This window comes from Astatotilapia calliptera, chromosome 11 (genome assembly GCF_900246225.1).
Source record: "Astatotilapia calliptera chromosome 11, fAstCal1.2, whole genome shotgun sequence".
NCBI classification, from domain to species: Eukaryota; Metazoa; Chordata; class Actinopteri; order Cichliformes; family Cichlidae; genus Astatotilapia; species Astatotilapia calliptera.
This window is the reverse complement of record NC_039312.1, coordinates 16,704,169-16,775,721: the sequence shown is the minus strand read 5'-3', so window position 1 is coordinate 16,775,721 and position 71,553 is coordinate 16,704,169. Positions and strand designations below refer to the sequence as shown.

Sequence of the window (71,553 nt, the reverse complement as noted above, 5' to 3'; positions counted from 1 at the left end):
GCGTTACGTACAGCACAAGTACCAAGCCGCACGTGTGTTTGTTTGGGAAGCAGCCGGCGGGTAATGGAGCCAGCGCATAATGGAGGAAATGAGTGTGCCGACTAGAAAAATCAACCGAGCATGACCGAAGAGAAAACAGATGATGGTTCCAATGCCGGAGAGATTGTCGAACGGAAGAGCCATAGAAGTTCCGTAGTGTGAAGGTATTTCGGCTATTTCAAGTCTGACAAAAAACAGAGTAGCGTGCCGAAAGCAAGTCTGGAAATACAATAAACTGGTGCATGCGTCACACTGTGCGCCACGTTATTGTTTCGGTGAAATGAATTTCTACAATACTGTTACTGTTAATTGTACTCTCTGCAGTGTTTAAATGCTTACATATACACACAGTTACTGTCCCTCCACACATACGACTCGGTTCTGCTTCTATGCCCCAGCTTTGTTTACTTTTTCCCACCGAGGCTTCTAGACTTCTGATTGGCCAACATTTCTGCACGGTTAGGAATCTAGCGCCACCTGCTGCTTTGGCATGTTCATAGCAGCGTTTTCTTTCATTTCTCCCTTTATGTGTGGACGGGATTATTTTTTAAAACGAAAACGGAAAATCTCCGTTTTCAAAAATACCCGTGTACGTGTGGACGTAGCCTCAGTCTCTGACTGGAAGCGCTAATGCGTCATTCGGCTTTTGTCAGACTAAAGTAACTGTTAAAACTGTTTGAAAAGCTCAGCTATACAACAAGGAGAGATTGAGAATTTCCTTTTAGTTCTCAGTTTATTTGATATTGACAAAAGTTAGTCAATTTTGTCTGTTCTTCTGTAAAACAAACTAAGATTTATTTTTAGAATTAATATTTTGTTTCTAAGTGGAATTGACAATTTAGTCTGTTTCGTTTGTTCTATTTTGAAACTTAAACGCTTTAGCGGCTGCCTTTTGTGTAGTTTGCAATATTTGCCTTTATTTATCTGAAAAAGTCTCATGTTCCTTAAGTACATCTACCCTGTTGAACTTATTATGGGAAATAAATATTTAAATAAAAACAAGCTGCTGATTATTTCACATTTTACTTGTGAGCAACGGCACATTTAAATCTTACAAATATAGTTATTTGGCTTATATCGTGATAGATATCGTTATCGCCTGAAATGAAAAAAACATATCGTGATATGAAAAAATCTCATATCGCCCAGCTCTACTCTGCACCCATGATTCTATCTATGAAAAAAATTTTTTTTGTGTATCTAAAGGAAGAAATTTGCAATTTGTTTGGATTTCAGCTCTATTATATTTCTCATTAAATTAACAGGGACCCGGCTTCTTTGGTATATAGAATGACTACCAAAATAGTAATGGATTATTTTTAATTTGACAGCACTGTTTCACTGTCCAGCTCTGTTTTAGTCAAATGCGATGTCACATGACAGTGCAGCAAGACCTCACTCTTCATTTTGTGGCTTTTCTAAAGTAATGTGGGCAACAACCGGTGAATATAACATTTTAGCTAACGTGCAAAAGTACACTACCTTTACTCTGTGCTTTCTTGTAAAAAAAGTGTTTATATGGGTACACACGTGTGCAGGTAAACACGAGTTCATCTTTTATTTGGCTACACTGGTTGATGTGTTTGTGTACTTGCTATGGGAAGCAGAGCCAATCCACACCAAATGTTCCGACTTGTGGCGCTGTGAAGAAGGAAAACTGGTGAAGGTAACTAAATGGTGTTGACAACGCCACCTAGGGAGGGAGTTACACCCCAGGAGAGATTACAATAGCCAGTGTAAGCATCGTAACAATTACAAGTGGCACACAGGCTCGTTATTAACAAACAGAGTCCATTTCACCGATTATTGGACAAAACAAATATAAATAAAGAGCTGCAGAAAAGACAGCAACTTAAGTAACAGGGTTAATTAAGACACTTTATTAACAAACATTACTTAAAAGAAGAGGAGACCACCACTTGGGGAGGCAACCTACACTGAGGAGTTCCCAAGGTTGCAGTCTCTCTGCAATCCTCACTGCCACTTTCACTGCAACTTAAATGGTGCGTTATACTTGGTTCCCGGTGTGTACATTCACAGGCATAAAAGGGAATTCCACCACACGTGCCTAGCCTCTGCCCCAGCATTGGCGGTGTCTCCACTCAAGAAAAGATTTAAATTATAAATAAAGCAATATAAAAACAACCCAGTAAATAAGATACAAAAGAAAAAGGAGTAAACACACACACACAACCTTTAAGATACAGGTCCTTTTAAAAGCTTGATTAAAATATAACAAACAGTTAACACTGAAACGCTATAAAACAATGAACAAATGCCAATCAACACGACAGCAACAAAGCAAAAACCAGGCTACAACAAGACAGCAGCAGTGTGTAGGCCTTTAACAAGAGAAAGAAAGTAGTCAGCCAGGGTTCACGCTACTTTAAGCCAAACTGCAGACAGTCAGGATCCTACTTACCACCCTTTTACAGTTACAAAGCTTTAAGCAATTGGCAGGACAAAAGAATGTGATCTGTAGTGATGGGACGTTCTGTATCGAGGCTTCGGAGCGTGTGTCGAGTAATGGAGGGGGCGTTTCCGCGAAGCGCGTATCGAGGCTTGCTTCATTTATGGGAGGAGCTGAAAATGATGACGTCCGAAGCCTCGCTGCCCGGCTGTACCACGTGACTGGTTCATGAAGTGGTTCGAACTTTGCCGCGAGATATGACAGCGATATAAACCCCTCAGACTTCATTCAAAATGTGGGTGTTTGATGGAGAGCTGCGGTTAGAGAGAGTTTGGAGACCGTTTGGAGGATTATGAGAGTGAGGAGAGAAAGTCAGGAGAGAATGGAGCCAGCTAAGAAGAGGAGGATGTCCTCCCCTGTGTGGGAACATTTTGATCTTATTCCTCCCAACAAGGTATGTAAATTTCTACAGAAGATGTATTTTCATGATACTGATGGTGCAATACAATTTATGTTGAGCTGTCTTGACTTTTGTACAAGGTGAAGTGTTTGCTATGTGCCAGGGAGCTGGGATATAACAACACCTCATCCATGCTTAGGCACTACAGAGCTTTGCATGAGAATAAGGGGAACAGCGATTGTGGAGCAAGACCAGGTGAGCCATCAAATGCAATGATAATATAGCATGCAGTAATGTTACTAAATGATATAACAATATTATACAACTGTTATAAGTTACGTGTGTGATATTTATATTTGTGCTTTATCTTTATTGTCTTTCCTCAGGAGAACAATCTCAAATAGATGAAGACCTGGTCAGCATGGTGATTGAGGACTCCCAGCCATTTAGCATTGTGGAGGACAAAGGATTCAAAAGATTTGTTAAATCATTAAATCCCAGCTATGTTCTCCCCACTAAAAAGGTCATAAAAGCAGTGAAAATTTAGTTTTTACAGAATAAAATGTGAACAGGCAGGACTGAGGCAGTGTGTAGCTGTCCATACCTCAACGTTACAAAAGCACAACTACTGTCCACACCCCAACCACACCTCACCTCACAGTAAATGATCATTTCCATTTCAAGCATTTCCAAATAATCATTTCCCATACTGCCACTATAAATATACACAGTATACTGCCATCACTACAATATACATTGTTTACACACTCCTTTTGTTGTTGACATTTACAGGCTGTGTGCAAAATGCCACACTCTTCAAATTCATGCCAGCTATTATTTTTACGTCCAGTAGGTGTCCTACTAGAGCAAATGAAGCTTCATGAAGCTTCGCGTTGGGGTGAACCAATTGGATGAAAAGCTTCAGTGCTTCATGGGGCTTCATCTGCCCATCACTAGTGATCTGCAATACTTAAAGACAACTTGTGATCTTCGCCACCCTCTACAGGAATGAGTGCAAGTTGCCAGGAAATGGGAGTAGGCTACAGCTGCTTACATTAGGCGTGAATGTTCATGCTGCGTTCACAAACACCATGCATTAACCAAACATCTACCAAATCTAACCCACTATAAAGAAAAACAAGTTTTTTAACCGCTTGTTTCAGGAATTTCTGTGTTTGTGTAACCACGGTAACTTCTGACCCCACTTCCGCCAGTCCCTTTATTGTGGCGGGAATGAATCCTGTATAAGTTCCGGGTCAATCAGCTGCATGTCCCTACTCCTCTGGCTGCTGTTGTCCCTGTGGTTGGTGTACTTGTCAGATCACGACAAAATTTGCACTACAGGCCAGTTGACAGCGTGCAATAACCCGGCCGATTCATTCATCTTTACACTACCTCACACTCGACTCAACGGTGAGTTATTTGTTTGTTTTGTTTTGTCACAATTAATGTACATGCGGAGCCGCGATCGCACATCCTACAATGCCGGTAAGCTAATGCTAGGCTAGCGACAGTAAGTGCAATTACTAGTGTCATCTATTGAATATTGTTGTTTTTGTTTATTCCATTATGGCCGAATGTTGATTTAACGTATCTAGAGTTGAATGAGTGATTTGATTTTTGTAGTTTTGTCCGTTTTGGATGTTTTTTGTTACTTTTCTGATGAAATGCCGAAACGGCCTATGAGATTTTGCATTGAGTTAAATTCCATTTACATTATTGAATCTGTTGCGCAACACCTGTGATTAAATGAGTTTTGTAAATATATTTGATTAACTTTGGATAATATTTATTAGCTTTAACGCTGATATACTTTGATGGGACCCATGAGAATGTCTTTCTATAATAGTATTTAGAATGACATTCATTATAAGAGATGATGGTTTATTGATTGTTGTATGAAACGTGGCATTGATTACTTGACTTTGTTATTTATGTATTTATTTTGTCACAGCAGTAGAATGCTGTTTCATTTTCTTCTGTGAATGATAATTTCTGTTTTTTGACCTTGTTTAGGTCAGGTTTTTTTTTTTGTTCTCCCGCGATCAGCCCTGATCAGCGCGAGATGGCGAGCCACCCGACCACCGCTACGTTGCGGTAGGAATTGTGAACCTATGGACTGAATCACAAATTGTTGACACATGACCTATCACAGGTCCATGGAACTAAACTAAATCACATACTGGACTACACCTCATCCCACCTCCTTTTGGAACCTAATAAGCTGTTTTGTATTGTCAACATTATTTTTGTTTGTGATATATATGCATATGTTTTTATTTCTTTTGTACATCCATCTATACACTTCTCATAACAAACATAATATATATATATTTGAGCTCTACTTTTGTTTCCTGTGTTTTATTCACACCCTCAGGCTCCATAGTCGAATCTTATTCTGATTGCTCATTGTCTATGAGGCTGCAGTCAGGCGCCCTGGTCCCTTAACCGCGTTACATTTGTCTGGGAAGACTAATTAGAAAGTTTTTAATAGTGGACAACTGATCACATTGGCAATGTTTTGTCTTTTTTGTATTCTGAATGTAAACACGTGGTATGTAATAAATAAAAATAATTAAAAATACAATTAAAATAAAATACAGACAACTGAGAGTAAAGCTAGAATATGACAATATCAAAAGACAAAATAAATAAACTCTCTGTCTGAATGAATACCGCCCTGTTGCACTGACATCCCTCATCATGAAGTGCCTTGAGCGGCTGGTCAAAGGTCACATCTGCTCCTCCCTTCCTGACACACTGGACCCTCTTCAGTTCGGGTGTCGGACAAACAGAGCCACAGAGGATGCCATCGCCCTGACAATGCACACCGCCCTCCCTATTTTTTAGATTTAGATTTTTTTAGATTGATAAATATAAAAATTTTATTTGTTAAATTTAAGAGTACCGAGATAAATCATATGTATTTCTTAATTTAAAATGGCACCCAAATTGTATTCAAAATTGAGCCACACTTATGGAGGTCCACAATTCTTTTCCTGGTGTTTTAATTCAGCGGTCCCCAACCTTTTTTGGGCCACAGACCGGTTTGTGCACGACAATATTTTCACGGACCGGCCTTTAAGGTGTTGCGGATAAATACAACAAAATAAAACTAGTACCGGTACCTCGCAGGCAGCAGCTTCTCCCCCCTCGCTCACATGTGTAAGTTCTGTGCTCAGTTGCCTAGTGCCTGAGCTCGGATCATACCAAAATTAGGGGGAATTTACGACTGTGCGCTATGTGCTTCGAATAATGTGTGTAGCTTTTGTTTATACAGTTGTCAGTCAGGCATCTAACTATGAAACAAATTGGGCTTCTGAAAAAGAAGCCCAATTTGTTTCCCTTCTGTAGGGGTCTCTGCAGGCATACAGGGCTCTGAGAGGGTACAAGATGACAACAGTCGATCATATTTATTTGTCAAAGCTGAATTCAGGGCAAAGTACGCTAAATTAGCGTTTTTAGCTAACAGCTACAATAAGCATAAAAGTTACTGTACGGCTATCATTTGTTAGCATGACGCTTGTTCTTATACATGTAATACATTTATTACCAACCTGAGAGTTTATCCGCTGGTCATTCGACATGATGAATGACTTCTGAAGTCTTAATTCTGTCATGGTCCTGGGGCATTTTGACCCAGCGTTTTGTGTTTCTTTGAAGTTCATTTTTGTGCCTTGTGTTTATTCTGATTTTGTATTAGTTTAGGGTTGAACCTGAAGTTTAGTGTTTTATCAGCACTACCTGTGTCTGTCCTCGGTGCTCTGTTCATGTCCCCGTGTTGTGTTGTAAATCAGTCTGTGTGTTTCCTGCTTTTGAAGGCTCGTGTTCTGGATTTCCTGTTCTATTCTGAAGGTCTGTGTCTGTTGTCATTGTGTTCAGCTTGTATCCTCCAGTCATCATGTGTATTAGGATCAGCTGTTCTCCCCTCCTGTGTGTGATTACCCGATTACCGTGTGTGTGTGTATATTTAGTGGGTGTCGGTCTGTGTTTGTTGTTGGCTTGTCTGAGTTCATCTGTGTATCTCTGCGTTGCATGATGCGTCGGTCCTGTCTCTGTGTCTCTGCCCCGCAGCCCTTTTCATATGCTCTCAGGTTTGTTATTTAGTTTTTCCCAGTTTAGATTTCCGTTAGTATTTCTCATGCTTCGTTGTCTGTTTCTGCCATTGCCACTTGTAAATAAGCGTCACACTCTTTATCAGTCGCTTGCTTGCATTTTGGGTCCTCATTCATCTACAACACGACTGCTGCCCCAGCCGTGACAAATTCAGCTCAAGACGTTGTAGATTCCCGTCAGTAACACTTTCGGTCCGCTAGTAAAACGTAGTTCTACTAATCTGCGCTTGATTACTCTTGAACCGGATGTAAGTCCCAAAAAACTTAATTTTGGAACTGAAATTGAATTGTAGAACTGAAACTGAATGGTGAGAAATGAATCTGCAATTATTCGAGAGCTAAATTTTTAAAGGATAAAATACGGTTTCAAAGGAAATGGATTTATTTTCAAACTATAAAATTCAATTTCAATTTAGTGATGATCATTTATAAACCAATAAATTGAATTTCAAATTAGGCAAATTCATATTCAGTTTGTAAAAGCATTTATTCAAGTTACAATTCCGATTCAATCTGAGCAATTCAAATTTAACTTATTCAAATTCAGTTTCTGATGGCACAGATTTCTGCCCATATAATATTCACAACTATTTTCAGTTGCGGATGATAAAGGATTCAGAAAGTTTATTCATGCAGGCCCATATGACAGAGAATATGCATGTTCTTTTTGTTTTCATATTTTAATTTATATTTAATTGTGTTGTGTTTTGTGTTGTTTCATTTTAAATTTGTTTAAAAGGAAAAAGCTGAAAATTTAAATAGTTAAAAGTTGAACTGTGACTAGTTGGTTTTTGTATTATATGATTTATTTATTACATTTTATGTGGAGTGAATAAATAAAAGTATATTTACGGTGGCCCCTAGAGACGAAGCACGTGCAAACTTCAAAACATGTACGAACTCTGAAGCACGTAAAAACTCCGCCCATACAAACTCCAAAACACATACAAAAGACAACAGAAGTGCTCCAGGATGCCAGGCGCAGTGTTGAGCTTTTGTTACCTAGTGGCTACACAAGCCAGGAAGTACCAACGACTGGATTTGGTGGTAGTAACAGGTAAATGAAAATTGTTTTTAATTGTGTGTACGTGTGTGTGTTTGTGCGTGCGTACGTGTGTGTGTTTGTGCGTGCGTACGTACGTGTGTTTGTGCGTGCGTGCGTACGTACGTGTGTTTGTGCGTGCGTGCGTACGTACGTGTGTTTGTGCGTGCGTGCGTGCGTACGTACGTGTGTTTGTGCGTGCGTGCGTGCGTACGTACGTGTGTTTGTGCGTGCGTGCGTGCGTACGTACGTGTGTTTGTGCGTGCGTGCGTGCGTACGTACGTGTGTTTGTGCGCACAGCAAATTCAAAAGTGTTAAATGTTTTGGTGTTAATAGTCTTCTTGCAAAAGTAGAGTTAATTTTACTCTAAGCAGAGTCACATTCTTTTAATGTAACTCTGAGGTATAAAATGATAGTAGTTAAAATCGAGTGTTAAAAATTAGTGTTTCTCTGTCAAATCTGGAGGTGTTACAATGGAAACATTAACTCTTGACCTCTTAACTCTGAACTCCTACAGGGGGTATGACACCAATAGAGTGAATTCACAGACTCCGCCCCCAGCACGGCTCCAATCGAAGCTGAAGTGAAGCCGTTTCAGAACATTTTGCTCTACATATTTGAGTTGTTTGCCATGCTTGGTAAGTCATTTTTTCAAAGATTGTTTCAATTATTATTATGAGCTTTTACTTCTGTGGCTCTTTGGAGTTGAGACAAAGCTGTGTGAAAGGCATTAGCCATGTTGCTCGGTGATAGCATAATATTCTGTTTTAGCTAGCTGAAAGGTATTGTTTGCGGGCAAATACCACAGCCATGAAAAAAGCTTGCATGTGAATTTTCAGTCAAACTTTTGGTCAAATACACCTAAAACAATGTCTAGAATGTGAAATGTTGGTATGATGGTGCTACTTGAAGCCTGAAAACGATCGCCCATAAAAAAAAAACAAAAAAACGAGCAAACAGCAGTAGCAGACGTCCTGACTCGATTCTACATTAGCATAGATCCCTCCAGAGTTTTGTGCACACGGTTTAGGTAAAAATGAAAAAGGTTGAGGTTTTACATTTAGTTCAGTATTACCTGTTGCCTGTGTCTTTGTCTTTTGGGAAAATACTTTACACAAGTAACGGCTCAAAGAGGATTCCTTTTTTTTTTTTTTTTTTTAAACTACTGTGCTGCAATTGTTTACTGGATTATTTGTGCCATTAATTAGTGTCAACTAATTTTTATTCAATCTCCGCACAGGATATGCTTGTGAAGATGGAATATGGGGGAGAGCAGAAGTGCGTTGAAGTTCCACAAAGGGATGAATGAAGGACATGCATATTGTATTGAAGAAATAAGTGATGAGAATGCTGTTATTTGCATTTACCAGCTCACCTATGTCAGACCTTTTGATAAACACAATTCTAATGAAAGTGAGAACATGTACACTGTTACATCTTTCAGAAAATGTTTTGAAATTGTGGTGCACAGTTCAGAATAAATGTTTTTCAAAAACCATTGCATCTTTTTAGTAAATGTTTATTTCCAAAATAAATTTCTAGAAGTTCAGAACAGCAAAATTCCTGCTTTTTAGAATGAATTAGAAGATAACTCTTACGTAGTTAAACTAAAATACTCTTTGAGAGTTAATATATAAACTCTTAACACCTAGTTAGCATTAGTAAGTGTTAAATTATCAACTCCAGACAGATTTGGTGTTTAACACTAAATCAGAGTTAACGTACCAACTCTCCAAAAAGAGTTAAATTAACACTCTCTGGTGTGGACCCATATAGACACTTTAATAGTGTTGAAATCAAATCCGACAGTGTTAATTTGGACATGCTGGATTTGCGTGTATAAATACACAAACAATACAGATATGTTTTCAATTGTGTAACTTAAGTGATCTAGGTAGCTCTGTTTTGGAAGTTTAGTTAATGCTAGAAATGTGTTTTGGAGTTTGTACGTGCTTTGTCTCTAGGGGCCACTGCCCCTAGACATAAACCTTAGAACTGAAGAAGCTTCTCGGATGAGAGGTGAAACGTCTTCAAGCAAGTTAAAGAAGTCCAGACGCTTTTCTTTGCAAGCTCCTTTGACTACGATGACCTGAATGACTGAGAACCTTCACAGACTTTCAGAGTTGCGGAATATTACATATATATACGTGTGTGTGTGTGTGTGTGTATGTATATATATATATATATATATATATATATATATTTATATTTATTAGGGGTGCAACGATACACAAAATTCACGGTTCGGTTCGATATTTTTTCGATACAAAAAAATGTTCATGCATTTTTAATTTGTCATTTATTAAAATTATAAATATATATTTTAACTCAAAAGTACAGTTTTTGAATTTAACCCTAACCCTTGTGCGTGTTTTTTATTTTGACAGCGAATGCGCACCTGCGGACCACTTATGTGCAGCCCTGGTTATTTATCTCATCATATCGCAGCCACAGAAATTCTTTTGTCCATGAAACCATAAAGCTGCACTTTCTTTTTGCCTTATAGTCTGATTTGTCATAACTTCTCCGTTTTGTGGTAAGCTTTTCTTTGGCTGTCACTTCTTCACCCTGACCTGTCTTATTTGGCTCAGCAGAACTGAAATGCTTTTACACACTCACTCACATAAGCTCAGCGATTCTCTGCACGATCAACCTCTCACATGTTTAAGCTTGCTGCGGGAGATTTCACTTGTCATGTTTGCATAGTAAGCTAACGATTAATAAGACGATGTCAGAGGAATTGGTGCACAAATTATCATCACTCACAGATCAGTGCTGTCGCTCTCTATACACAGTTCGCACGATTGCAAAGTGAAAGCAAAAAAACAAGCGCAAATTCAAACGCGACTTCAATATGTCACATATTGACAGTGGCTCACCGATGCCAATGACATAATTACCCAGCTACATTTCCGAAAGAATGCAAAAGCATTGACATATATTTTTCCTACAATAGCCCGACGGGCAGGGAAGAGATAGATTTTGGTAGCCCGACTGAAAAAATCGCTAGCTCCGGGACGTCGGGCTAGCGATATTGCAAGCCCTGTATCTGATTGAGGAATCACTCATCTTTGGAAAAGAGAGTTTATTACAGAGAAATGTCTCTTTCCAAAATAAAAGCTATACTATCCGCTTCTTCTGGGCTATATTCTCAGCAGCATAAGGAGAATCATGTGCTAACAGCTGTCTAAATGACTCGGCTAAAGTTAGTAGCATGCTTGTTGTTTTTGTCTTTGCACTAGGATGATGTCGGCGTAAATGTGCAGTCATATTCGTTGTGTTCCCACTAGTGCTTTCAGGTTAATCTCGTTGAAATGACCTTAACGCCACAACACGGCAAATCTCCGTTAACGAGCTACCGCCGATCGCCCCGTGCATGGGGCTAGACGGCCAACACGTTAACGAGCTAACTGCGCTAATACACTAGTTCACACCAATGTAATTGAGCATTGCATGGCACATCCAACATACTGTTTTACTTTAGTCCATGACTCGCTTACCTTCAGGGTCATACGTCACATGAAAACCAAAATAATTCCAAACGCCAGATCTGAATGAGGGTGGGGGAGGTCCATGTGTCTTGCAAGGAGAGCTTAACTTCTGTCTCGCTAGCTTGCCCTGCGCTCTTCCTTCTGACTATGCTGTCTGTGTTGAGTGCTCAGTGGATCTGCGCTCGACAGTGCAGCCTAGGCGGAGTAGTCGAACGCAGATTCACTGAGCGCTCAACACAGACAGCATCGTCAGAAGGAAAGTTGATAAAATAAATTACAAATGTTGTATTGTTCGATACATATGCGTACCGAACCGAAAGCACTGTATCGAACGGTTCAATATCGATACGAATATCGTTGCACCCCTTGTGTGTGTGTGTGTGTGTGTGTGTGTGTGTGTGTATACACACGCACACACGCGCGCGCAAATGAGGGAGAAAGAGAAACAAGCTCCAGGTGGCAGCATTGCGTCATTTAAAGATTGGATAGAGGAACTGTTCACAGGTATTAAAAAAAATAAAAAAAAAATACAAAAACATGAATTCTGATGAAGTAACCTTGTTCCAGTTTTTTGCAGTTTATGACAGGAATCACAAGATCATCACAGTTTTAGACATTAATATTTACTTATTGTATTCTGCAAATAAAATGTGAATTATATATGACAGATATAAGTGATAAACATTGAAAACTGAATGAGATTGGGGAAAAAAAACCTTGACTCATTCTTAACTCGTATATCAGAGGACATAAACATGGACTCCAGCTGGTCTTCCACATGCTACACATTGGCATATATTGACTCATCCCAGTCAGTCTGCACAGAGAAACAAAATTAATTCACTCCCCTTTTTAATGCATGCAAAATATGAATGAACTAATGAAGAAAACATTACTTATCCATACGTTGCCATAGACAGGATAATTGGTGTACATGTCAGGGGAAGGGATATCCTTACGGCTCATTTTCCTGCAGAAAGAAAAGCTATTATTAAAACAAGTGACACATCTTTAAACTTATATTTATGATTACAATTTTTTTTGTTTGTTTGCAAACAGAAGTGAAGAATTAAAACCTTTTCGGTGGGGCACTATGAGGGAGCTCCACAGGTCTGTCTGACATCATGGTGCTCAGGTTAGTGGTTGTTGTGTCTCTTGATCTCCCCCTACTGGCAGTAAAGTGTTTTTGATTAAATGAGAAAGGAAACTGACACTTTTCACAGCCTCTGAAATTAAAGACAGGCTGTCAGGACCTAAAAAAATTGTTCTGGTGCTCATATAGTTGTAATCATGATTGTGACTATTATTTGATACATGTTGCAATATTTACAGATTCTCCTGCATGCATGACATACTTGTTTATCTGCAATGATTATGTTCATGACAACTTACCATTTTTTAACAACTCCCACTCCACTTCCTATCAAAATAATCAGCAAAATCACACCTGCTCCGGTTGAGATAAGAATATTCTGCATGTTGTCTGTTGACAAAGAAACCATGTTAAGTATTTTTGTCATGTAAAAATAGAGAGATCAATTCATCCTAAGTCTTTCTTACCATTAACAGGTAAAGAGAGCAAGATGTTGTCATATCCCAGCATGTTGTTTGCCAGGCAGTGCACAAACCTGAAAGACCCAAAGTCTGTCTGCAGAGTCTCAATAGTAACAGAGCCATTTTTCTCTGCTTTGCTGCTTTGCATGACTCTGTCACCAAGAATAAAATAGACCATGCTGGGAGGCTCAGACTCTACGATGCACTCACACTTTACCACGCCATCCTCGGAGGAGCACTTTGAGGAAGGCTTGATGTCAGGGCCATCTGTGAGAACTAGACATATATTAAGACATAGCCATGCATATATTATATATGTTTGAATGAAATAAAAAAATCTATTTTCTTTTTGGATTTACTCTCGCGTAATGTAACACATAACATGAGCTGCACAGGGCATGTCTGGTGACAGCTGACAGTTTAACTGTGCCACTCATAGCTGCTGACAGGGTTAGCATCACTGAAGCACTTCAGGCATACAGTTTTTTAGTGTGTGTGTATATATATATATAAAAAAAAACAACCCAAAAAACCCCTGTAAAACCGACAACTTTAATTAATAATTAATAATTAAGAAATATAGTATGTAAGAAGGCAATGTTTCACAACTTTCCCTTTCAATACAAAAAAACCCACAAAAAAACCCAAAAAAACTCCAGTGAACTTCATTTACTGGCAGCATGAATAAAGTTTTCAGGTGAGTAGTGTGAGGGCTGTCATACTCAGTCATGGTGAGAGGCAACTGTGTCTACTGTGACCATACAACAAATTGTAACTTTCTTTATTTGTGCTCCCTTCCCCTATTTTGTTCTATTTTATCATGTTTTAATCCAGATTTTTAATGTTTTTTTCTTTTTTTTTAAAATTTGATTGTAAATAACGTTTTCGTTTAAATGTCTTGATGCATGCTCAATCATCAAGGTAAGTGAATCTCCAAAAGTTGATTCTGTTCATCTGGACGTAGCGTTTTGTGGGAGAAACGTTTCGTCACTCATTCAAGTGACTTCTTCAGTCTCAGCTGACTGCAGGTAAGATTGGGAAATCTTATAAGATTGGGGCATTGCGTCCCGATGAGCAGAATCAACTTTTGGAGATTTTAGTTTAAAAAGGCTTGATACTAGCTACAGCGGTTAATACCCTGGTAAATCTGCAGTATACTTACATCTTACTTGAAGTATCTTAGATGTTTCCAGGTGCAGCCCTCGATGGTATGTTATGTTGCATTTTAAAGGCTTGTTGTGATCAGAGTGGTTTGGGCGAAAGGTCAGAGTAGATGTTGAATTCCACTGGCCTTCATGAAGCTGCTGTGTTTGATCATGCTGCTCTCCAGAGTGACTCCAGATGAAAGAAGGTGGATATGTGGGGCAGGAGTGAAACACAGAGCAGGATGCAGACACATTCTCACCCTCCTTTACCTCTTGCACAGAGAAAACAGGTTGACCTGTGTTAACAAAAAAGACTGTGGTCATAAACCAGAACTCCATCATGGCAGTAAGTTTATACTGTAATGGAAATACAAATGTACTTAAACAGTACAGCTGCTGATTTTATGTTTTATGCAACTTTAAATTTTGGTCAAGTTAATAAACTGTTCACAGTAAAGGGTTTTGAGTGTGATTTCAAGCTTAAAGATGAATGAAATAAGAAATAAACTAGGTGATAATTACTTTCAATATCTGACTGACAAAGAAGAAGAAGATGAGCAGTTTTACAATAAACAATTTATAAAGAACAAAGCGAATTGATAGTTGATAACATGGTTGGAGTATAATGATAACTTCTATTGCCATTGATTTTGATTGATTATCATAATTTGATGAGTTGCACAAATACATTTTTACATCTAAGGTTTGAATGAGTAGTTCAACAACTAATGCAAGTCTGCAAAAATTAATGTAAAATGTTCCAGAGCACTGCAACCTGACCCTACAATATTTACTTCATATTTATATTCAAATGAGTATTAAAGACTTAGATCAGGCCTGTTTCACTAAAACTAAAATGCTCAGGAATGCTGAATGTCAAACGTCCAACATGATGGTAAAAATACTGGAAATAAAAAGAGAACTATTAGAGCTAGAACACAAGACTTTACTGGTAACCATATTTATTTTACTTACTGACTGAAACAGAGACTTTGTTATTTTTGTAGGAGTACTGGTCATAACCTTTAATTTCAATCCGGAAATATAAAGGCCCCACATCACTTTGTTGAAGATCATCAATCATCAGAGAACAGTTCTTCTTGCTGAGGTCTCCCAGCAGCTTTGTCCTATTCCGAAACTGACCCGAAGTTTGAGACTTATCCGAATGACAGATGACTTGATTATTCTTATTATACCAAATGCCTGTAAAGCTTGTGGTACTGATTTGTGGATCTGGGTAGTTATAAGAGCAGGGGATCACCACACATGCGCCAAGAAGACCTTTCACTGAGGATGGCACAGTGGCGCTCCAAGATGAAGCTTCTGTTGGGGTAACTGTAATAAAGTGCAGAGTAAAATGCAATGAAATAAAGCACAGGAATAAGACAAAGAATGAAAGAAGGACAGCAGCATGGAATAATACAGACCAGATCATCTAACACTTGTCATAATTTGTCTGTACAAAAACACAAAGGCCTATAAAAGAAGTGAGAATTAAAAATTACAGCTAAATATATGAACTATCCATACCTTTAAAGCAAATGCACATGAAGAACAAACACAAAGACCACCGCAATGCCATCTTTCACCTTGTTGTCACTCAAGTAAATACAGACAAGTTTTGTTTGTCGTCACATTTATTTCCTTCATGTGTGAAGTGATTGCGACGTTTCAATTCTATTTTTAAGATCCACTGAATTGAAATGCATGCCATAGCCCTGAGTCTGAGGACTCAGTGGTTTTTTTTCATTGTTATTATCCATGTTTTCGATTTTATTCCGATTAAGGTCTTCTAGTTCTGAGGCCATTTGCTATCTTAGTGCGTCTAGTTTTTCTTCCCCTTGTCTCATTATGTCCTATTAATCCCAGCTGTGTCTCCCTCCTGTTTCTCATTCCCTGATTGCCCCTTTGTGTTTATGAGCCCTGTGTTTTCTCCTGCTTGTTGCTGGTTCGTCTGTGTTATTTCCCTGTGTCATCCTGTGTAGTTTCCCTGCACCTCCATTTCAGCTTTCAAGGCTGTTTTTGGTTAGTTTTCCCCAGTTTAGGTTATCCTTAGGTTTTATTTCATACCTGCTACGTTCCTGTTTGTTTCACCTACCATATTAATAAAGCTCACTCGCATCAGAAGCTGCCTTCAACTTGGGTCCTTTATTAAAACTCATACAGCTTGCCCAGCTAGCCGTGATGCTTCTCGGATGAAAGGTGAAACATCTTTAAGAAATTTAGTCCAGTCTCTTTTCTTTGCAAGCTCTTAGATAGCCCTCTGAAGCCACTTTATCAAACACAAACTGTCACTTCTTTCCCTCATATGCTGTAAGGTTGAGAAAATAGTCATGTTAATCATAATTTCATTTTTTTCTATGATAACCTAATAGCGTTATAGTACCATATCACCCCATTAGAACACTTCACTCTCACACTGCAGGCCTACTTGTTGTTCCTAGTAGTAAAGTAGAATGGGAGGCAGAGCCTTCAGTTTTCAGGGCCCTCTTCTGCGGAACCAGCTTCCAGTTTGGATTCGGGAGACAGACACTATCTCTACTTTCAAGATTAGGCTTAAAACTTTGCTTTTTGCTAAAGCATATAGTTAGGGCTGGACCAGGTGACCCTGAATTCCCCCGTAGTTATGCTGCAGTAGTTTTAGGCTTCTAGGGATTCCCATTATCCATTGAGGATTTCTTCATCAGTCACCTTTCTCACTCATAATGTTTTGAATCATACTTGTTATTGATATATGGATCTGTTCCACAGCATATCTTTTATCCTGTCTTCCTCCTGTCAGCCCAACCTGACGCAGCAGGTGGCCACCCCTCCCTATAATCAGTTTCACTGTTTCTTTGAGACTGACATCACAACTTGATCATTACATGCCTTTCTTGTTGCCTTTTGCTTCTTTATTTAGTTTCTCATTATATTATGTATTAATATATTTAGATTTTCACTTTTTGGTCAATTTCTTTCTTTCCGTTTTTAAAATAAATCTTATTTGTTTTCCATTAAATTGATTCTTTTTTGTAGTTTCTACCATACTGAGTTATTGTCTTTACTGCAAGCTGACCTCTATGTGTCCCTTGTATAAAGTCATTCCTTTTGTGTTTTGCAAGAAAGGTCAACCTAGTTCACAGGTGTCGAACTCCAGGCCTCGAGGGCCGGTGTCCCGCAGGTTTTAGATGTGTCCTTGATCCAACACAGCTGATTTAAACGGCTAAATTACCTCCTCAACATGTCTTGCAGTTCTCCAGAGGCCTGGTAATGAACTCAGGTGTAATGACCAGGGTCAGATCTAAAACCTGCAGGACACCGGCCCTCGAGGCCTGGAGTTCGACACCCCTGACCTAGTTTAAATATTTCTCTGGTTACTGGAATTGTCATGTTACATTAAAAGAAAACCAGCCTATAACCACCAGTGCTATATGTAGAATATTTACCATAATACAAATGGGTTTATTTTTAACATTCATCAGAAGGGTTACACTTGACAGTCATGCATCACTTCACAGCTCTGTTTTGCAATGCAACACGTTAACCACAGTGCAGCATCCCACCTCAAGCTTGGTGCTTTAGCTAATTACCATAAGCTTTGCTAGAATAAATAGATGAATAAATAGACTGTGGATAGATAAAGATGATATGCTAATGTTTGCCTTTGCTGACTTATATTTGGGGATTTGCTGTTTTTAGCAGTAAAAACTATTACACTCACCACAGGCCAGTATGGACAGATGTGCACTTGATTCTCTGTTATGACCCAGGTCATGATGCTGTATGTTTGTGGTCCTCACACCCAAGGGTGACATTGTTCATTCTCTGTGTTGTTTGTGCTTGTGTAAGTTCCACGTGAAGGTTGTTTGAATTGTGTGGTTAGCCACAATGGGGTTTCATTTAGATAAGTTTGCCAGGAATCCAACATAGCTTGTAACTGGTTGAGAGGGTTCTGCTGGCAGATGTGGCAGTTGCAAATGGGGCAGGCAAAGCTGATGTGGAGCCTCTAGCTCCTTCCACGGGTCCTCCTGTAAACACTTCTCCTTTAGCTCCTCCCAGTTCTATGATGGGGACGTCAGCTGAGGAGCTCCAGCTAATGCTCTGCATTATGGAAGTGGAGTTGAGAAACTGGGAGCTGGAGGTGGAAGGAATGCATCTATGGGTGAAAGCTTTAGAGCTGCAACGCCACCATAGTAGCTCCATCCAGTCACCGCTCAAACTGCAAGCTCCCCCTATCTCCCCATAATTGCTTTGATTTGCGCATTAAATTGTTACTACCCTTTAGAGAAACTGAGGTGGATTCATACTTTGCTGTGTTTGCTAAAGCTTTGAAATGGCAAAAGGAAGTTTGGGCCTTGCTGCTGCAGTGTAGGCTTGTGAGTAAAGCTCAGGAGGAGTGTGCTAGCCTCTCAGTGGACCAAAGCTTAGACCATGATGTGGTTAGGGCTACAGTATTGTGTGCTTGTCAATTGGTGCCTGAAGCATACAGACAGAAATTCCGAAACTATGGGGAAAGGGACAACCAAGTGTGTGTAGTTTATGTGTGAGAAAGGGTGCTTTTTGATAAAGAGTGTCAGGCTAGCAAAGTCAAAGATTTTGCACAGCTGAGGGAACTAGTGCTTTTGGAGGATTTTAATAAATGTTTGCCGGAGCATGTGGTGATTTATTTAAATGAACAAAAAGTTGAGTCTCTTGCAAACGCTGCAGTCTTGACAGATGAATTTGCCCTGACTCACAAGAGTGTTTATTCATCTCTGACACGTCAGGACCCTATTGCGCCCTGAAGAAGGGCGCTGCTCTTGCGGCGACCAGCAGGTTGTCTCTGTCTGTCAGTGTCAGTGTTTTAACTTGTTTTATTTCATTCTTTTATTCCTTTATTTTATTTTATTTTTTTTGCCTGAGGAAAAAATTACTTAAGGGTGGCCTAGGCAGGCATGAAACACATGACTGGTCACTGTTACAGTGACTGTAATAAGATAAGTCTCCCTGGTTTTAGTTCAGACTCTCAGTTAGCCAATGAGCTGAATAGATTTTTTTTTTTGAGATTTAATGATAATTATAATCCAAGGAATACACTTGATTTCTTAATAGAGAGCACCAGAGGCCCCCCAGCTTTGTTCTTTGATGAAAGAAGGGTGGGAAATCTTTTTAAAATGAGTAAGACTAATAAAAGTCCAGGTCCTGATAATATATGTGGCCAGGTGCTTAGAACATGCGCTGAGCAATTATGCAGTATTTTTTATTACATCTTTCTTTTATCTCTTCAGCAACAGAAGGTTCCAGAGGTATGGAAAAAATCTATTATTTCTCCACAAAACCTACATCATTAAATGCTTTTAGGCCTGTCGCTCTAACATCCTTAGTAAAGTCCTTTGAAAAACTTGTCAGGAAGGAGATCCTGCAGCAAGTAGAGAAGCTTATAGATCCACTACAATTTCCATCCTGCGCTAACAGTGGTAAATGGTGCAGCCATTGAACTGGTGGAGGTTATAAGTATTTGGGGGTTGTTCTTGATAAGTCTCTGTCCTTTGAGTCACATCTTGCTGCTACAGTGAAAAAGGTTAAACAAGGACTGTACTTTTTAAGGAGGTTGAGAGGTTCTAATGTTTCATCTGAAATGATGACTCTTTTTTATAAAAGTTTTATTGAATCTGTTTTAACTTTCTGTATCATTGCTTGGTACGGTAATATGTCCCTGAATAATAAGACCAGACTTAACAACCTGGTTAAAGTGGCTGGCAAGATTTCAGGGAGGTCTCAGGTCCAGCTTGTGGACTTTTATAACAGGCAGGTGCTGAGGAAGGCAACCTCTGTCCTGTTGTGTTCAGATCATCCTCTCTTTAATGATTTTCAACTGCTTCCATCAGGTCGTCATTATAAAGTGCCTGCAGTGAAGACAAAGAGACATAGATTGTCTTTTGTACCTAGTGCTATTATCATAGTTAATAACACTAAACCATAAGTGTTGTTGCCATTGCACATTGCACTTTTTTGATGAAAAATCTAGGTTGTTTTATCAGGCTTATATTATTTTGGTGAGTGTATGTGATGTGTTGGTTGTCTGTTTGTTTGTTTGTACGGACATACTACAAATCAATTTCCCGTTAGGGACAATAAAGTTACCATTGACCATTGTTTCCCCTGGCATGGGGAGGGCACGTTCACCTCAAGTTCCCTGGCGCAGCCACACAGTTTTCAAGCCTTTTATCTCTAAAGGTTTTCTATCACTGACTGAGAAGAAGGGGGACAAAATTCCCATCACAATTTTATGAGATGCTGGTGCAAAGTACTCTGTGGTGTGTCATGGTATAGTGCCTTTTTCTGACCAGTCATACTGTGGCTAAGATTTGTTGGTGTGGGGAATAAAAATGAGTATGTTGGGCATCAGTGTTGGTCAAGTTACTTGAAAAAAGTAATCAGTAACTAATTACTGATTACTTCCCCAAAAAAGTAATCCCGTTACTTTTACTGATTACTTATTTTCAAAAGTAATTAATTGCTTAGTTACTTAGTTACTTTTTAAAAACACGATTTACAACCTGAATAGGTAATAAAGTGATAGATCTTTCAGCCCAATTCTGCTTTTTCTGCATAATCCATCATACAAAATGTAATCAAATGGAAAAGTATCTTTTTTTTTAAACTTATTTTATTAGTTTTAATCTTTTAACTTTATGCATCAAGCAAAAATTTAATTATATGCAACATTCTGACTTGAATAAATTAGTTTAACATTTAAACCTATTTTCTGCACATTCCAGCACATAAAATAAAATATTTTTTGTGTTTACACTCAGTCTTTCAAATAGATGCAAGTAAAACACAGCAGAAAATAAATAAAATCAAAGACTAGCGGTCCTGTTGCTCTATATTCACCTGTAAAGCAGGACTAGGGTAGGCGGAGGTTTACCCTGGTGCAGGTGTGCCGCGGTCAGTTGAAGAATCCGCGAGTTTCTTTGTGAGTTTCCCATTACGTCGTTGCACACTCGGTGCTTGCTTGGAAGTTTAGGGGTTTTTTTCGCTGTAAAAAGAAGTTTTCTTCCCACGCACAACGGATGCTAATGTTTTTGTCACTTTTTATGGAATCAAACTCAAAGTAAGGTCAGTACTTCCACGCTTTAAACGCTGCACGCTCATACTCTCTCCCACAATTGATATATGATCCACTGTTGATCTGCACACAGCTGTTGTCACCAACGGCGCACTCGCTTACGTCACTGTCATGAGACATTCTGCAAAAAATCACGGTTTTAGCAACGCAGTAACGCAGCGTTCCTACGGGAAAGTAACGGTAATCTAATTACCGTTTTTGCAATAGTAATCCCTTACTTTACTCGTTACTTGAAAAAAGTAATCAGATTACAGGTACGCGTTACTTGTAACGTGTTACTGCCCATCTCTGTTGGGCATGCCACTTCATATAGTTACTCTACTTTCCCCCTAGTCTCAGGCACAGCAGGTGGAGGTGATAGTTCAGCAGCCAGTTGCTGGTGTTGATGTTTTTCTTGGCTGGGGAAAAGATGTTCCCTACGTAAACCTACCACACCTGAAACCACTGAAAACCCTACTGTAAATATATTCGGTCATGCCCTCTCTGGGCTCAGTGCCTCTGCAATTTTTGCGGCGTGTGTGGTTACTCGTGCCCAGGCCGATGTGGTGGACATTTCAGATACGTTCTTGAAAGAGCCTAAAATTCCTGTCAAACTTCCTCCTGGAATAAGAAATTAATCTAGGCCATTTAATGAGATACCAAATGACTTTTTCTTGGCAATAGACAGAGAACAGTTCATTAAATTCATGGGGCGACCGTGGCTCAGGGGGTTGGGAAGCGCATCTGTAACCGGAAGGTTGCCGGTTCAATCCCTGGGCTCTCTGTCTTGGTCGTTGTGTCCTTGGGCAAGACACCTTACCCTACCGCCTACTGGTGTTGGCCAGAGGGGCCGATGGCGTGATATGGCAGCCTCGCTTCTGTCAGTCTGACCCAGGGCAGCTGTGGCTACAACTGTAGCTTGCCTCCACCAGTGTGTGAATGTGAGAGTGAATGAATAGTGGTATTGTAAAGCGCTTTGGGTGCCTTGAAAAGCGCTATATAAATCCAATCCATTATTATTAAAGCTTAGCAGTCTTATGTTACTTTGTCTGCCTGCCTGCCAGGTAACAAGAAACCTGTGTCGTACCTATTTGACAATGGTGTATTGCTACATAAGTGGTCCCCAGTGTCTAGAATGGGGTGTGACCACTCAGATTGTGGTACCAAAAGAGTACCGTCTACAAGTGTCCTTGCCCATGATAACCCCCTAACTGGCTATTTCGGAATCAGGAAAACTTAAGACAGAGTTTCCCGCTTTTTTTTTTTTGACCAGGGTTGAAATCTGAGGTTGCCAGGTTCTGTCGATCATTTTATCCACGACAAATGGTTAGTAAATGGCTCAAGCATTTCTTGAGAGGGAGAAATGCTTGATTTTATATCAGGGAGTGTTATGACCAGGGCTGCACATAAGTGGTCCGCAGGTGTGCATTCGCTGTCAAAATAAAAGACGTACACCAGATAAGAAGTTGGAATGCGCGTTTGCGTACATAAGATGTTCTGGAGGAGGACAGATATTTGTTCAGAACTCTTAAAGATCTTGAAGAAGCAATCTCCGTAAGCAATTACTCTGGTGTTCCTCCACCGCAAAAGAAGCACGTATTCTCGAAATTTCACATGAAAATATGTGACGCTGTTTTTTCTGATCACTGTCTTGTTGTGTTTGATATACTTTTATCTCTACGCCATTTTACACCTCTTATTCCAATACGCCGTTGTCGTGTTTTTAACCCATCTGCAACAGAACAATTTTCTATTGCTTTTAAAAAAGTTTTAAGAGCTCCCCTTGGCTGTGGTACTGAGGAAATGACATCTAATTTTTATGATAAGTGCAAAACTGTCCTTGATGAGGTTGGTCCTTTTAAAACTATGAGCTCGAAACCACAATCAGACCCATGGATAAATAAGGCCACTCCTTCAGCCAGACAAGAGCGCAGGAAGGCTGAGCGTAAGTGCGAAAAAAGATGGGCTGCTGGTGTCTTTTCTCATGTTGAGAGACAGTCAGGACATTGTAAAAGCAGAAAAGCCAAAGTTTTTTTCTAATGTATCTAAGGTGAGATCTTTTTTATCTTTTAAAAACTTTGAATGGGCGATTCATGCTTTTATTACATGACAGCTGGACTATTGTAACTCCTTTTATGCTGGAGTTAGCCAGACCTGCCTGGCAAGACTGCAGTTGGTCCAGAATGCTGCAGCTCGTCTTCTGACACGCACTAAAAGATGTGAACATATTTCCCCGGTGCTTGCCTCTCTTCATTGGCTCCCTGTCGACTTCAGAATTCATTTTAAAATGTTACTCTTGACTTACAAAGCCCTGAATGGACAGGCTCCCAGGTACTTGTCTGACCTCTTGCAGCCTTATGCCCCCTTTAGATCTTTTAGATCAAGTGATCTTTTGCTTTTAGCCATACCAAGGTCGAGGCTGGTTCATAGAGGCGATCGAGCATTTACAGTTTTAACGTCTAAGCTGTGGAATAATTTAACCCATACACATCAGACAGGCTCCTACTGCCAATCTTTTTAAATCTTATCTTAAAACACATTTGCATTTACTGGCTTTTAATACAGTATGGGAGTTATTTGTTAATTCATATTGGATGTTTGCTATCAATATTATAATTTATTTTACTAGGTATTTTGTATTCTTGTACAGCACTTCGTTCCTATTGTAATTAAATGTGCTATACAAATAAATAACCTATAAACTATAAAATGCTGCAGCAAGAGTACTGCCAAGGACTAGAAAGAGAGAGCATATTTCTCCTGTACAGGCTTCTCTTCATTGGCTCACTGTTAAATCCAATACCAAATCTAAAATCCCTCTCCTCACATACAAGCTTTTCAATATTCAGGTCCCCTCTTATCTTAAAGACCTCATAACATCATATCACCCTATTAGAGCACATTGCTCCCAGACGGCTGGCTTACTTGTGGTTCCTAGAGTATTTAAAAGTAGAATGGAAGGCAGAGCCTTCGGCTTTCAGTCCCCTCATCTGTAGAGGGACTGCAAGGTTTTGAATTTTTTGCTTGGATTAATAATAATAATAAAAACAGTTTGGATTCGGGAAACAGACACACTCTCTACTTTTAGGTTTCAGCTTAAAACTTTCTTTTTTGATAAAACATATAGTTAGGACTGAGTTGGGTGACCCTGATTCCTCTCTTAGTCATGTTGTGACAGTAAGCTTATTACAGGCTGCTGGGGCCTCCTATTGTGGACTGAGTGTTTACTACGGCCTGTGGTCCATTTTTAATTGGCCCGCAAGAAAATTTATTTATATATATATATATATATATATATATATATATATCTATCTATATATATATATATATATATATATATATCTATCTATCTATATATCTATATATCTATATATATATCTATATATCTATATATCTATATCTCATAATAAAAACAGATTACAATTTTTTTGTAATTTTGTATATTTGACTAAACTTTATTATTAATCTTTCAAACTAGATCATTGGTCTGACCAAGAAAACATGAGTCATAGATTACAGACATATAGAAATATAACAGATTAAAAAAAAAACAAAAAAAAACCCCAACCCCAAAACAACATTTTCCTTGACTCAGCAACATGGACTGTAGTTGGTCTTCCACACAATACACATTGTCATATATTGACTCATCTCAAGGAATCTGCAAAGAGAAACACGATTAATTAACTCCCTTTTTATGCATGTACATTATGGATGAATCAATTTAGAAAGCATTGCTTATCCCTACATTTCCATAGACAGGATCATTTGCGTAAATGTCAGGAGAAGGGATATGCTCCCTGTTCTTTTTCCTGCAGAAAGGATGCAAAAAAAAAAAGTAATGTATTTACACATCTTTTAAAATCTTATTTTATCCATCCATCCATCCATTTTCAACCGCTTATCCGAGGCCGGGTCGCGGGGGCAGCAGCCTAAGCAAAGAGGCCCAGACCTCCCTCTCCCCAGCCACCTCCTCCAGCTTGTCCGGGGGAATACCAAGGCGTTCCCAGGCCAGCCGAGAGATATAATCTCTCCAGCATGTCCTGGGTCTTCCCCAGGGCCTCCTCCCGGTGGGACATGCCTGGAACACCTCACCCAGGAGGCGCCCAGGGGGCATCCTTGTCAGATGCCCGAACCACCTCAGCTGACTCCTTTCGATGTGGAGCAGCAGCGGCTCTACTCTGAGCCCCTCCCGGATGGCCGAACTTCTCACCCTATCTCTAAGGGAGAGGCCAGCCACCCTTCGGAGGAAGCTCATTTCCGCCGCTTGTATCCGCGATCTCGTTCTTTCGGTCACTACCCACAGCTCGTGGCCATAGGTGAGGGTAGGGACGTAGATCGACCGGTAAATTGAGAGCTTCGCTTTTACACTCAGCTCCCTCTTCACCACGACGGACCGGTGCAGCGTCCGCATTACAGCAGCTGCAGCCCCAATCCGTCTGTCAATCTCCGGCTCCCTTCTCCCATCACTCGCGAACAAGACCCCGAGATACTTGAACTCCTCCACTTGGCACTCTTATTTTATCATGGTAGGATTTTGTTTGTTTTTTGCAAACTGAGCTGAGGAATAATAAAACCTTTTTGTTCGGGCATTGCAGAAGTTTGACAGGTCTCTCTGACTCTCTGGTGCCCTGAAAACTATTTAGAGATTCTCCTGCATGCATGACTTTATCTGCAATGATTTTGTTCATGACAACTTACCATTTTTTAATAACTCCCACTCCACATCCTATCAAAATAATCAGCAAAATCCCACCTGCTCCAGACGAGATAAGAATATTCTGCATGTTGTCTGTTGACAAAGAAACCATTTTAAGTATTTTTGTCATGTAAAAATAGAGAGATCAATCCATCCTAAGTCTTTCTTACCATTAATAGGTAAAGAGAGCAAAATGTTGTCATATCCCACCACGTTGATTGCCAGGCAGTGCACAAACCTGAAAGACCCAAAGTCTGTCTGCAGAGTCTCAATAGTAACAGAGCCATTTTTCTCTGCTTTGCTGCTTTGCAGGACTCTGTCACCAAGAACAAAATGTACCATGCTGGGAGGCTCGGACTCTACGATGCACTCACACTTTACCACGCCGTCCTCTGAAGAACACTTTGAGGAAGTCTTGATGTCAGGGCCATCTGTGAGGACATGAAATAAAAATGGAAGATAGCCATGCATTTATTATGTATGTTTGAATGAAAAAAAGTGTTTTGTAATTGAATTCATTCTAGTGTAACATAACATACATAACACGCTGAGGTGCAGGATCTAATTACCCCTTCTTCACTGATAGCAGTGCAGCACAGGGCCCCTACTGAATGTTTGGCAAACCTGATCTGGCCCACCAAAGGGCCGTCATTCTTTGCGATGTGGGCCATGTGTAAGTTGTGTCTAGCCACGGGCCAGTTGCAGACACACTGCTGGCCCTTTGCTGGGGCCAGAGCTGAACAGTGTCAGCCTAATATGTACCTGCCAAATCAAGATGGCGCCGAGTATGGCAGCCTCGTCGCGAGCTCCCCCAAGCAACGGCTTTCTTCTGTGTTTAATTTTACTTTTCCTTTATTTTTTCACGAGCAGCACTTGTCTCCTTGTGTACGACCGACAAACCTTACTGGACATAAAAGACGGTCTTTCTTATAACTTTCCGGAGTTCAAGTTTTGCAACACGGACGCTCCGTTTGCAGACCCCCCCATTCATCTCACCTGAGACGCCTTTGTTCTCTGGCCCTGGAGGCCGCAAACGCCGACGCAGAGGGAGAAGATCTGGCGTTCTGGTTCGACTGAGACGGCGCACTTACAGACCACCGTTACCCAGTTTATTACTGGCTAATATGCAGTCTCTGGAGAACAAGCTGTGCGAGCTTCGGGCACGGATCTCATTCCAGCGAGAGATGCGGGACTGCTGCGTGATCTGCCTCACAGAAACCTGGCTATCGGACAAAGTACCGGACTCCGCAATACAACTGCCGGGGTTCTCTGTGCACCGCGCGGACAGGTCACAGGATCTTACTGGGAAAAGCAGAGGCGGTGGTGTGTGTTTCATGATCAACAACAGCTGGTGTGATTATGCGAACGTGCACCCGGTCAAATCCTTCTGCTCACTGGACCTGGAGTACCTGATGATTAAGTGCCGGCCATTCTGGCTACCGAGGGAATTTACAGCAGTGATTATTACGGCTGTTTACATTCCCCCACAAGCCGACACTGACCGTGCACTCAGGGAACTGTACAGCGCGATCAGCAGCGAGGAAACCGCACACCCAGAGGCAGCGTTTATCACAGCCGGAGACTTTAATAAGGGAAACCTGAAGAAAGTCTCACCAAAACTCCATCAACACATCCTTTTCAACACACGTGGAAACCGGCAACTCGACCACTGTTACACCTCTTTCCGGGATGCGTACAAAGCCCTCCCCCGCGCCCCATTCGGCCAATCAGATCACTGCTCCATCCTGCTCCTGCCCGCCTACAGGCAGAAGCTGAAACAGGAAGCTCCAACCCGGAGGGCGGTGCACTGTTGGACGGACCAATCGGAGTCTGCGCTGCGGGACTGTTTTGATCACGCGGACTGGGAAATGTTTCACGTGGCCGCCAGAGACATTGATGAATACACAGACTCAGTCTGTGGATTTATCAGGAAATGCGTGGAAGATGTCGTCCCATCCAGAACAGTCAAATCCTTCCCAAATCAAAAACCCTGGATTAACGGAGATGTTCGCGCGGCACTGGCGGCACGGAACACCGCCTTTGCCTCCGCGAACACATCGGACTACAAACACGCACATTACCAACTCCGGAAGACGATCAAAGCAGCCAAACGTGAGTACAGGGACAGGGTGGAGCAACAGTTTGACAACCCTCGGAGTATGTGGCAGGGACTAAACACGATCACAGACTTTAGAGGGAAAACCAGCACACCGCAGACCACGGCCTCTCTGTGTGAGGATCTAAACGTATTCTACGCTAGATTCGACACAGCGAACACCATGAGACCGGACAGTGTGCGCACCGCGGATGACGTCAGTGCGCACACTGTGTCTGAGGAGGATGTGCGGAAGTGCTTCAGGAAAGTGAACGCACGCAAAGCTACTGGTCCGGACGGGATTCCCGGCCGCGTCCTCAGGTCATGCGCGGCTCAGCTGGCTGGAGTGTTCACGCACATCTTCAACCTTTCCCTCTCTCTGTCTGTAGTCCCAGCCTGCTTCAAAATGGCCACCGTCGTCCCTGTACCCAAATCCTCCACCATCTCCTCATTGAACGACTGGCGACCTGTAGCCCTGACCCCCATCGTAAGCAAATGCTTCGAGAAGCTGGTCAGGGACTTCATCTGCTCTGCACTACCCGACTCACTGGACCCTCTACAGTTCGCATACCGCCACAACAGGTCCACTGATGATGCCATAGCCCTGACACTACACACTGCCCTGTCACACCTGGAGAAGAGAGACACGTATGTGAGGATGCTGTTTGTAGATTACAGCTCAGCATTCAATACCATCGTTCCCTCGAAGCTGGACAGGAAACTGCAGGATCTAGGACTGAGCAGCTCCCTCTGCAGCTGGATCCTTAGCTTCCTGTCTGACAGACGCCAGGTGGTCAGACTGGGCAGCATCACCTCATCCCCCATCACACTGAACACTGGTGCTCCACAGGGGTGTGTACTGAGCCCTCTCCTGTACTCACTCTACACCTACGACTGCACAGCCACTAACAGCTCCAACATCATTGTGAAGTTTGCGGACGACACTACAGTGGTGGGTCTTATCACCAACGGTGATGAGACGGCTTACAGGGAGGAGGTCAGCGCCCTGACCCACTGGTGTCAAGACAACCATCTCACCCTCAACGTCGCAAAGACAAAGGAGTTGATAGTGGACTTCCGGAGGTGCAGAGAAGTACACACCCCCATCACCATCAACGGCGCTGCTGTGGAGAGAGTGAGCAGCTTCCGGTTCCTTGGCGTACACCTGGCTGAGGATCTTACGTGGTCAGTACACACAAACAAAACAGTGAAGAAGGCCCAGCAGCGCCTCTTCTTTCTCAGGAGACTGAAAAGATTCGGCATGAGCCCCCGCATCCTCAGGACCTTCTATCACTGTGCCATTGAGAGCATCCTCACTGGATGCATCACCACCTGGTATGGCAACAGCACCGCCTACAACTGCAAAGCTCTCCAGCGAGTAGTGCGGTGCTCTGAACGGATAATTGGAGGTGAGCTTCCCTCCCTCCAAGACATCTACAGGAAGCGGTGCCTGAGGAAAGCGGGGAGGATCATCAAGGACTCCAGTCACCCCAGCCATAAACTGTTCAGACTGCTTCCATCAGGAAGGAGGTTCTGCAGCATCCGGTCCTGTACCAGCAGACTGAGAGACAGCTTTTTCCATCAGGCCATCAGACTGCTGAACACGTCATAGACACCTCAGCTTCACTACTGGAACTTCAACATTATGCACTCCACACTGTATATAAATGCCACTTGTTTTGCACATATTCAACTCTGTATATTTTATATATTTTATTATTATTATTTTATTTTATTTTTTTACTATTTAATTTGTAAAAATGTGTATACACACACACACACACACACACACACACACACACACACACACACACACACACACACACACACACACACACACACACACGTAGGAAAATATTTAGTATACACATCCAGAAATGCATACACTATTATATATTGTACATATATTTATTAGTTTCAGGTTGGCCATTCTTGTATTTTGCTCGTTTGTGTTGTTGTGTTTGCACATCTCTGTTGCTTGTGGGGCTCGCACACAAGAATTTCACTCGCATGTGCTGTGCCAGTGTGCCTGCACATGTGATGTGACAATAAAAAGTGATTTGATTTGATTTGATTTGATACCTTAATCAAGCCATGTAATAACAACATGTGCAGTAACAAAATAGTGCAAAAGTAACATGACGAATCTCTTTTCAGAGATTACTCAATGTGCTCTAGACAAAATGTCACATTCACCCAATCATACACTTTTTCAACTGAGTGCTTCCTAACTACATTCATACACATTCATGCTCTTGACATGAAGAACGGAGGAACCAGGGATTAAACCACTAACTTCTCATCATTAGGTGACCTACTCTACCTCTGAGCTACAGCCACCCAGTGGTAAAGATGAGTAAACCATCACTAGGTTGTGGATAAAGTGCACACTCACAAACCTGTCAAACCTGCATTTGAAACGTTGGCTACCATAGCAGTATACTATTGCAACATGGCATTTGGGTCTTCTAACTAAAATACGAAAATAGGAACATAAATAGTGCCATCATTGCCAGACCTGGCCAACATCTGGCTGACATACACCCTGCCATGACACCAGTCAGTCAGAAGTGCCAGCTTGATGCCAGATCCGGACCAGACCTCTTTTCTATGAGCCTGGGCCACATACACCAAACCACAATCGGGCCAGATTTGGCATGCCATCACATAAACGGTGTCATCTACGCCAGGCCTGACCCATATCTGGACAACATACCACTTACCATGCCAGACGTCAGCCAGCAGTGCCGGCTTGACACCAGATCTGGGCTAGACCTGTCTGCTATGTGGGTTACTGCACCTATTTTATTTGTTTGCTTGTTTATATTGTTTAATTGCAAAAAATACTGTATCGCCGATTTTGAATGCTTAAAAAAATGAGACTATTTACAGTGGTTGATACACTGTAAATGTACAGTATACTTACATTTTACTTGAAGTATCTTAGATGTTTCCTGGAGCAGACCATGATGGTATGTTATGTTGCATTTTAAAGGCTTGTTGTGATCAGAGCGGTTTGGGTGAAAGGTCAGAGTAGATGTTGAATTCCACTGGCCTTCATGAAGCTGCTGTGTTTGATCATGCTGCTCTCCAGAGTGACTCCAGATGAAAGAAGGTGGATATGTGGGGCAGGAGTGAAACACGGAGCAGGATGCAGACACATTCTCACCCTCCTTTATCTCCTCTTGCACAGATAAATTAGGTTGACCTGTGTTAACAAAAAAGATTATGATCATAAACCCAAACTCCATCATGATGGTAAGTACACTGTAATGGAAATACAAGTCCACTTAAACAGTATAGCTGCTGATGAGTTTTTTGTTTTCATTTTTGCCCATTCTCTTCCATACAGAGACACTTAACATCTAAATCCAAATCACCCAGTTTGACAAAAAATTTGCTATGCAAGGTTTTACATTAAACTTAAAGTAAGTCATAGCAACAAACAGGGTTAAATAATACTGATTAAAAAAAGTGCTCTTGCCATTAAATCAATTAGCAATTAAAAAAACTGCATTATTAAATCTTAGCTTTGAAGGAATAATTCAGTAAATTAAGAAAAGGCTGAGAAACAAAAATAAAGAAAACTGTTCTAGAGCATTGCACATTCACACTAAAATATTTATTCAGCACTTATCAATATAATGAAACATCACGGTAAAAACACTGGAAACAAAGAGATAGTTACAAGAAGTAGAAAATGTGGTGGTATTGTTAATAGTACTTACTCAATGAAATAGAGACTTTATCATTGATGTAGGAATACTGGTTGTAGTCTTTAATTTCAATCCGGAAATAAAAAGGCCATCCGTCACTTTGTTGAAGATTTTCAATCATCAGAGAACAATTCTTCTTGCTGAGATCTCCCAGTAGTTTTGTCCGATTCAGAAACGGATCCAAAATTTGCGATGCATTGGAATGACAGATGACTTGATCATTGTCATTGTACCAAATCCCTGTGAACTCGCTGACCTTATTTTGTGGACTAGGGAAGTCATAAGAACAGGGGATCACCACACATAATCCAAGGTGACCTTTCACTGAGGATGGCACCTTTACAGTCCAAGATGAAGCTTCCATTGGAGAAACTGTAATAAAATCCACAGTAAAATTTGATGAAGTTTGCTTCATCAAAGTACAGGAATAAGACAACCAGTGAAAGAAGGAGAGATTAAATGCATGGGAAAATACAGAAAAGATCATTTAATACTCACAAAATACTGGACAAAAAAGCAAAGCCATATGAAAAAAAAAACTGTTTAAGTCTACATCTTGTGAGAAATAAAGATTACAGATAAATTATCCATACCTTTAAAGCAAATGCACATTAGGAACAAAGACAAAGACCACCGTAATGTCATCTTTTCTTGTCACTGTTACACACTCACATTTGTTGTTACTTTCATTTCCTTCAGAAGTGTGACTTCTGAGTCTCCAGTCTGCTTTTAATACCCTCTACATACACTTTATCATGCACAAAACTTTTTTTTACCCTCATATACCATATGGTTGGGACAGTTTTGTCTTATCTTTCTTTTTTGAAGTAAATTCACAGTTGTTGTTTTTGTTGACATGACAGCTTGATCAACATGCCTTCCTTCTACTTTTGATTCCTTCTTGTGTCTCCTAAAAAAACACCAGTTTGACATGTACACACACACACACACACACACACACACACACACACACCAGCTTTAAGGCCTTTTCCGATAGCTTAAGGTATTGTCTAGATATGCAATGTAGTCTCAATTCTTTGGTTGTAAACCTTCTTTAATTGCTTATGTCTAATTCTCTGAAGTGTGTTTCTGTAGGGTACAGTCCCAATCAAAAGTAATTTGCATTCTTTGTGTATCTTGGCTCGAAAATTGTTGTCTCCTTGTTGCTTTTCCTTAGTAATGGCTTCTCAACAGCTATTTGACCATAAAGGCCTGATTCACCCAGTCTCATCTGAACAGTTGATATAGACATGTGTCTGCTACTGGAACTCTGTGTGGCATTTATCTGGGCTCTAATCTGAGATGCTGTTAACTTGCAGTTTCTGAGGCTGGTGACTTGGATGAATTTATCCTCAGCAGCAGAGGTGACTCTTGGTCTTCCTTCCTTTCTTCATGTGAGCCAGTTTCATTGTAGCACTTGATGGTTTTGCGACTGCTCTTGTGGACACTTTCAAAGTTTTAGCAATTTTCCAGACTGATTGACTTTCAGTTCTTAAAGTAATAATGGAGTGTCATTTCTCTTTACTTAGCTAATTAGTTCTTGCAATAATATGAATTCTAACAGTTGTTGAAATGGACTGTCAGCTGTGTACCAACCTCACGTCTGCACAATACAACTGATGGTCCCAACCCCATTAAGAAGGCAAGAAATTCCACAAATGAACCCAGACAAGGCACACCTGTGAGGTGAAAACCATTTCAGGTGACTACATCATGAAGCTGATCAAAAGAATTTTGATATCTTCAGTATGTATCTACAATGTAGAAAGTAGCAAAAACAAAGAAAAATCATGAACAGTGAGTTACACTTGACAGCACTTTACAGCCCTAAAGTGACCCTGACAACAGTGCAGCAACCCACTTCACTCTTAGTGTTAATGCTTTACTAATTTTAGATGAGCTCAAATAAAACATGATGTGAGAGGCTGAGTGGTAAACATAATTAAAAAAGCAGAACAAATTGATTTGAACAAATTCATATGAACATGTGAATTTTAGCTGATGTGCAAAATCTTTGCAACAAAAAGACACTAAAGATGATGTTAATTAATTTTTTTTGTTTGGTTTTACTGGTTAATGTTTGTGGATTTGCTGTTTTAGTGCATGCTATGTGAACTGAGGATTAAAACTTTAAGAGACAGCTGCTGCAGAAAACAATCACAATCCCCACAGGCTGTGATTGGCAGATATCCCATATGGAAAAGATATATATAAATCTTATAAAGTATCTGTCTTGTGTGAAACTTGTATGAAAAGCATATAAGAGTGAAAACAGATATAAGATCCCTTGAAAAATTATACAATGAAACTTGTATGTTTTGGATACTTACTAAAACAATGTATGAAAGTAATGAGAAAGTGGCCACTTTCATGAGTAAATCATGTAAGCCTTATATGATTTACTCATGAAAGTGGCCACTTTCATGAGTAAATCATGTAAGCCTTATATGATTTACTCATGAAAGTGGCCACTTTCATGAGTAATCACATATAAGTTTTTACTATTTCTTTTCCATATGGGATGATGAGATGAGATGAGATGAGATAGCCTTTATTTGTCAGTTGCAGGTCTTTTGCCCACAACCGAGATGACAGACCTTGCCGACCATACATACAATACACAAACATTACATTGGGGAGACAGCGAGGAAAAAAACATCAAAATGTGTAACACAAAAGGATAATACAGGAATGCACAGATATCAACACACCATAGTACAATAAACACAGACAAGCAACATGGGAAAGAGTTCCAGTGTGTACATCTGATCTGGGACCGCCGCAATCTTTCGACTGCGCCTCCAACTCACCCGATGTCCACATCAGAGGGGAGGTAAGCGTTGGAGGTGGCGTTGGATCCGGGGTAGGGAGGGTGATGCGTCAGTGAGTGCTTATCAGTATCAGTATATGTATGTGTGTGCGTGTCCATAGTTCAGCTGAGACAGTGTCCTTCGCCCTGCCAGGCTAAGTAAACAGTCTTCCAGCCAACCCAGGTGGCCTTGCATGGAATGGGAAGGAACAGACTCAACACAGTCGTTATCAGGGAGTTTTTGTTCGGCTCCACCCTTGAGCCCACAGCTGGCGCCGAAGGGGTAGCCGGATTATGATGGTAATTTGTCTTTTGCAACAACTCATGAGAATTTCAAAGCTGTTCTTTAACACTCCAACACTGGTCTCTCAATCTCCCGTTGGAGAACTGCAAGCTTCCCCATGATGGTGTCAAACTTACGTTCCGTGGTCTTGTCATTCTTTTGCTCAGAGAGCCGATTCTGAGAACTCATGACTGCAGTTAGTTGTTACACGATGTAATCCAACTTTCGCTCAAAGGTGTTATTCTGAGCAGGCCTCTCCTTGATGTAACCCAATATACGCTCAGAAGTGTTATTCTGAGTATTCACGGCAGCTGTAAGCGTCTCCAAGGTCTTAACCATGCTGCTCTCCATGAGCCCGTTCTGAGAAGTCGCGCCTCGTCCCATCGTTTCAATCCCAGCGGGCAGCCTTGGGGGGGTTTGAACAGCCAGTTCTGCTTTCTTAATTCTCCGATAAGCCAGGGCCAAGCCAGCTCCGATCAGCAAGAACCCTGTTATCATGGTTCCGAATAGGTAGATATCTTCAGCGTCCTCGATCGACAGTCCCGCCAGACCCTCCATTCCTGCCACCCGTCCATCGTGTATCCGGCAGGGAAAGTCCCTCCAGGGCACTCGGGCTCTCCCAAGCCCAGACTTCTCGTTGAGAAAAGGGTGTCAAAAGGCATTCAGAGACCAGTTGATCAAATCCATAATTCTCTTTAGGTTTTAGAAACAGACTGTGAGAGTGTTATGATCCTGGGCCATGTTGGCCCAGCATTCTTGTTTTCATGTATTCTTGTATTTTGTTCTTTATTTAGGCCATGGTTCCTGGGTTGCTCTGTTAAGTTGTTCCTTATTTGATTTCCCCTTGTGACTTTTACCCCCTGTGTGCCCCTCTGTGTATCTGTGAGCCCTCGTCTCCCCTCCTCATTCAATGTTTTCCCCAGCCCGTTATGTCTGTGCTCTCTCTCTCTCCTCCTGTCTGAACTTCTGTGTACTTCCTGTTTTACTTTGACAGTCTCTCGTCAGTATGCGTCATGTTGTGCTTACTCCTGCCCTGTCTCGTTACGATTATCTGTGTCAGCTGTGTTCCCCGTGTGCTCCCACTTCCCTCGTTAACCCTGTATTTAGGTCCGCGTCTCCCTCAGTTCTGTGTCACGTTCTCCCTCATGCTTTCTGTTATTCTCCCCGTGTCTCCTAGTCTGCATTATAATTAGCTTTTCCCAGTTTAGTTTTATATTGTTTGTGATCTGTTTTCCAGCAATAAAGCTGTGCTTTTGAGTTCAAGTTCTGTCTCCGGGAGTTTGCGTTTGGGTCCAATTCCTGCCTGCCACACAGCCGAAACATGACAGACAGTGTGTTCCAGGGAAAGTAATACAAAAAAACACGAGACTAGACAAGGACATAAGAACTAAGCAGGGAAGATAAGGGAGAGAGGAGAGGAGAAAAAGTGTGTCTGCCTCCTCCGAGAGCCAAAAGGAAAATATGTTCTTAGTACTCACAGAGGACTGGTGCAAAGGGATCAGGCAGGAGGACAATGTGCAGAAGAGATGGGAAACAGCCAAATGGACATTACGCATGTTGGACTGAAGGATAGAATGGCGATTTAACGGAAGGCCAAGGTCAAGGTTAAGTTTATTTATATAGCATATTTCCAACAGCTCATGCTGCACAAGTGCTTTACAAACTGAAATGCAACTAAAATAAGTAAAATCCACAACAATGATGCAATAAAATGTAAAAGAAAGAAATAATACAATAAGACAATAAAAACAACTAAAATAACAACAACTAAGGCTATTAACTCATTCACTGCCATTGACGTCTATAGACGTCAATTATGTTTTTTTTTTGTTTTTTTGTTTTTTTTTTTTTTTTTTTTTTTAAATGACATCAGAAACAGCAGTATGCGACATTACGTGATGGCAGAGCTTCAGTTCATCCTTTGTCTTTTTTTTTTTTTTTTTTTTATAAATAGGACAGGGGGAATGAATGAGAGAAAGAGGGGGAGAGAAAGAAAGAAAACCAAAGGGAAGAAGAGACGGTGAGAGGGGGGGGGAAGAGAGAGAGAGAAAAAAAAAAGAACTCCTGGGTCACCTGTATGGAGAAAAAAAAAACAAACAAAAAAAACAAACAGAGGAGACAGCAAACAACAAAGAGCAACATAATAATAGAGAAAACAAAGCACCATCATAATAAACTAGCTAGTCATAGATATCAATATTTACTAAATAATAAACGATATTGTGCAGCACGCAAGATAGACAGCGCACAGTGTGCTTTGAGGCAGCAGCCAAGAAAGCTTTAGTCCGCGTCTGTGAATACCCATGTGTGCATACCTGTGTGGATCAGCATGCTTGCATTCCAAAGGTTTCTCCATGTAATGATCTGCTAGGGAGTGTGGGGGGGCCACAGCCCCGTCCTCCAGGGTGTGAAGCGGGTATGGAGGAGATCAAAACTCCAGACATCCAGAGGCCCCCAGAACACAAGAGACCATGGAAGACCAACAGAGGGGCAGCCGCGCCACTGTTCCAGTAAGAGCTGAGGAGAGTCCCAGATGAGGGCTCGCCCAGCAGCCGCGGAGCAGAAGTCAGGGGGAGTTGCAGTGACGCGCCCGTGAGCTCCGCCGGCCCCCAGCTGTGCCTGAGTGACCGAGCCCCAGGCCGAGAGGCCGGGGGCACCCCACCTCCAAAGGGGCCCGAGCGAGCCCCAGGCCCCAGGCCCCGACAAGCGGCCGCCAAGGAGTGAGCCGGTGTGTACCCGGACGCCCACCCCCAGACACAAAGAACCACCAACACACCGACACCTGAGGGAGTCCGCCACTGGCAGGGGAAGTGGTGGTGGGTGGAGATAGGCCTCCAAACCTTGGAGGGCCTGAGGTGTCCCCAGAGAGGTGGCGTCTGATACCCAACCTGACATATAGACACAGACATACAGGCACACACAGACACAAACATCCATTCCCACCCTCATGCTCTCATATGCACTCACTCCACACTCAACCAACGTGGAGACAGACATAAAGAGACGCTGTACACACAATCACACTCCCCAAGCGTACTCTACAAACCGGGTCTAGGTACCCTTGCCCCTGGGGGGGGGGAATTGCACCCAGACCCAGGTGGTGTTACCCTTTTCCCTGCGGTGGGGAGAGGCAATTACGTTTTTCAATGGGAGGGGCTAGAATACAACCTCGGGCAGCTTGTCAGTGAATTTTATTTTTTCATATATTTGTAAATAAATTGTTTTGATAAAACATAACCTTTCTCAGTGTCATTTCTGTTTTATAGAAGTGAAAAACTATTTTATATGTTAGAGGTGTCACAAAGCAAGAAATATTAGTGTCAAAGGCACTTTTCTGCTTGAAATGTATTTTTCACAAAAAGCTCGTTTTCTCCCTTTTTTTGGTCAAAACAGGCATTTTTGGTAGAACCCACCTCTCTTCTACAGCTGATTACTAAAGAATGGAAAATGGTAGAAACAAGCTTTTTTTTGGATGAAAGAAGAGAGTCTGTTCTTCATTTTGGTAGGTTCAGCGTTTATATGATCATAACACACAGTTTTCACACAGTCTCTTCAAAAATGAGTAAAAATGCTCAAAAACCCTGGCAGTGGGGAGTTACCTGATTTGAAAATGGCTGGCAGTGAATGAGTTAAAACAAAATATTTGGGTCAACGTGTGAAAAAAGCCATTCCATAAAAATGTGTCTCCAATAAAGATTAAAAATGTTTCAGCGTTTGTGCAGATCTAATAATTAGAGGAAGACTAATCCAGAGTCTGGGACCTGCCACAGCGAAGGCTCTGTCACCATGAGATTTAAGTTTAGGCCATGGGATGGATAATATTTGTTTTGAGCTGAACCTCATGGTTCTTTCTGGAGCATAACAGGAGCTCAGACAGGTAAGAAGGGGTTCAGCCATTTAGTGATTTAAAAACGAGTAAAATTTTAAATTGGATCCTGTTAGGAACAGAAAGCTGGTGCAGAGAGGTCAACACTGAGGTTATATACTCCTTCCATAATTACAGTTCCTCTTCTGTGTCATGGAGAGAGCAACATCTTTGCAGATGAAGACTATCTACAAAGATGAAGATCTTCTAAATTAGTGAGACGTTCTTTCCTCTGAAGCTTAAGTCGTTATCTGCTTTAGGGTGTGCATTTAAGAGTAATACCATGGAGTCAAGTACTTTTTATATTTCTCTGGCTTCGTCAGAGTAGCCACAGTATTCAGAGTTGTATGTGGTAAGTTGTTAGACTCTTAATGACATATTTGACCTCTGTGGGAGTACAGTTTAGGTAGCTGCTTTGCACTGTGTTGGCACGTGGCATTGAGGAAGATAACATTTTATCCTTAAACTTATTTAGAGCACTTTAAGAAAGAAATTAACTTTAATGAAAAATATTCCCAAGTGCCGTGTAGAACATCCATTCATTCTCTTCCACATATACAATTTAGGGCCACGTGCTGTATAATCCATTATTGTAAATTCAAATATTATTAGGAAATGATCAGACAAAAGAGGGTTTTTAGGAAAAAAAACGTTAAATGTTCTGTTACTATGCCACATGTCAGAAAAAGATTTAGTGTGATTAAAGTGGTAAGGTGGTAGGGATGGGAATTGATAAGAATTTAGTGATTCCGATTCCATTATCGAGGCATTTCCTGTCTTTATTCTGATCAGTGTTGGGGTCATTACATTACAAAGTTCTGCTTTCTCTGCTTAGAGATCAGTCACCATCTACACATTTGTGGGAACAGAACATTCTGTGATTCATCATTTTAGCAGATACATTTTCTGTTACCAACTGAGTGTACAACATTTAAATAGGTGTTTTACTAATACACCCAATCCCACTGTGGATATATACAGTTGACAATAAGATGCTGTGATCAAATATAGTTAATTTACTTTTTAAAATCAAGGTATAAGCCTGTTTTTCCGAGGGTTAACGGTCTCCGTTTACCTCCATCCATCCATCCATCTTCATCCGCTTTATCCGGGGCCGGGTCGCGGGGGCAGCAGCCTAAGCAAAGAGGCCCAGACCTCCCTCTCCCCAGCCACCTCCTCCAGCTTATCCGGGGGAATACCAAGGCGTTCCCAGGCCAGCTGAGAGATATAATCTCTCCGTTTACCTTTCTGTAAAAATTAAAGTTCTATAGTCTTTGTCACAAATGAAACTTTTTCACAAAAGATTCACTAAAGAAGATTGGCCAAGGTCATATCATGCATATTTCAGAGCACTCTTCTCAACACAGTGTAGAAATCTTTGTAACAAGTGGCCTCATTTTTCAAAAACTATATTAGAATACCAATGGGGGGGAGAAGCTTGAGCAGTGTGTGACATGGTTAACTGTCAATATCTACACTGAGTAAAAATATTAATGAAAGGTGGAGTGTTGTCAAAACGGCTGGTTAAAAAAATTTCATTTAAACATTTTCAGATATGCTAATTTGTCTGGAGCTCCTCAACTTACCTATTTTATTAGATGGGACATGGTCAGAACTGCTGGGCCCTCTCTATCATTGTCACAGCTTTCCTTATTATTAACAACTTTCTCAAACTCAATCTCCTCGAGATCCGACATATACGGTGTACATTTTAGGACATCCTCAGGTCTCAGGAAAAAAGCCATCAGGTTCACAAAGGGTGGTTTGCAAGAGAAAACTCATCTTTTAGAATGCTAAATCACTAAAGATCAACTACGTGCAGTGTTTTCAGAGGAATCACATGTTACAATGGATGTCAGAGCAGTGAAATCAGAGCCAATAGCAGCTTGCCTTGCACTCTGGTCTCCCATCTGTTTACTGTCAAAGAGCAGCAACTTATCTACAATGTGCATGCCCATGCCAGCAGAAAAAAGCTGCTGGCCAGTCAGCTTGTAAAACTGAGAGAGCTGCAGACTGAAAGAAGTGCAACTTTCAGCGACAATAGCAAACTGCGGCCACAAGATGACAGCAATGTCAAGGCTACGTGCACATATTAATTGACAGGTGCTTTATGACAGCATTGTCTGAGGTTAAAGGTGTTTCTACTTTACGTCTACTTTCAGGTTTATGAAATGCCAATGAGGCACCATAACTGTCCTAATATGACAGCCCAGTGATCCCAGTGCATGACATGACCAATAAATAACTTCTATCTCTACACTTTAAATTAACTGATGTTATGTGTATAAGATATACATGAGCATCTTTACCTCTGGGATTAAGAGCTGAATATTAAATGTAATATAAGAGATTAATCTTATCCCGCTGTAGTATGATAACAAAGAGATACAGTTAGACGTGTATACAGTTGGGTACAGTTGCACATGTGGGGTTTTTTTTGGCCATCTTTGTGTCTAATTTGTGTAGATTGTAATATATATATATATATATATATATATATATATATATTGCTGTGTATCCTGGTGGTGTGGATTCACTGATCCAATCCACCAGGCTATACAGCAATGACATCGGAATGTCGTTCGGGCTGGAGAAGTGTAGTCGGATGATAACAAAGAGAGGGAAGGTAGCCAGAACTGAGGTGATCAAACTACCAGAAGGCAACATTGCAGACATAGAGGACAGTTACAAGTACCTGGGGATCCCACAGGCGAATAGGAACCATGAAGAGGCCGCTAGGAAAGCTGCAATAAACAAGTACCTGCAGAGGGTCAGGCAAGTCCTGAGGAGTCAGCTGAACGGTAAGAACAAGATCCGGGCTATCAACACCTACGCCCTGCCCGTGATCAGGTACCCTGCTGGGGTAATAGGCTGGCCAAAGGAGGAGATAGAAGCCACTGACATCAAGACAAGAAAGCTCCTTACCATGCATGGAGGGTTTCACCCCAAGTCCAGCACCCTGAGGCTGTATGCTAAGCGGAAGGAAGGGGGCCGGGGACTGGTGAGTGTCAGCACCACAATCCAGGATGAGACAACGAACATCCAAGAATACATTGGGAAGATGGCCCCAACTGACCGAGTGCTCAGTGAATACCTCAGGCAGCAGAAACCCAAGAAAGTGGAGGAAGGCGAGGAACCATCATGGAAGGACAGGCCCCTGCACGGTATGTACCACCGGCAGATAGAGGAGGTGGCTGATATCCAGAAATCCTACCAGTGGCTGGACAAAGCTGGACTGAATGACAGCACAGAGGCACTAATCATGGCAGCACAGGAACAAGCACTAAGCACAAGATCCATTGAGGCTGGGGTCTATCACACCAGGCAAGACCCCAGGTGCAGGCTGTGTAAAGATGCTCCAGAGACAATCCAGCACATAACAGCAGGGTGTAAGATGCTAGCAGGCAGGGCATACATGGAACGCCATAACCAAGTGGCCGGCATAGTGTACAGGAACATCTGTGCCGAGTATAACCTAGAAGTCCCAAGGTCAAAATTGGAGATGCCCCCAAGGCTGATGGAGAATGACCGAGCTAAGATCCTGTGGGACTTCCAGATACAGACGGACAAAACGGTGGTGGCTAACCAACTGGACATAGTGGTGGTAGACAAACAGAAGAAGACGGCCGTAGTGATCGATGTAGTGGTTCCGAATGACAGCAATATCAGGAAGAAGGAACACGAGAAGCTGGAGAAATACCAAGGGCTCAGAGAAGAGCTCGAGAGGATGTGGAGGGTGAAGGTGACGGTGGTCCCAGTGGTAATTCAACCAGCAGATCCTGGGAACAACATCGGAGATCTCTGTCCAGAAGAGTGCAGTCCTAGGAACAGCTAAGATACTGCGCAGGACCCTTTTTCTTGACATTTTTGTAGCAACACACTACTTTCTGCAGTGCAACAGTGCTCAACTGATGCTCACGAGGTCATGGTACCACAGTGTGTTCCAACACTGCTCTTATGCAGACAGAGCAGGTTGTAAGTAATTCAAAAATGTTGGAACACCTGTAGCAATTAGTAGTACCAGCTTCAGAGTGGTACTACTAGCGGATCAACGACCCAGGACCATGACACTGCTACAATCAGCTGGTTTCAGTCCAGGTGTGGGAGAAATAAATGGTGGAAGAAATGCAGCTTTTGAGGAGCATCATTATTGTTGAGAATATTATTGTTAGTTGTTTTTTTTTTCAAGGTAAAGAATAAGATCACAGTGCAAATGACCGTTCACTGAATGTGAAACTGATGTTTTCGGCTCTCCCCTAGCACAGGGTGAGGAGTGGAGTCATTTGGAAAGTCCTCAGAGTAGAGCCACTATTCCTCCAAATCGAAAGAAGCCAGCTGAGGTAAGGTGTTCTTGCCAGCCATGCCCTACCAGGAGGGAACCCCAGTGATAGACCCAGGACATGCAAGGGAGATTATATCTCTCAGGAGTCCTATGAATGCCTCTGTTGGGTCTGTCTAGCACAGGACCACCGCTGGAACGAGACAATTAAAAAACACAGCTAAAGCATTGAACACCAAGTAGGCAAAGTTCTTCTTGTTACTCATGCTACTGCGGTCAGAGTGTGACCCCATAAAGACTTCCCTAAACCTGCTCGTCTGGAAGTCCAGCAGTTCATCTAAACAAAAGTCACTTAGACTAAAACAGATATAGCTACGTTTATCCTACCATAAAACAATAAAACCAGGTACGACCTCTTCCCATGCTCCCAGGATGGAATGCACACCAAGCCTTTGTAGCCTGCTAAAGATCACACATCCTATCACTACACAATTAATTATACACCTCTAAGCATATATGGTTAAATATTTCTAAGCATAAATGACAATCAACAATACAAAACCTTATTTTTATCATTAACTCTGTTTTCCTGGGTCTTTTCACGTGTGTTATGAATAAATCGTCTTTTTTTCGGTAAATAAAAAATGGACCCTTAGGCCCCCTCCTTGATTCAAAGATGGTCTTTCTCTTTTCACATAAGTGGCCACCTTGACTCCGCGCTCAAACCAGCTTTCCTCCCTGCCCAGGATGTGTACATCCTCATCATTGAAAGAGTGTCCACTGGCCTGTAGGTGTGAATAGATTCCAGAGTCCTGGCCTGACGAGGTAGCTCTTCTGTGTTGTGCCATCCGCTTTGCCAGAGGCTGTTTGGTTTGCCCGATGTATAAATCGGGGAGTCACTTGGATGAGTGATGAAACGTTTCTCCCACTGAAAATGTTACACCCAGATGAACAGAATCAACTTTTGGAGATTTACTTTCCTGGATGATTGAGCATGCATCAAGAAATTGATAGTTTTGTTAATCATTTATGTGATATTGTTTTGTCAAGAGGAATCAATCAAGCAATATTAGGTTGATGTTACAGGAGAATGTACTATCTCTCCTAACACTGAAAGCAACAATATGCAATATCTATAGAACTCAATGAGAATGAAAATGTGCAGTTATAGTTTTTGTTGTGTCTTATGAAGGATCATGACAGTACCTTAACCTTCATGTTGTGTTCCAGTCAAATTGGAGAACTTTAAAAGTTTTATCAATGAAAAATGTTGTTAATTTGATCAGATTAACATGAGATTCATGAAATTCTCTTTTCTCGCTGTACACAGATCTCCACTGCCCTTAGTTTTGACTGAATTCGCAGATTCACAAATTAAACTTGAGCAGTTGTCATGGCCCCTCTGTTCTTGCTGGCTTGACCTGCCATTTCTGTTTCTGTTTCCTTGAACCTACTGATAATCACACTCACCTGCAGCTGATGAACTCATCCCTGGGCACTATTTAACAAAGTGGCTGATCTTCAGTTGTTGTTGGAACATTGATTGACAATAGTTAATGAAACCTTTGCTTTAGCAAAAGGTGATCTTATCATGTCTTGTCTTGGTAAAGAAAACTAACTTCTGTCTCCTTGTGTGCCCATGAAAACTGTGGAATTTTGGAGAGAACTCTTAGTTTTTGTAAATATTTCTGAGGGGACTGTGGAGAGCACGTGTGAAAGAAGCCGGCACGATCATTATGGAGGGAATCACGTTTTGCTGGACTGTTTTCACTTTGGTTTTACACTGTAAATAAACTCACGGTCCCTGTTGTGGAAGTCATGGTTTTGGGTCCTGTTTTTCCACCAGTCAGCAAAACTGATGAAGAAATCCAGTCATTAATGGACCCAGCAGATTCCTGTCCTGTTCCAGCAACTAGTTAGCGGGTTCTCCTCGGGAGTTTGGAGGACCTGACTTGGAGGAGCACAGCCCAGGGAGAAGCGAGCCTACAAATGCCGAAGCGCAGCCCATGCAGCTTGGTGGGCTTGCCTCTGACCCTCAGTAAGGAGAAGGTGGCTGATGGTCAGTGAGTATTTATGGTGGCAGAAAGGGGCACGTCATTACCACCTGTCCCTTGTGGCCAGAAGATTTTGCTTACCAGTAATTGTAGAGATACTAGCGGGCAAAATAAATGAAGCTTCCCTACCACAACCTAGGTGCCTGGTCGAACTCACCTTTAACACTCACACTCACTTTTGTCATGCCCTGATTGCTCTGGAGCTGAACAAAGGTTCCTTGATCAATCATTAGCAAAAGAGCCCAGCATTCTTCTAATCACCTTGGCTGAATCATTGCAAGTCTCTGCTCTGAATGACACGAGTCACCTGTACAAAACTCATAGAATCGGTCTGGGTGGACTCTTTCGTGTCACAAAAACTGCCTGTGGTCAGCTGCCTCCTGTGTCTCGCCAAGTGCTCCATCTGTGCTGCTAGCACATATGTTACCTTTGTTTAATATTTACATTTGTTTGATCTGAAACATCTAAGTGTGGAAAACTCACAAAAAATAGGAAATCGGGAAGGGAGCAAAGATGTTTTCGAACCGCTGTAAATTATGAGTTTGATTTAAAAAAGATGTAACATTTTAAACACATTTTAAATACTTTTTCTGTTTGTTTGTTTTTTTGTTGTTTTATTTTTTTAAGCAGAATGACTGTACCTCAAGTTATAGTCAATACAGGGTTTCCTGTATTTAGTTGATGCCTAAAGATATTAGACACCAAGAATACCAATCACACTCATACACTACAGTGTGCTTTTCTGCATTCTGTGTTGAAGTTGGTACACAATCCCAGAAAGACAAATTGCTTTAATTTCACAACCACTAAACACTCCCTATTTAAAAAGAGAGTGGAAATGAGACAGACAGACAAATAGACAGAATCGACTACATACTCTCTTCCCTTTGCGGGGAGACTGATGATAAAACACTTAATGAACAACTGGAATAACATATGTGATATAAGATGAAAATAGCATAAGGATTTTTTTTAACATTTTCCTTGACTTCCATCTGAAGACACAAGCATGGACTGCAGCTGGTCTTTCACAGATGTTACACATTGGCGTATACTGATTCATCCAAGTCGGTCTGCATAGAAAAATAAGTTTAATTCATTCCATTGTTTGATGCAGGCACATAACAAATGAAGAAAACCTAACTCACCCCTACGTTGCCATATACATGAAAATTGGTGTAAATGTCATTGCAATGGGCATCCTCATAGTTCTCTTTCCTGCAGAAACAATAAAGAAAAGCACACAAGATTTTTTTCTTATCTACATGAAAATGAAGTTCAGTCACTCCTTCTTAGGTTACATTTAATCAAAAGTTTTGTTTGTTTGCTAATTAAGGTGAAGAATGTATACCTCCTTGCTGGGGCATAATGAGGGATCTCTACAGGTCTCTCTGACTTCATTGTGCTCAGGTCAGATGGTGGTGTCTCTCCTGATCTCCGCGTGCTAGCAGAAATATGTTTGGGTGTTTTTGTTTGAGTTTTTTGGCATTACCTTTAATGATATTACAATAATTTGTTTAATGACTCACCATTTTTTAACTCCGACAGCAGTAGCTATCAAAATAATGAGCAAAATGACACCTGTTCCAGAGGCAATAAAGATATATTGCATGTTGTCTGAAGAAAGAAAATCATACTGTGTTTTTTGTCATGGAAATGTTGAATAAAAAGAATTTATGTTCTATTTTTGACATTTTTACTTACCATTAACAGGTAAAGAGAGTGTGAGGTTAGCATTTCCCAGCGTGTTGTTTGCCAGACAGTGAACAAACCTAAAGGACCTAAAGTCTGTCTGCAGAGTCCCAGTAGTAACAGAGCCATTTGTCTCTACTGTGGTGCTTGGCAGGACTCTGTCACCAAGAACAAAATGGACCATGCTGGGGGGCCTGGACTGTACAATGCAATCACACTTTACTATGCCGTTATATGAGGAGCACTTAGAGTAAGTCTCAATGTCAGGGCCATCTGTAAGAACAGCAAATGTAATTAGAAACATATATCCATGCATTCATCTTTTGTTGTTATATTTGTTCTATTATTTACTTACATAACACATTGAGCTTCAGGGTGCTTGACTTGACTCGTCCTTCTTCATTAACAGCAGTGCAGTACACGGGCTCTGAGTGTCTGGAGACATTTGACATTGTGTAGGTTTGCCCCTTATTCAGCAGAACACCAGTTTCACTGTGCCACTCATAGCTGCTGACAGGGTTTGCATCACTGGAGCACTTCAGGTGTGCAGTCTCTCCCTCATTCACATCTGACTGGTACTCGACCTTCACATTCACTGGAGCATCTGCATAGAAACATTTAACCCTTACTCTGCAGCATTTTGTATCATTTTACACAGTGAGGTAAAAGCTGAGTTTCATTAAGCATTTTGACATAATGGTAGTACTAGAGTAAATTTTCAAGCAGTTGCCAAAGTCAGCAAGGTTCTGATTGGACAAATATATCGACGATAGGCTGAGCCCATCAGCGATAGGCAATTTATTTATTTATTTGCCAATGAGTAAGTTTGCTAAGAATGATGGAGCTAATAGAAGCAGTCAACAGAAAGAAACAGCGCTGTTTTAACAGTGAGCAAATGCACCCTCCTCAGAGTGCGCCGAAATGCTTGTTGATGGAGCTGCAGAAGCTGGTGACAGCCAAGTATACTCAGCCGGATGGTGGACACGTACATGCTCATGCAGGTTAGTCGTGTTTAAGTACTTTGCTCACACTATATGTCTGCACAAGTGGCACACCACTTTGGTTACATCCTTAGGTTTACCCCCTTCATGTGGTTTAAAGCCTTTATATATTTCTTTGTGCTGTAAGCGTTAACGTGCCATCATCATGATAAAAGCGAATAACAATTAACCCATCCAGATGGGTTTAGTGCATTAAAAATTTTAACCTCGTTAATCGTGATGACCGCTTTAACGCTCTAAATTTTTTGGGAAATTAGTTTGTCCATGCTTGAACTTCTTTTATGTTGTAAACGCGCAAATCAGTCCGTGCATGATTACATGGCTCCACCCATCAAAAATGGGTGACTCGCCCATTGTCGATTATTGGACTGACGATTGTCGGTTGGAAAATTTTTACATATCGCCCAACCCTACCATGAACTAACAAAATATCCAAGTAGTCCATCTAATATTTGATATATTTCGGTCAATGGAGACCAGACAGACTGCTAAACTAACATCACCATTGACTAAGAAACGCTAAAGAAAAAAAGAATAAAATTACGACTTAAAAAAAAAATATGAGTCAATTTAATGATTATAAAGTCATAACTGATAAACGGAGACACAGACAGAATTTGCTCTTCTTTCTGTCACATGTCCATCCAGTGAAAATACCAGATATCTTATTGCTGACTGTGGTTGGAATCTATATGAGTCATGATGACTGCGAATCCTGTGACTCTGACTGAAGCTAGATGCAGAAGCTGCTAAATGAAACATCAAAAAGTACTGCACAAATTTTAGTTTTTAAAATGCTTGAGGAATTTGTCTTTTATCATCAACACATATTTAGAAATGCACACTTACATTTTACTTTAAGGGTCTTGGATGTTTCTTGGTGCTTTCCTCCGTGGTATGTTACCCTGCATTGTAACAGTTTGTTGTGATCAGTGCGGTTTGAGCGAAACATTAAAATTGATGTTGCCTTCCACTGGCCATCATGAAGCTTCTGTGCTTGAAAATGCTGCTCTCCAGAGTGACTCCAGTGAAAAGCTGGTGGATATGTGGGGCAGGAGTGAAACACAGAGCAGGATGCAGACACAGGTTGACCCTCCTTTATGTCCTCATGCGCAGAAAAATCAATGGCATTTGGTTCACCTGTGTTAACAAGAAAGATCATGAATAATCAAATTTTCTGAGAGAACACTTAATGTACTCGGCAGTTGATACTGTATTTTATAAAGCTTTGACTTATGAACTTGCCTTCCTTATATTAATTAAATTTGTTGATACTGTATTTTTCAGACCATAATGTGAACCGGATTATAAGATGCACTGTCGATGAACGGGTCTGTTTTCATACATAATTACATATTACATTACATTAAGCAAATGTTAAACTTAATTGTTACACCTGGTAAAGCAGCAACGCAGATCATTTTATTAAAGATGAAACAATTCTTTAACTCAGGTTTTAACTCTCAGTGATGCCGCAGTGATTGTTTGACTTTGGGACCTGAAGCAGAGTTTGGACCTAGATTACACCGCGAGGCTCCTGAGTACGGTAGCCGTAATTCTCTGACAACCCATCATGCTTCGTACTAAAGCACTTTTTGACAGATTTTTGAGCGTACCACATGAAATCAGTTCGAGGTCAGTAAGCACAACCAAAATTCACACATAAGGTGCACCGGATTATAAGGCGCACTCTTGATTTTTGAGAAAATTCAAGGATTTTAAGTGTGACTTATAGTGCAGAAAATATGTTAAACATGAATAAAGTGTTGAAAATCACCACCAGAGTCTAGTGAGGTTATTAATGCATAACACAGATATATTACTAACACATATTACAAGGAAGTATGGGGGGAAAGAATAGGAAGAAAGATATTTCCTGTTTTGTTTGAGTTGCTGTTCATGAAAAAAAGAATCAGCTCTGGTTGGAAAATATAACAGGAAAAGAGTGGTGGCTTCATTTGGAATTATTTAATCTTTCCATGTCTGCATGTTTCCAAACCGATGCAAGATGTACTTTCAGTCTGATTTCAAGCTTGAGAATGTAGGAAAACAAAGAACTGGATGCAACATCACACATAAACTGAAAGATAAAATGAATTAGCCTGATTTAATAGCACAAATGATGAACATGAAAACAGAAATATTAAAGAAAAAAAAACCTCTAAACCAAATCAATTTGTATTAACCGCAAAACCTGTCTTTCAGGGTTCTAAGTAATTAGTTACATTGGGCTTTCAGAAGCAAAATGTGAGGAAAAAAGCCACAGACACTGAACACACTGCTGGATAATATTAATAATAAAGTGCTATTATAGGTTGATTTGCTGGTTCATAAATGCATTGTCAGAGCTTAGGTTTGAATCAGTTAGGTAACAAAGCAAAAGTGTATCTGTTATTAGTACAAATGAATCAGCTCAGACCAAAAAACTAGCAACAACACTGAATAAACAGACAATACTAAGCTTGGAAAATGCGATTTTATTATTGGCAATATTAATGAACATTTTACTTACGAATCATTGAAATGGAGACTTTCTTATTTAAGTAGGAAAAACTGTTATAGCCTCCAAGTTCAATCCTGAAGTGAAAAGGCCCTCCATCATTTTGTTGAAGATTTTCAATCATCAGAGAACAGTTACTCTTGCTGACGTCTCCAAGAAGTTTTGTTCGTCTCCTATACTGCTCCAGCATTTTAGACTCAGTTGGATGATAGATGACTTGATTCCCATCATTGGTCCAAATCCCTGTGAATGTTTGGACCTTTGCATTTGGGTAGTTATAAGAGCAAGGGATCACCACACATGACCCAAGGAGACCTTTTACTGAGGATGGGACAGCAATAGTCCAAGATGACGCTTCTGTTTGAGTAACTGTAATAAAATGCACAAAGTGTGAAGAAATGAAGCACAGAAACAGGTTGATCAACAAGAGACAGGAATCTTAAATGTATGAAACAAAATGCTGATTCCCTAAAAACTGCCTGGACAACAAAAGATGCATTATAAGACACAACTGACTGTTCAGTTCTGTAACTGGCAAATAAGTAAGTAAACATTACCTCTATTCATACACATTGTGCAAAATGTATCATACCTTTGACGCAAATGCATATGAAAAACAAAAGCCACTGCCAAACATCCATCTCTTCTTCTTATTTCCACATCTAAATAAAATAACAAATGTGTGTATGTGTGGGTGCTTTTATTTCCTCTATGGACAAGTGATGTCAAGTTTCCGTTCTGCTTTTAATACTCACTTGATCCACTTTGCCACAATTTCTGTGAATTTACAAAGTGTAGAATGGGGAAGCAGGTCATATGTATCAATATTTATCCTTTTTGAATGATTTGCCAAGATTTTATCAAAGGGGTGTTAAGAAGATTTATAAGATTATAAAATAACACATTTTATTTTTCACAAGTTGAATTTCAGATTTCATATGTAACGTAATAATAATAATAATGATAATAATAATAATAATGATGTACGAGGTATTTGTCGTCTCTTTAAGCGTATGTTGTATCTTGCCTCGCATCTTCCATTGAGCACAAATATCTGTGCTTATTCTAGCCTGGCTCTGCCAGATGTCCTTTGCTCTTTATTGCAGTGATATTAATAGAGGTCAACTACAACTCATTCATCTCTTAGTGCTTCTACAGAGCTTGTAAAAGTTCATCTTGAGTTGAATAAAAGAGAACACATTTGAAATGAAAGGAAAAAAGCAGTTATGCTGTAGTATATGTGAGTGAGGTCATTCATTTAGTATTTTAAAAAAGTTTAGCTTTTTAGATGCACAACCTAGTCTTCAATGGGAGGCTGATTGTACCTCAGCACATTCACATTTTAGTTATAAACTATTATGACACCTCCCCTAATATGTGTAGAAGTTCTAGTGAAACAATATGAGATCTATGTTGTAGAGTGACAGACTATCTCATACTACATCTAGTATCCATTCAAATAACATCAAAATTAGCACATGGATCCAAAGTAATAAAAATGCTCAGTTATATCAACAACTGCATCAATGAGGAGTTTAGTTAACAAAGAGGAAAGACATTTTCATGTTTTTTTCTAATTTGAGAAGAATGACTGTACCTTTTACTTATTCGCCTCATTGTCTTAAGTTGTACCTGGAGATTGTTGGTGCAGAGCTGTTACCACAGGATTTCATTTACTTAGTTGATACCTTTCGGCATTTACATGACATGTTGTCTTGTACGATTTATGCTTAAGCTCTTACTATCTCACAACTTCACAACCTACTTCATTACTAAGACACCAAACTAATGCAATAAAAAAAAGATTTGTTTAAATTGTTACACAATGTCAAAAAAATAAACTATTTTAAATTTTCACAAAAAGGGACCCAGTCTTTTTTAAATTGGTATTGTTTCCCCTTTATGAGCTCATACTTCAGCAAAAAGGTCTCCATCCTGTCCAGCTCATACAAATGCATCAGTATTATCTTCAGACAACAATGAAATAATTTTAATAAAAAAATCGTCCTTGTGTCATGTCTCCGTATTTATATAAATAATGAGCCAACATTTTCCTCATGACACCATTGGTGGACCTACCCTACCCTACCTACCTACATACATCCTGCTCGCCTGTTAGCTGTTTAACAGCTGCTGCTGATTCAGGAAACATGCCCACGTTACCTGGTGATAGTCACAGTTTAAGATAAGATAAGATAAGATGACCTTTATTAGTCCCACTCGTGGGAAATTTGTTTTGTTACAGCAAAAGTGCAAAGTTATGTAGCAGAAATTAGAAAACACTGGAATGCAATAAAATAAAATACTATATACAATAGAATAAAATAGAATAGAATAATATATACAATAGAATAAAATAGAAATACAAATGCTATATACAACTGAGTAAGAAAATACAAAAATACAACTTCGTCAGAAGAAGAATTGTACAAGAATTGCACATATAGCAGTCTTATTGCACGTGTAAGGGTTTGATCAGCTGCAAAAATCTTTGTTGTGGAGTCTGACAGCAGTGGGGAGGAAAGACCTGTGAAATCTCTCCATCCGGTGTGGGATGGTGCCGCAGTCTCCCACTGAAGGAGTTGCTCAGTGCTGTCAGAGTCTCTTGCATGGGGTGGGAGATGTTGTCCAACAGGGATGACAGCTTAGCCGCCATTCTACTGTCACTCACCACCTCCATTGGGTCCAGAGGGCATCCTAGAACAGAGCTGGCCCTTCAGATCAGCCTGTTCAGTCTCGTTCTGTCCCCAGCAGAGATGCTGCCGCCCCAGCAGACCACACCATAGAAGATGGCTGAGGCCACCACAGAGTCATAGAAGAGCTTCAGGAGTGGGCCCTCTACTCCAAACGACCTGAGTCTCCACAGCAGGTACAGCCTGCTCTGCCCTTTCCTGTAGAGGGCATCTGAATTATGAGTCCAGTCCAGTTTGTTGTTCAGATGAACACCAAGGTACCTGTAGCTGTCCACAGCCTCAATGTCCATACCTTGGATGTTCAGTGGTTGCAGTGGAGGATGCTTGTGCCTGCGGAAGTCTACCACCAGCTCCTTAGTTTTACTGGCATTGATCTGGAGGTAGTTCAGCTGGCACCAGTCCACAAAGTCCTGAGTCAGTCCTCTGTACTCCTTGTCGTCTCCATCAGTGATGAGGCCGACTATTGCAGAGTCATCAGAGAACTTTTGCAGGAAGCACTGGGTGGAGTTGTGGGAGAAGTCTGCAGTGTAGATGGTGGAGAGGAACGGAGCCAGATCCGTTCCCTGTGGGGCCCCCGTACTGCAGACGACCCTGTCCGACACACAGCCCTGAGTCCTCACATACTGTGGTCGGTCGGTGAGGTAGTCCAAAATCCAGCTAGTGAGGTGATGGTCCACTCCAGAGTTCTCCAGCTTGTCCTTCAGAACCGAGGGAAAAATAGTGTTGAAGGCACTGGAGAAATCAAAGAACATGATTCTCACAGTGCTCTCAGGAGTCTCCAGGTGAGCGAGGGAATGATGTAGGAGGTGGATGATGGCATCATCCACTCCAATGCCAGGTTGGTAGGCAAACTGAAGTGGGTCCAGTGATGAGCTCACCAGGCGCCGAAGCTGAGCCAGGACCAACCGCTCCAGGGTCTTCATCAGGTGGGATGTCAGAGCCATCGGCCTGTAGCTGTTGAGGTCCTTGGGGCGTGAAGTCTTTGGCACTGGTACAACACAGGTGGTTTTCCAGAGCTGTGGGACTCTTCCCAGCCTCAGGCTCAGGTTGAAGAGGTGCTCTATCACTCCATCACCGTGGGCAGCTGCAGCTCCATGTAACGTAATGTCGGCGCAATACTGTGCACAAGACAAAAAAATGTAGTTTGTTTCCTGGGTGCAAAGGTGCTTGAGCTTGTGTTTCCTTTTTAGTTACTGGCCGGGGACACAGAAGAAGTATGTTGCTCTCCTGAACAGGTAATTCAGCAAAAGGGTAGTTGTGAGTGAGATCAATCTCCTCCATACTTAAGCTGTGTGTTCCTGTAACACTCCAGAGAACATCGTCACGATTTACCAATAAGTCCTGCATCCTGACTGTGTCCCCTTTCTGGCTTCCCCAGGACAGTTTCTTGGGAATGCTGAAGCCAGTGGTTGCTGAATTACCCGTGATACCAAGGAGAAAATTTGTAAATTAAAAAGAAACCCTGCATCAATCAAGTGAAGAATATTAAATTAAGTGTAATTTATATAGCGCCAAATCACAACAAAAGTCACCTCAAGATGCTTTTTCTCTTTGTTGCAATGACTAAACTATTTTTTATAAACTATTATTTTTTTAGCTGTTGTTACATCTGTTATTAATTTTTTTTTTTTTAAATTATCATTATTTTTATACATATACATGAATGAAATGAAATAAGTTTTCAGTGATATTTAATGATGAGTAGTTTGATTTCCACAGCAAAGGGAAAAAAATTGATTTCCACAGCAAAGGAACAAGAAGGTGAAACATCTTTAATACTACTAATCACTCACCACTTGTTCACGTTGTACATCATCTTTGTTGATGTATTTGATCACCACCTACAGGCCAGTCAGTAGTATTTTGGTTATTACAGGCAATGGTAAGAGAGATATATCATTAAGATTTGTACTCACTGGTAAATCATCTGTTTTTCTTCTCCCAGCATAAACAGAACCAAAGCCTCCTTCCCCGAGCATTTCAAGCGCTTCGTATTTGGCCTCAAAGAAGGCTAAACACAGACAGAGAGAGAAACATATTTTTGCATATGAACTTCGGATAATGTGGGATAAATGGAACAAATATCTTATTGTTTTCTCATGTGTAGCACAACGTAGGAAATAGTAAAATTAGAAATGTTTCCACTACTAGAAATATTCAATTTGGTTTGTTTAGCTGAAGCAGGTAACTGGAAAGAGTGTAGAAGGAAGCTCAACGGGTCAAGTATTAGCATTTCAGAGTATTTACTTTGTTGCTGTAAGAAGTAGGGTAGGGCAGGGCAATATGGCCAAATATATTTATCACGATATATATTTGAAAATTTGCGATAACGATATAACTGACGATATAATTGGTGCGAGACAAAATACTTTACAACTCCACAACTTTATTAGTGCAAAAAAACCCCATCAATTTATTTTCACTCAAACAAGCAGCTGTTTTTTATGTGCATTAAAGCTATATAAAAATTTAATAGTGCAAATGCAAATTCCTTTCCACCATGTGTGTATGAAAACAAAGGCACCGCGCATGTGCGTTTATTCTATCGCGATATTTCATTTTCTAATCATTAACTAATATTGTATTGGTATTACTGTAAACGGAATAATATGACATGCTACTTTTGATTAGGGCTCATTTACTTTAAATCTGTTATTGTTAACAAAACATTTCTTAAACAAAAGAGAAAATTGCACATCCTCTCACAATATTTCGACTCCTCAGTACATAGCTGCATCATGGAGTTTAGCCATTTTCATACAATTGTGTCTGAGTCAGTATGTTAGGGCTTGCTGATGTTAAACAGAGCGGCGATTATATCGTATGCATTGTTTAGTATTTTGTATCAGAGTGATTAAAAAGTTTCCATCAGCTACTAAAGAGCTGGAAGTTAAACCCAGCTCCACAACACTGTTGGTGTGTCCCACTGTGGAGGAGACTGACATTACAACTAGGAAATGACTGCATAGCACCACTTACTGACCTAACACACCGAGTTCTGAAAATGACTGCTGTTTGCATGACGTTGCTATAATTACCATTAGTGAAAGACATTGGAAAAAGGCTTAAAACTCAATGAAGAATTTGCAAACCTAAAAGCAACAAAACAAACTTAAGATACCTTTAATCCTAAATCCACAGCCTAACCATACAGTTCGGTCCTGTATAGTCATCTACCACTGATCTTACTTAGTTTACCTCTGTTTCTGTTGAATGGGAGGGACATGTTCCCACTGTTGTAAATGGGAGCTGATTGACTGCTGCATCCTGGCGAGGGCTCACAGTCATCTTCCCTGGTTGCCTGTCTAGATGTTTCTGTTCCTGGCAGCTGCTTAGTTCTGTGCTCCTCATGTGATTCTCTGATACTGGTGCCTCTCTCTTGTTTTTTAGCTGGTGTCTCTCTCGAGGTGCTGGCCTTTCTTTTCACACCCTTTATTGGCACAGTGTCTACTGCTGACTGAGCAGGTCCACGGCCACTCCTCAGCCTTTTTCTAGGTGACTCTAATGCAGTGCTGGCTTTCCCCTTTTTTTCCAAGCTACATGTGGCTTTAGTGGTGCTGCCACAACTCTCTATAAATCAGATAATCCCAGTTATTATCAAGCTGATGACAGCATGCAGTTTGATTTTGATTGAACCAAGAAGTCTGTGTGATGTTCAGTGCCACTGAGTTTTAATGTTCACCATTTTACAAATTTGAAAATACTTAACTAATTAATGCAGCTAAAGTTTAGAGAAGGTTTGGTGGTTTAGTTTAAGGTCTGTGTCAAAGTCAGACTTTCTACAATATATCCAGCTGGTTGAAAGTAACTATGTACATTTACTCTAAGACTGCACTGAAGTCCAGTTACTTTATGTCTTTACTCAAGTATTTCTATTTTGTCCACATTTTGCTTCATAACTATATGACAAAGTTATGACATTATATTTGTAATATAACAACACTCAAAAGTACAGAGAGGTGTTTTTGTCCTTTAACTTAGTCTACACAACCAGGCTTTAAAGTCACAATAACATCATACTGCGAATAGCAAAAAAGTAAAGACTCCAGCAGAAAATTAAGAATACAGTTGATCCGTTTCCAATAACAACCAGTTGTATTTTCAATACAAAGAAGAAAAATGCACTTTTCTGCACGAAAACCAAGAAAAATTATGCTAACTGTAACTAAATAAAAAAATACTTAAAATAAAATAATTTGCATTTGAAAAACTTGTACGTGTACAAATACACTAAATTACAGACATAAAACTCAGTTTGAAGCTGTCTGCAGTGGAGGAAAATCAGAGGGTGACTTACCTGAGCTTCTATCAGAGGGCACGAGATTTACACTGTTTATTGTCTCAGAGACCATCTTCTTGGTAAATTTGCGCAGTCACACTTTGAGAAAATGCTTGACTTTGAATATACCAATGCTAAGTTGAGCTTTTCTGACGTTGCTGTGCTGAAGTGAGTGAACTGTGTGTTCTGAGTTGTTAAAGATGATGACTCGGGTTCCATTCCGTGAGTTCACAAATACACAAGATTGAACAATACAAAGGAAGAAAACAAACACTTATTCAAAACATTTTTATTAAAAGGTCTTAAGGAGTCAAAAGATGAATGATAAACATACTGGGTTGGGTTCTTTTCCACATTTAACACTGTAAATCCCTCAGTACACAGAAACTGTATGAAATGGCCACAAACAGAAATACATGCATATACCAGTATGAAGAGTTTACACACTTTTATGAAATGAAATTTCTATTCTCTATTCTTCTTTCACAAATAAAAAGAAATCTACATTTTAAAGTTTCCACAGATGTAGTTTTTGGAAGATGGGGTCAACAGAAATACTGTTCAACTGAATATCAACATTTCACATGGCAAATATTTTCTGTGAGCAACAGCTGCGCATTTACACATCCAGATGTGTTAGCTTTCATTTGGTGTTTTGATTCTGTCTATTTGATGGGTGTAATATCAGTTAGCGCTTCTGTTACCTCCGCTTTGGTCTCCTCTGGTCTCAGAATAAATAAATGCAACACAGAGTTGACAACAACATCGATTTTGCTTCTACAAGAACACCTTTCTAAATACAAATCTGCTAATCTTAAAACTTTGACCAAACCAGAGTTTACCAAGTCTTCTTCGACAACTCAGGCCTTAAAAAAGAGGAATAACCAGGCTGAATGTCTTTCCTTAGGAAAAGAATAAACCAAAACTCACTTTTAGAAAGTGTAGCATCTTGAAACATAATTGCTGTTAAGTGATAAAATATTTTTCTCCTCTTTTTCTTTTTCACACAGTTTTAAGATAATCAAACAAATTTTGAAACCCTGGAAAATACCAAACTTAGTTTTTAAATTATGATTTCATTGATTAAGTGGAAAAAATGTTATCCAAGCCTACTTGGTCCAGAGTGAAAAGGCTATTGCCATCTGTTTAAATCATGAATTATTGCAATTAACTACATTTCTTTTGTGAAGTTGACTAAATTTCATAAGCCACACCCAGTCCTAAATACTGCCAGATCTGTTAAATCAAGAAATCTCATAAAAAATGACTAAATAAAATAAAAAGCCATTGTCTTCACAGTGGCTTCTACCTGCTCGGAGCTCTCCTCTCTCTATGGCTCACACTTCCTGATGTTTGCAAAAAGATTTTTCTTTTAGACCAGTTGTGCTTCAGATGTCAGTTTGTGCATTTATGTGTTAATGATTTTGTTTACTGTTTTATTCAAAAAAGAAATCCAGAAAATGCTTTGTGATTGTTTTCTTGCCACTGTCTTTTTTGCTTAAGTTTTAATGTTGACATACATTGTCAACCTGAACATCCTGAACAACACGAAATGAGAGAAAACAAAATGAAGTGTATTTGCAGAATTTCTTTTTCTTCTTAGAAGGAATCTGTAATGCTATAGTTTTAAAATTTTTATAATAGAAAACAGTGGTTCTGCTGTTTTCCCTCTTTTTCTTAAAGCATAAAGCGTACATAATAGCAAAACACTCAAATTACACATAAACATATGTGAGGAGAAAAGGTCTTTAAGTATATACCTTAAATATAACCACTGATCACCATTGATCATGAGTTAATCACTGAGTTGTTCCAAGTATGACCTAACGCCTTGTAGTTGGGAGGCTTTTCTTTCATTATAGTCTTTCAGCACCATCTTCTGGTGAGTTTGTTCAAATATTCCTGGCTGTAGTCACCAGTAAGTCCTGTTCAAAGTAATACTTCTTTGGTGCAGTGGTGCTATTTTTTCACATATTTACCGACAAAGAAAATTTTTGATAAGCAATGAAGCAGCAGCTGAAGCCTGTGTGCAAATAAATGTTTAATGCTCAAAAATAGGCACTAAAAACAGGAAGTTATGAATCTGGTCTATAAAGATATCTGGCATAAATTACACTTTGACACAAGACTGCACATCCATTCAAGTATAAAAACACAAAGTATAAATAAAATCAAAGAATGCAGGTTTAGTGCAAATGGACTGGAATACACATACACACAGAACTACTGTGAAAAAAGATCAAAATGAGCCCCAGAAAGACAGCTTGGAAACATGCAAACAACATCAAAACATAAAGCACACAAAGACTCCAGAGATGGAGGGAAGCATGAAAAACTAAGATAGTAAAAAAAAACCTAAAAAATTAAACAGACAGAGGAATTCACTGCACGGACAAAAGTAGATACTGGACACTGACTCTGATAGTGAATTATGAATAATTCAAAATGCTGCATGGTACAGTGGCTAGCATTGTTGCCTCACTGCAAGAAGGTCGTGGGTTTGAATCCAGTCTGGCCTTTTCTTGTATGTTCTCCCTGTGTTTTCATGAGTTATGTCAGGGTACTTCCTCCCACAGTTCAAATCCAAGTATCATGTTAGATTAACTGATGGTTCTAAACTTGACCGTAGGTGTGAATGTGAGTATTAATGGTTTGCTGTCAATCTGTCCCTTTGACCAACTGAGCTACTGCTCGGAGTGTACCCTGCCTCTTGCTCCATATCAGACCTATTTACATTTAAGTTTATTATAAAAAGATAATCAAAGACAAAATATCTTATAAAAGTATATTTTGTCAATACTAGTTTTGGTGATGGATTCTTAGATGCATAACAAATATTCATTTGTTTTATCAGCTGAGCAGAGAAATCTCAAAATAGACTCACCATTAGACCATAAACCAAGAGGCCAAACCAGAAGTACATGGAAGTCAGAATGCATGTCCTTTCACTTCTGCAAGGAGGCTTACATTTTAGTTACAAACTGTTAATATAATACCTCTGTTACATAATACCTCCAGTACCATGTGTTTAACTGTCACACAAGGATGGAACTGTAAGCAACAACAAAGTGCAAAGTTGTTTATATGCACGGTTTTCACAAAAGAAGACATGAATTACATTTGTTTAAAAAGGAAAACACATTTTAAATACAGTTTTTAATCTGTAAAGAGAATGGCTGAAACTTGTTGTTTCTGCAGAGCAAAGGACTTCCTTTACATAATCAATGCCTGTATGTCACCATATGCAGGCATCTTGTTGTTACTTCTTCTCACAAGTTGAGAGAGAAAGGCACTCTTTAGTAGAGACGCTACCAAGAAGCATATTTGCACTCGCACTTCAGGGGCTGTGTGTTACCACCTTATTAATCAGAACTGAGTATCTTCTTGTTGTTCTGTTGTGTTGCTTGAATTGTTCACTGTAAAACCACATATTTCTGGATCCTCCGTTCCAACAAAAGCAGGGTTGAGTATTTCACATGTGTATGAATACACTTTGTTGCTCTCCTGAACAGGTAATTCAGCATAAGGGTAGTTGTGAGTGAGATCAATTTCCTCCATACTTAAGCTGTGTGTTCCTGTAACACTCCAGAGATCATCGCCATGATTTACCAATAAGTCCTGCATCCTGACTGTGTCCTCTTTCTGGCTTCCCCAGGACAGTTTCTTGGGAATGCTGAAGCCAGTGGTTGCTGAATTACCCATGATACCAAGGTGAAAATCTGTAAATTAAAAAGAAAAAAACAACAACAAGCCTACTAGTAAATAAATACATGTATGAATGTATGAGTGAAGAATTTGCAGAACAGAGTTTTGTTTTTGTTTTACCTGGTCACTAAAACAGCTGCTGGATCTTTCTACTGAAGCAACGAATGCGGAATGATGGCTGATCTGGTCTATTTTAAAAGGTCTGACCGTGTCTGTTATTGATTGAACATTTAAGAGTCATCAAACAGTAACAATTGAAGTTTATCTCATTGTAATTAACATAAACCAATCAATCAATCAATTACTGGAAAATGCAATCACCATTTTAAAGGTTTTTGAAATCTTGATGAAAATAACCAAAACAAACAGTTTTTAGTTGTGAGGTTTAAGTTTACGTATTCTCCAGAAAGTTTATTTCATTTTGATGTTGTCATATGTCATAAAGTTCAATAAAATAGGCACATTTATCACCTGACATTGAACTTTGCAAAAAAGAAAACATTTATTACACTATGGGCCAATATGTACTTCATTTTAAGTGACATATGAATGAATCACTGCATTGACCCTTTTCCTTTGATTAATTTTTTTAAACACCACTTGTTCTTCATTAAATCAAATTAAAATTAGATTATTTTTTAATGAGTTTTATTATAAAAAATGACAAAGTAAGAATAGAAGTTAACATGTTTTAGTCCAATACCTGTCTGAAGATATAATTTTCACCTAGCAACTGAACCGTGGTGGACTTAACTGTGGGATCCTTCCACAAGTTTCTTTTATGATTTCTTATGGGCAAACATAGGAGGATGGGAGGGGCGACAAGGACTAGTTTTAAGTTTGAATAGGGTCAGTGTCACTGAGCATGAGGTGATAACCTGCACCCACCCTATAGAGGTTGCATAGTTCAACTTCTCCAGGACTGACACACACACACACACACACACACACACACACACACACACACACACACACACACACACACACACACACACACACACACAGTGAGTACTGAAGGAGGCCAGTTTATTTAAGAATCTTTGTTCTTACTGTCTGTGGTAACTTATGTTTAAAATAAGCTTTCTTTGTCACAACCAATTGGTTCCAATCAACTGTGATAAATAAAAATATCGTCTGTACATATACAGACCCTCGAATTGAACATCCTGAGCAGGTGGTTAGGATTGTGGAAGAAAAAATAAGTTAGTCTGATTTATATGCCTTATAATTAAAATGAAGATTTTTAATTTAACATCTACTTTAAATACATATCTTGAAAGGAGTGACACAGACTTTTAAAACAATTGGCTTCTGGCTAAACCTCAACAAACATGTTTGCATTGAGGGTAAAAAGCGGAGTCATTTCAACCATGCCAACAATCAGCGTACTCTTTCTTATTATTGATTTTTTTTCTTGTTGATTTTTTTTGTAGCTCCTTAGACCTGAGGACAGCACACATTTCTTGGTTTTTATCTCGATGGTTGTTGCTGATTAATGAATAAACAGACCAGACCAGGGTGATCAGATCACAACGCACTGCCATGAGAAGTGGGATAATGAGATGAGAGATAAACATCCAGTCTAGTCCCACATAAAGTGGGAGATGTGGTCACCCATATCTGTTAGGCTGTTTGTAAGCATTGATACTATTTATTTGTAATGCATATTTAATTAACTCACAATGTAGCTAATATAAGATTTAAAACTGACACGCTTTCCTGAGTATTTTCTCCAGTTAAAACATTAACAGCTACTATGTATTGAATGTCATTTTTTATGAAGAGGATTAGAACACCTTGTGCTGTTGTTCAATAACTAATCACAAAAACAATAACGATAAAACAGCTAATAAACATATTTAGTAACTTGACAACGTTGTAATTACTGCAAAACTTTAATAGTAATTTTTCAAAGCACATTATTTGATCAGACAAACAAAAGTACAAAACAGAAATTCTCTTAATTACAATATTTTACAAGGAAATGTGAATGACAGATGACAGGAAAACTGATATAATATGTATGTGGTATAAGATGAATATAGCACTAGGATCTTTTTTTTCCTTGACTCCGACCTGACCGCAGCTGGTCTTCCACATATATTACACGTTGGCGTATACTGATTCATCCCAGTCAGTCTGCACAGAAAAGACTGCTTAATTCACTCCAGTCTTTGACGCATGATTAGATTAAATTTTAAAAAATACAAAACTTTACCTACCTCTGTGTTCCCATACACACTGTCATTGCCGTAAATGTCATTGCAATGGACATCCTCATAGTTCTCCTTCCTGTACAAAGAATGCAAAAAGGAAACAAGTTTGGCTTTTTCCTCTACACACAAATTATATCAAATATTCATCATTCATGTTTAATAAAGAATAATGGTTTTTTTTTTTGTTTGTTTGTTTTTTTTACTGATTTGAAGAATTAAAACCTTTTTGTTTGGGCATAACGAGGGGGCTCCGCAGGTCTGTCTGACCTCGTGGTGCTTAAGTCAGATTTTGGCGTGCCGTCTGATTGCCCCCTGCTGAAATTTAAAACATCAGGAGAAAAACTAAGACTTTCCAAAACCTCTAAAATACAACATTAGCATAACATCGCAACAATTAGAAGCAGATAAATATTGCTTTATTTTATGATCATATTTAAAACAGGTATTGACATTTTACATGACTTGAACTTATACATGTTAATGTTTTAGAGTGTGTAACTTGTCCTTAACAACTTACCATTTTTTAACAACTCCCACTCCAATGGCTATCAGAATTATCAGAACAATCACACCTGCTCCAGAGGCTATGAAAATATTCTGCATGTTGTCTGTTCAAAAAGAAAACACATTGAATATTTTTTGTTTTGCCATGTAAATATAGAGTGATTATAATCTATGCTGTTTTCTTGAGATTCAAAGTTTTTTTTCTTACCATTAACAGGTAAAAAGAGTGTGAGATTAGAATTTCCCAACGTGTTGTTTGCCAGGCAGTGCACAAACTTGAAGGACCCAAAGTCTGTCTGCAGAGTCCCAGTAGTAACAGAGCCATTTTTCTCTACCTTGCTGCTTGGCAGGACTCTGTCACCAAGAACAAAATGGACCGTGCTGGGAGGCCTGGATTGTACGATGCAATCACACTTTACTATGCCGTTATATGAGGAGCACTTAGAATAAGTCTCAGTGTCAGGGGCATCTGTTAAGACAGCAGATATAATTAGGATCTAGCAGATAACCATACATTTATTATATATGTTTGAATGAAAAGAAAAATCTCTTCTGTTGTTATATTTCTTGTATTGTTTACTTACATAACACATTGAGCTGCACGGTGCTTGATTTGACTCGTCCTTCTTCATTAACAGCAGTGCAGTACACGGCCTCTGAGTTTCTGGAGACATTTGACATTGTGTAGGTTTGCCCCTTATTCAGCAGAGCACCAGATTCACTGTGCCACTCATAGCTGCTGACAGGGTTTGCATCACTGGAGCACTTCAGGTGTGCAGTCTCTCCCTCATTAACATCTGACTGGTACTCGACCTTCACATTCACTGGAGCATCTGCACAGAAACATTTAACCCTTAATGTTACTGTGCAGCATTTTAGTTTATTTTTCATACAATCAGGTCAAAGTTGAGCTTGTTTCAATATTTTGACGTGGTGTAGCAATAAAAGAAAACTTCAGAAACCAAAGAGATAAACATAAATGTTATGACAAAATATCAAAGCCAATGTTACATATCAACCAGAAACATTTTATGATTTTTTTCTGTTCAGATTTTTTAAAAAACATTTAATTTTCAGTCTCTTTGGTTTCATTATTACATTTTTTTTGCCCCGATAAAAAAACAACAACTAAAACTTTATATAAAACTGTGTCCCATCTTTTAAAAAGTTCTCACTAAATTACAGCATTTACAATATTTAAGGGATTCTTTTTTAATAATAATGGATTGGATTGATATAGCGCTTTTCAAGGCACCCAAAGCGCTTTACAATGCCACTATTCATCCACTCTCACATTCACACACTGATGGAGGCAAGCTACAGTTGTAGCCACAGCTGCCCTGGGGCAGACTGACAGAAGCGAGGCTGCCATATCGCGCCATCGGCCCCTCTGGCCAACACCAGTAGGCAGTAGGTGAAGTGTCTTGCCCAAGGACACAAAGACCAGGACAGAGAGCCCAGGGATTGAACCGGCGACCTTCCGGTTACAGATGCGCTTCCCAACCCCCTGAGCGGTCGCCCCGTTTTTAAACATCAACATGTTGTTAAAGCTGCACACTTACATTTTACTTTAATTGTCTTGGATGGTTCCCGCTGCTTTCCTCCGTGGTATGTAACTCTGCATCGTAAAGGTTTGTTGTTATCAGTGCGGTCTGAGCGAAAGGTCAGAGTAGATGTTGCTTTCCACTGGCCATTTTGAAGATTCTGTGTCTGAAAATGTTGCTCTCCAGAGTGACTCCAGTGGAAATCAGGTGGATTTGTGGGGCAGGAGTGAGACACAGAGCAGAATGCAGATACAGTTTGACCCTCCTTTACCTCTTCTTGCACAAAGAAATCAGTGGGATTTGGTTCACCTGTTTTAACGAGAACACATGAACATCATATAACTGCTGTAATGCAACACATGGCACTTGACGCATGTGGCAGTTGATGTCATGTTTTATAATGACTGGGCTTGTCTTTATTGATAAAACATGAATAAGAGTCCATTGAGGTGACCAACACAAAAAACATTAGCTTTTTCACAAAATCTAAGAAGGTAAAATGTGGGAAAAAAACATAAAAAAGATATTTCCTGCCTCATTTAGGTTGTTGTCCACAGGAAAAAATAAATAATTAATTTATTTTGCTTAAAAATATAAGATTTAAAAAAAGTAGGGGCTTCATTTGGCATGATTTTCTTACTGTGTCTGCACTTTTCCCAACCAAATTATAATTTTTGTAAAAAAACAACAACAACAACTTGTTAACTGTGTGGTAACATCACACATCTGCTTAAAGAAATTTGATTAAGCCTATTTTAATACCAAAAATGAAGAACCTGAAAACATTTAAAATTAATTTATATTAATTGAGCACATATCTTTCTGAAAATAAAAAAAAGCCCTAGAAATAAAGAAAGGCTTATGAGACCTACAAAATGTCATTTTTTACAGTATTAACTAAAATTTTACTTACCGATCATTGAAATAGAGACTTTGTTATTAGAGTAGGAAAACTTGTTTGGACCTTCTAGTTCAATCCTGAAAAAGAAAGGTCCGCCATCACTTTGCTGAAGATTTTCAATCATCAGAGAACAGTTTTTCTTGCTGAGGTCTCCCAGAAGTTTTGTTCGTCCCCTATACTTCTCCATAGTGTTAGACTCAGTTGGATGATAGATGACTTGGTCATCAATCCTCCAAATCCCTGTGAATGTATGGGCCGCTATATCTGGGTAGTTATAAGAGCAGGGGATCACCACACACGAGCCAAGGAGACCTTCCACTGAGGATGGCACATCAACTGTCCAGGATGATTCCGTTTGAGTGGCTGCAATAAATTGCGCAATAAAATGGAGTGAAGTGAGGCGCAGAAACAGGACAATCGATAAGAGAAAGAACGCTTAAATGCATGAAACAAAATGCACATTCCCCTGAATTAGTTCTAGAATTTCTGAAAATAACTTCATACAAAACGCAGAACATATCATACCTTTGAAGCAAATGCACATGAAAAACACAAGCTGCTGTAAAGCATCCATCTCGTCTTCTAAAAAAGTAAAGACTGTGTGGGTGCTTTCATTTCCTCCAGGGGAGAAGTGAAAGGTTTGGTTTCCTTCCTGCTTGTATTAGCCATTGCGTTCGCTTTACCACAAAGTCCCATGCATGTATTATGGGGAAAGCTTGTTTTATTAATTTATCAATGGACACACACACAAAAAAACTCACCAGTTGACCTAAAAAACAATAGACCACAAAGTATGAGACCAAAAAAGCAGCAAATGAGAGGCTTTACATAGCTGTTTAGTAGGCATGCTTACATTTTACAGACCATGAATGATATATGCAGTACAATGTATAGAAACATCAGTAAAGCAATGTGTGTCAAATACTAACAGCAAATTACCAAAGCATCAAATTAAAACAGTACACTGTGTCGTGTGTTTAACTGGTTCTTACACAATCCCAGAAAGAAATAAAATTGTTTTGCTTTCATTTCACAAAAAAGGGTTAGTTTTAAATCGGCATGTTAGTCTCATTTCCTCTTCACACTTTGAGAGACGAGACAACTCATATACTTGTACCAGCAGCACCAAGGCTCCTTTTGTTTACTCATCACAACTAGGTTTCTTCTTGTGGAGCTGTTAGCGTTAAATGAATTGGCCGCATAGTCATTTATGGATCCTCCTTTAGAAAAAAGTATTTCACACATGTATGGATACACCTTGTTGCCACAAGAAGAGAAGGAAAGCTAAGAGTGTGGAATGTGTAATATGTATCAAATGTTATGTGCAATGTGTTATGATTGGCAGATGATGGACAGAAGGAGGTTAAATATACTGTGTGTGCAGGACACTAGTTGGAAGTGAAGCAAGGGCAGAAGTATTGGATGTTGATTTGATAGGTAGAGAAATAGAGTAGCAGTTCTGTTGATTGTATGCGAATACAGATGTTGCTGGAAATCAAAGATATGATATTGAATGCTGTCAGAGAGTATGACCCACGACTTGGATGTCAGTTTGAAGACAGGTGAATTACTAATTAAGTTAAAAGAAGTGACTGCCCTTGTACATAATACTAGTATTCTGTGTCCATGTGGGCCCATACAGCCCACTTTGAGCTGAAGTAGGACGGGCCAGTAAAACTCCAGTGTAAAGAAGTTATACATTTAACAGTTGTTCTAAATGATTTTAAAAAAGCTGCAGTAAGAAAAAAAAAAGAAATATGTCACTACATCTTGTAGGTGTAAAATTGTAAATAATAAATATTTAAAATTAGAGAAAAAGTTCTGTTAGCTCTGTTTGTTTTTTTTTTTTAAAACTGCAATTGTAAAAAACTCAAATTTCTAAAGGGAAAAAACAAACAACACTGTGGTGTGAATAAGGCACGATGGGACCACAGATCCATGTTTTGAGCCATCTTTATTTAACATTTGCATCACACCACCACAACCCCACACCAACCCCTGAGTCCCTGTGTTTTAACACAGCGGGTGTGATTGCGGATGCCGTGCAGGTGCGTCCGCAAGGCACCGCAGACCACACCCCACCACAGACACAAAATGTTCTGTCTTTCACAAAGTTACATAGGTTTCATTGCTTTTGCAATTTCCCATATGGAAAAGATTTATATAAATCTTATAAAGTTTGTATCTGTCTTGTGTGAAACTTGTATGAAAAGCATACAAGAGTGAAAATAGATATAAGATCCCTTGAAAATTTTTATAAATGAAACTTGTATGTTTTGGATACTTACTAAAACAAAATATGAAAGTAATGAGAAAGTGGCCACTTTCAATGAGTAAATCATATAAGCCTTATATGATTAGGCCACATCTTATGCAAGTCTTTTATAAGATTTTACTATTTCTTTTCCATATGGGTTCCCATAATTTGTGAAAGGTAAAATTGTTGAATGTAATGTAGCAGTTGAATGAATAGCAGAATTGCAATACCGACCTTCTTGTCTGAGGTCACTTATTGAAAAAAAGAAAAAAAAAGGCAGCTGACAGCACTGTAAGCAACGATAGACTGGCATGTAAAAAGCAACTGATTATGGCAGAAAATATCAATTTTTGATGGCAAACTGATCTAGAAATGAGAAATAGAGCTGTGCACGAAGTGTGAATTTATCATGGAGGAAGCAAGACTGCCAAAGTAAGAGGGAAATCATGACAGTGTTTTTCAAACGTGGAGTATAGCTTTGGTCTTCTTTGGTTACTTTGATGACATGGTTATCTATGTTTCTTTATTCGCTCTCTGTCTCTGTGTTGTGTTTCTCATTTTATTTTGGCAGTCTTTGTCTCACATGCATTGTGTTCAGTATCACTTCCCCTGTCTCTTTTTGTCATGTTATCATTTGTTCATCACGTCTTCCCACAACCACTTCAAGGACAGCGGCGACACACGGCACATGTGGCAGGGCTTACAAGCCATCACTAACTACAGGACGACATCACCTGCCTGTGACAGTGACGGCTCCCTCCCAGATGCGCTGAACAACTTCTACGTTCGGTTCGACAGGCAGAACGACGTGGCGGCGAGGAAGACCACCCCTCCTCAGAAACGACCAGGTCCTGTGTCTCACTACAGCTGAGGTGAGGAAAACTCTACGCAGAGTCAACCCACGTAAAGCTGCTGGACCAGACAACATCTCAGGCAGAGTGCTCAGAGAATGTGCTGATCAGCTGGCAGATGTTCTCACCGACATCTTCAACATCTCTCTGAGCAGTGCCGTCGTTACCACATGCTTCAAGGCCACCACCATCGTCCCCGTGCCCAAGAAGTCTTCTGTGTCCTGTCTCAACGACTACCGTCCTGTTGTACTTACACCCACCATCATGAAGTGCTTCGAGCGGCTCGTCATGAGACACACCAGCATTGTGGCTGATCGGACACACCCCTCTCACACACTCTTCACACTCCTGCCATCTGGAAAAAGGTAACAGTATTTGACAGATCACTAAAGGAGGCCAGTTTATTTAAACATTAATGTCTGTGACACCACGACAGTAAATAAACAACATAAAATAAAAGTGCCAGAGAAACAAATTATAGGACTTCCTCAGAACGTAGACTCTGCTAAACCCTTTCTTCTACAGCATCACTGTTGGTCTTCCCATCCTGTCTGTCATTCAGGTGCACTGAAGGACCTCTAGCTGTTTCCACCTCCTCACTATTCAAGGGCAACTTTATATCTACTCTTCATCAGCTCCCTGTACTTTGACTCCCACCTTCAATACACCCAACCACTGCAGTGTCATCAGAAAACATCTGTACTGCGCTGTTATGCTGGGAATGACGTGTATAAAAAAAACAGGAATGAAGATTGGACCGTCCCATGTGTTGCCCCAGCATTACTATCGACCACATGAGGCAGGTCACCACCCCAGCCACAAACTGAGGGCTCAGAATTGGTGACACTCTGCATGATAAGAGAGACATAGTGTTGGACCAAAAGTGACTCTATGGCCTACAAACTATGTCTAGATAGTACTGTAAGACAATTAAATGTTGTCACTTAAGAAATAGAGTATTTAACAAGTTCACCCTTTGACCTTCATCACCTCTAATGATCAATTATTCAAAATGTGTCCGCCTACAAGATTTATTTTTGGATAAAGTTCAGTGTTATTGTCTGTGCCTTTTCATGTTTTCAGTTTGTAAGAAATAATTTTAATGGTGCAGATTCACTCTTGTGGAGTCTTTATAATCACATACAATTATTTTTTCTGGATATTCCTGATTTTTTCATTTGACTTTCTCCCAACCAATGTTACTAATTTCCTTTACTATTCTCATGCATGTCATCAAAAGGTTGTATGTTTTGTAATTAAAGAAAGGACTTTACCTTTGTCCTTATGTTAAGTAAATGTGCTCAGAGGAATGACAAAGAAAAACAGTAATGACTGAGAATTTTAAGAGTTGGCTTTGTTTCTTGTTAAAATAGAGTTGGGTCAGGGTTTTATTTATCAGTCATGCTGATCAGTTCCTTATTTTATTTATTTTTTCTTCAATAAAGCACATACATCTTGATCGATGACCAGAAGGAAAGGTTTGTTTGAGTGAGACAAAGTGGAACATGTTACTAATGATGAAGGCAACTTTACAAACGTTAAAAAATGAAACAAACAAACTATACAAATGTTTGCTTAGGTTTGTTCTGTCAACTAACCAAAGACAATTTTTTAAAAAAAATCCCTGTGACAATGTTCTTACATGTTAAAATGGTTCGTGCACGATGACAAAAATAGAATCTTTTTTACTTCTGCTTCTTTTTCACACAAAAAACCCTCAGGCATCATCCATTTCAAATTTGTAAATTAGTCTCATTTCCTCTTTGTGAGCTCGGAGAAAAAACCACCATTGATGAGAGATACTATGACCAACACTTCATATACTTGTACTAGCATCACAGGGCCTGTTTGCCGTTACTTCATCATAATCCAATATCTTCTTGTTAACCTGTTTTGCTGATAGTATGGTTCACTGTTAATTTAGTGAATTTGTGGATCTTCCTTCCAAACAAAGGCAAGGTTAAGTGTTTCACATGTATTTGTTGCTCACTTGGAAATGTAGTTCATTGCAAGGGAATCTGTGAGTGAGTCTTATGTCTTCAACTTCTGTTCCCTGAAGGAGATAAATGCAGTGTTGGACATCATATCCCCCACATGTCCTGGCTGAAATTATGTCAACTCACATCCTTTAAGGCAGATGACCTCTAGTGTTGGGTGTATCAGATTCCCAAATAATAAGTTACTGTAACTGCATCACATTTAACAGTAACGCAGTAATGTAACGAATTAATGTACTAAATTCAGTAATTATATTAAGATTATACTTATGTTGTTACTTGCATTACAAAGTTTCTTCAGTTATCTGTATTCTGAGTGTATTGAAAGGAACTTTTGAGCACAAC

General features: G+C 40.0%; 5 protein-coding genes across 6 annotated transcripts in view; all 5 read right to left on the bottom strand.

Annotated features, from left to right (window-relative positions):
- The window catches only part of LOC113032301 (myelin-associated glycoprotein-like), a 14,648-nt gene extending 12,085 nt beyond the window's left edge, over positions 1 to 2,563 (bottom strand). Inside the window, exon 1 of the mRNA XM_026185130.1 lies at positions 2,462 to 2,563. The gene's annotated coding sequence lies outside the window, so the exon portion shown is untranslated. The remainder of the gene's footprint in view (positions 1 to 2,461) is intronic.
- A 9,504-nt stretch (positions 2,564 to 12,067) lies between these two features.
- Positions 12,068 to 15,884, bottom strand: LOC113032302 (sialic acid-binding Ig-like lectin 12). Of its 2 annotated transcripts, none has more exons than XM_026185133.1 (8): positions 15,727 to 15,884; positions 15,172 to 15,531; positions 14,214 to 14,492; positions 13,058 to 13,327; positions 12,890 to 12,980; positions 12,574 to 12,666; positions 12,404 to 12,467; positions 12,068 to 12,314 (listed from the first exon to the last, which is right to left on the bottom strand). In XM_026185133.1, the coding sequence occupies exons 1-8, from the start codon at positions 15,776 to 15,778 to the stop codon at positions 12,279 to 12,281; spliced, it is 1,245 nt and encodes a 414-aa protein (XP_026040918.1). In that variant the 5' UTR covers positions 15,779 to 15,884; the 3' UTR covers positions 12,068 to 12,278. The 2 variants fall into 2 exon arrangements, with proteins under 2 accessions (XP_026040918.1, XP_026040919.1); XM_026185134.1 differs by having other exon boundaries at positions 13,058 to 13,318.
- A 9,036-nt stretch (positions 15,885 to 24,920) lies between these two features.
- LOC113032097 (myelin-associated glycoprotein-like) lies at positions 24,921 to 32,423 on the bottom strand. The gene is made up of 6 exons (XM_026184761.1): positions 32,372 to 32,423; positions 31,791 to 32,150; positions 30,989 to 31,270; positions 26,206 to 26,398; positions 25,017 to 25,080; positions 24,921 to 24,929 (listed from the first exon to the last, which is right to left on the bottom strand). Exons 1-6 carry the CDS (start codon positions 32,421 to 32,423, stop codon positions 24,921 to 24,923), a joined length of 960 nt encoding a protein of 319 aa, XP_026040546.1.
- A 13,682-nt stretch (positions 32,424 to 46,105) lies between these two features.
- LOC113032092 (sialic acid-binding Ig-like lectin 14) lies at positions 46,106 to 50,902 on the bottom strand. The gene is made up of 9 exons (XM_026184754.1): positions 50,854 to 50,902; positions 50,274 to 50,630; positions 48,611 to 48,901; positions 47,116 to 47,364; positions 46,773 to 47,033; positions 46,598 to 46,685; positions 46,420 to 46,512; positions 46,223 to 46,286; positions 46,106 to 46,141 (listed from the first exon to the last, which is right to left on the bottom strand). Exons 1-9 carry the CDS (start codon positions 50,900 to 50,902, stop codon positions 46,106 to 46,108), a joined length of 1,488 nt encoding a protein of 495 aa, XP_026040539.1.
- Positions 50,903 to 62,817: 11,915 nt separating this feature from the next.
- On the bottom strand, positions 62,818 to 66,781 carry LOC113031997 (sialic acid-binding Ig-like lectin 14). The gene is made up of 9 exons (XM_026184610.1): positions 66,629 to 66,781; positions 66,116 to 66,466; positions 65,221 to 65,511; positions 64,243 to 64,491; positions 63,867 to 64,127; positions 63,672 to 63,762; positions 63,377 to 63,469; positions 63,161 to 63,230; positions 62,818 to 63,077 (listed from the first exon to the last, which is right to left on the bottom strand). Exons 1-9 carry the CDS (start codon positions 66,675 to 66,677, stop codon positions 63,042 to 63,044), a joined length of 1,491 nt encoding a protein of 496 aa, XP_026040395.1. The 5' UTR covers positions 66,678 to 66,781; the 3' UTR covers positions 62,818 to 63,041.
- Between the last annotated feature and the right edge of the window lie 4,772 nt (positions 66,782 to 71,553).

Coding starts and splice junctions, on each gene's coding strand:
- LOC113032302 (XM_026185133.1), bottom strand. CDS start 15,778: ATGGCATTGCGGTGGTCTTTGTGTTTGTTCTTCATGTGCATTTGCTTT. Junction 14,493..15,171: donor CAAAGTCTCTGTTTCAGTCA/GTAAGTAAAATA, acceptor TTGTTAACACAG/GTCAACCTGTTTTCTCTGTG. Junction 12,315..12,403: donor ATTATCCTGTCTATGGCAAC/GTATGGATAAGT, acceptor TTCTCTGTGCAG/ACTGACTGGGATGAGTCAAT.
- LOC113032097 (XM_026184761.1), bottom strand. CDS start 32,423: ATGACATTACGGTGGTCTTTGTCTTTGTTCCTAATGTGCATTTGCTTT. Junction 32,151..32,371: donor AATGTGCATTTGCTTTAAAG/GTATGGATAATT, acceptor ATTTTATTACAG/TTTCTCCAATGGAAGCTTCA. Junction 31,271..31,790: donor TAAAGTCTCTATTTCATTGA/GTAAGTACTATT, acceptor TTGTTAACACAG/GTCAACCTAATTTATCTGTG.
- LOC113032092 (XM_026184754.1), bottom strand. CDS start 50,902: ATGGATGTTTGGCAGTGGCTTTTGTTTTTCATATGCATTTGCGTCAAA. Junction 47,034..47,115: donor CCTGAAGCTCAATGTGTTAT/GTAAGTAAATAA, acceptor CTGTTCTTACAG/ATGGCCCTGACATTGAGACT. Junction 46,686..46,772: donor ACTCTCTTTACCTGTTAATG/GTAAGTAAAAAT, acceptor TTCTTTCTTCAG/ACAACATGCAATATATCTTT.
- LOC113031997 (XM_026184610.1), bottom strand. CDS start 66,677: ATGGATGCTTTACAGCAGCTTGTGTTTTTCATGTGCATTTGCTTCAAA. Junction 66,467..66,628: donor CATGTGCATTTGCTTCAAAG/GTATGATATGTT, acceptor AATTTATTGCAG/CCACTCAAACGGAATCATCC. Junction 63,470..63,671: donor GTGGGAGTTGTTAAAAAATG/GTAAGTTGTTAA, acceptor TTTAAATTTCAG/CAGGGGGCAATCAGACGGCA.